This window comes from Bos mutus, chromosome 19 (genome assembly GCF_027580195.1).
Source record: "Bos mutus isolate GX-2022 chromosome 19, NWIPB_WYAK_1.1, whole genome shotgun sequence".
Classification (NCBI taxonomy): Eukaryota; Metazoa; Chordata; class Mammalia; order Artiodactyla; family Bovidae; genus Bos; species Bos mutus.
In genome coordinates this window covers 27,458,826-27,529,906 of record NC_091635.1, presented here as the reverse complement: position 1 = coordinate 27,529,906, position 71,081 = coordinate 27,458,826, and the positions used below count along the sequence as shown (strand labels likewise).

The 71,081-nt window shown below is 50.3% G+C and overlaps 2 protein-coding genes across 2 annotated transcripts in view; one reads left to right on the top strand and one right to left on the bottom strand.

Annotated features, from left to right (window-relative positions):
- Window positions 1-34,404: 34,404 nt before the first annotated feature.
- Window positions 34,405-57,265, top strand: TNS4 (tensin 4). The gene is made up of 13 exons (XM_005898041.3): window positions 34,405-34,479; window positions 38,289-38,817; window positions 45,039-45,462; window positions 46,546-46,970; window positions 49,450-49,536; window positions 49,867-49,992; window positions 51,417-51,509; window positions 51,602-51,679; window positions 52,936-53,007; window positions 53,877-54,045; window positions 54,828-54,896; window positions 55,153-55,179; window positions 55,678-57,265. Exons 2-13 carry the CDS (start codon window positions 38,379-38,381, stop codon window positions 55,817-55,819), a joined length of 2,151 nt encoding a protein of 716 aa, XP_005898103.1. The 5' UTR covers window positions 34,405-34,479; window positions 38,289-38,378; the 3' UTR covers window positions 55,820-57,265.
- Window positions 57,266-70,586: 13,321 nt separating this feature from the next.
- Window positions 70,587-71,081, bottom strand: part of IGFBP4 (insulin like growth factor binding protein 4) — an 11,622-nt gene continuing 11,127 nt past the window's right edge. Inside the window, exon 4 of the mRNA XM_005898040.3 lies at window positions 70,587-71,081. This exon is cut by the window's right edge and continues 712 nt beyond it. The gene's annotated coding sequence lies outside the window, so the exon portion shown is untranslated.

Genomic DNA, 71,081 nt, shown 5'->3' with positions numbered 1-71,081 from the left:
GTGCACTGAAGTCTTTCTTTAAAGGTCAAAAACTGGGAACCAGACTGGGGAAGTGGTTTAGTAAACTGGATCATCCACACAATGGGCAATCAAGCTGGAAAACCGCAGCTGTTAAGACTGTGACGGGAACAGGGAAAATGCTTTTACTACACAATGCGTCACCATCACGCTCCCCCCGGACAAGCTAACTCAACGAAGCATGCTTAACAGACTGGGGGAGAGAGAGAGACCTGTTCCTGTTACAAATAGATTCTTAGCCTCCACTGCCCCCAATGACGTGGAAGAGAAGCTGAAATATAACAGCATCGAACAAAACAATCTTTGGCTTTGGAGTTTCCAAGGTCCCAGCTGCTGACAATCTACAGGATTTTCTGAGAGCAATTTTCAGGATTGGTTATTTGTGACTTGCACATTTCACATTGTACTGTGATACAATTCTTCATATTAACTTCTGTAAAGATAACTGACAGGGTTTTTGTTTTCTGACTGAGCCCTAACAGATACAGATACAGATACAGTCCGTGGACTCAAAGATATCTCCCTGACATTGATGAAAAAAAAGGAAACTTCAAAATTAAAGTGCCCATCACTATGTCAACTTATGTGAACATATGTATTAGGATGGTGACAGGTATGGCTGGCCTTTTCCAAATTAAACTCAGTGCTCATTACCTATCGCTGCAAATTATCATGAAGCTGAAGGTCATGAATCCAGGTATAGCTTAGCGGAAGCCTTATTTTGGGGTCCCTCGTAGGTGGCAGTCAAGGTGTTGTCTAGGGTTGCAGTCATCTCAAGACTTCACTGGGGAGGGTCCACTTCCAAGCTCACTCACGTGGCCATTGGCAGGATCCAGTTCCTCGTAGGCTGTTGGACTGAAGGCCTCAATTTCCTGGCTGCCTGGTGGCTGGAAGCCGCCCTCAGTTCCTTGGCACACGGGTCTCTCCGCTGAGCAACACCATCGTAGCAACCGACTTTGTCAGAGCAAATGAGAGAGAAGAGACATGGAGAGTGAGCACGAGCAAGATGGAAGTCAGAGTCTTCAGGGGCCTGGTCCAGTGGTTAAGATTCCACGCTTCCAATGCAGAGGACACAGGTTCGGGAACTGAGATTCCACATGCCATGGGGTGTGCCAAAGAGTTTTTTTTTAAAAAAGAGTAGTATCCTCTCATTTTTGCCATATTCTATTCATTAGTAGCAAGTATATGGGTCCAGCCCACACTCAGAGGGAGGGGACCCTACATGACATGTGGTATGCCTACCACATACTTGAACATTTATAGAATCTTTTCAATAACAAAAACAGTATTTTCAAACATTCCTTGTCTAATCTGAATATTTTCTAAATCTGTCAGCAAACTCCCACACCCATTTCTCACCAGCCACAGTCCTCCCGTTCACGGCTTCAGACCTAGCAGAAAGCCCCCCATCCCAGCCCACACTTCCACCTTGGTGGGGAGGGGGCAGCTGTAGGAGGAGAGGGGCAACCAGGCACTTCCAGAAGCCAAGTGTCAGAGGAGGGCGAGCACCAGGGCTCCACCTTTGAAAAAGGTGCACACGGTCCCTGCCCTGAGGGCATTCGTGGGGCTTTTATTTTTCATTCTCATGACCTTCTACTTTTTCATTCTCATTTTTTTTTTTTTCTTAACCAGCCCTACAAGCTTTGGCCAGAAGTGGCTCATCTACTCTCCTGGGCTCAAATCACTCTTTTCTTTTCAAGCACACCGGCCTTGTCTCTGCTCTTAGGCCAGACTCTCTCCCTCCTCACTGTATGCGCTTGGGCTCTTTCCTCTCCAATCTCCCCAGTCTGCCCCCTAAACTTCACCAGCCTGACTCTTTCTTTACTGAGCCTTCAGCCTCAACTTGGACATACCTCCTTGCAGGGGCCTTGCCTGAGTCTCCAGACTAGGCCACTTCCCCTCCCTGCAGATTTCAGATTCAGACCAGGGATAGTCATTATTGGATTGGCCAAAAAGTTCATTTGGGTTTTTTGTAATATGTTTGAAAAACACCCGGATGAACTTTTTGGCCAACCCAATACAACAAGCCCCACGGGATTTTTTAAACAGTGCACTTTGGGGGAACTTGCCCACCCCTGTCATGAGCTCTCACAGAGTTTTCCTCCTCCAGTCTCACTCGGCATACCTGGAACAGGTTAGAGCGTTCCCCGAAGATCAGGCACACAGCTGTCTTGTTGGAGCTGACGGGGGCATGGAGTGAATGAGCAAGTTGCTTCTAATGTGGGCAGGCGAGGGGCTCAGCCTGGTTCCGGGGGAGGCAGACACTTCAAGACATTTAGGTTCCACTGAGAACATCAGGATGCTAGGGGAGAATCACAGTCCAGGACCAGGAGACTTCTTCCAGAGCTCCTGCAGAAATCCAGGATCTTGGAGCTCCTGAGGGTGCCATGTGGGTTGCCCACAGCCCCACTGTTTAGGATTACAACTGGGAGCACAAGATTTAGGGTTGCCAGAGTTAGCAAATAAACATGTAGATGCCTATTAAATTTGAATATCAGGTGAACAACCGATAATTTGTGGGGGACATATCTATTCTACCTGGCAACTCTGCCAAGTTGTGAATAGAGTCTGAGGCGCTGAGACTAGAGTCCATGATTGTTCCAAGGGATTTCTGGAGAAAAGAACAAATCCTAGGGCTCCAAACAGGCCAGGCCCCTCCCATGTTCAACTCTGGACTCAACCTAAATATCCTTCCAGGTGACTGTATTAGTCTCCTAGCGCTGCTGTAACAAATACCACAAACTGGGTGGCTTAAAATAACAAATTCATTGTCTCACAATTCTGGAGGCTATAAGTCCAAAGGCAAGGTGTCAGCAAGGCCAGGCTTCCTCAGAGAATCTGAGTAGAATCCTCCCTTGCATCTTCCTGTTTCCAGTGCATGTTAAGTCGCTTCAGTCGTGTCTGATTCTTTGCGAATCTATGGACAGCAAGCTATCGGGCTCTCTGTCCATGGAAGGCTCCAGGCAAGAATACTGGAGTGGGTTGCCATGCCCTCCTCCAGGGGATCTTCCCGACCCCCCAGGGATTTAACCTGCATCTCTTATGTTTCTTGTGGTGGCCATCAATCCTTGATGTTCCTTGGCTTGTGGCTGCCTCACAACAGTCTCTGCCTCTTTCATCACATGGCATCTTCCCTGTGTCTCTGCTCTTATCTTCTTGTAAGAACACCAGTCGTATTGGATGAGGACCCACCCTAATGAAGTATGACTTCATCGGAACTCGTTAATTGCAAAGATCCTATTTCCAAATAAGGCCACATGCACAGATATCAGGGATCAGTGCTCCAACACATCTAGGAAAATGGATGAATTAAGAATGAATTAGGGAAGAATGTCCATTATGGATCTTTGATTTTTAAAAAAAAGCAAGATGTAAGAAAAACACACACACACAGCATGATCCCCTTTTTGATCTTAAAAACAAAATGTATGTATAAGCCATTATGAATAGTTTTTACTTTTCATTTATTCAGTCAACAAATAAACTCCCACCAGGGATATAGCAGTGACTAAGGCAGGTCCCATCCATGCCCTCCTAGAGCCTACAATTAAGTATGTAGCTCATTAGAAAGAGGTCCATTTGTTTCTGTTTCCAAGTGACCTTGGAAGGACAAAGGGAAATATTTTTTATTTCTTCTGTATTGCTTGAAGTTTTGTAACAAGCATCTTATTAATTTGTAGCTTTTAAAAGATGTTTCACTTCTTTTAATCCTAAAGACCAACCCTTTTTGGAAGCTTCTTTGTTATGTCTTCCTGAGCACTGTGGCTCCTGTCGCAGCTGTTACCACCATGAGCCGATGGCTGTTGGGCCAACCAGCCAGGCTTTCCGAGTGCAGGTAAGTGTGAGCTAGTAGGAAAGTTGTACACAATCCAATCACTCATTTATTAAAATTTTATTGAACCTGTAATTTTACACTTACGTGTGTTTACTTAACATCTATCTCGCCTATTGGATTCTGAACTTGGAGATGGTGGGGCCATATTTGTTTTGTCCACCATTGTATAACCAGCCTTCAGATCATCAGTCAACATATACTAGCTACTCAGTAAAAGTGTGTTGAATGCATGAAAGAATACCAAACCTTGAACTGGCTTCTATCCATCATCCAGTCTAACCCACTCATTTTATAACTGATAAAACTGAAGCCCAGAAAGTCAAGCCACAGACCTAGTTGTGCTCTGCTTATTCACTCAGTTGTGTCCAACTCTTTGCAACCCCATGGACTGTAGCCCACCAGGCTCCTCTGTCCATGGGGATTCTCCAGGCAAGAATACAGGAGGGGGTTGCCATGCCCTCCTCCAAGGGATCTTCCCAACCCAGGGATCGAACCCAGGACTCCCGCACTGCAGGCGGATTCTTTACCATCTGAGCTACCAAGGAAGACCAGGGACAGCCAAGCCCAGAAGAGCCTTATCACTCCCAATCCAGATTCTTACCTTAAAAAAACAGTAATAGCATGATATACATTTTTATGCTGGAGGAGGGCATGGCAACCCACTCCAGTATTCTTGCCTGGAGATCCCATGGATAGAGGGGCTTAGCAGGCTACAGTCCATAGGGTGGCAAAGAGTCAGACATGACTAAAGCAACTTAGCATGCATGCACATACATTTGATAGTGAGATGAAAAGACATGTAACCAATTAAGCATACAGAAGTACTGTCTAATAATAACCAAAATTGTGAACCATTGTTTTCATCAAACTGTGCCTGTTCCCACTAGGGCTAAAAAGTCAACAGATGTTGAGGTTTGTGGGTGCTAGTAAATCACACCCCTCACTTCTCCAAGTTCTGATCCAATTGAGAAATAGTCACAGGAGACAAGTAGGGATTAAAATGTCAGCTTTATTGCTGGTCCAGATGGGTTGGAGGATGTGGCTGAGACCCAAGGCCCAAATGGGCTTCCTTTCCTTCTCTCCTGATGTGACCTTACCCACCCACTCACAGCAGAGCAGCTGGACTGTTGAAGTCTTCTCAAGCAGGGTTGGGACTGCCCTGGTACTCACTGCCTGGAGAAGGCAAGAGCAGAGAGCACACGCTGCTTGTAGTTCGATCAGTCCCAGAGAGAGAGCCAGGAACGGGCTGAGCAAGGCACACTTGATACCTTTTTCCAACACCACCAAATCAAGAGGTCAGTCCTCCTCTCCCAGTGAGGAACAGGAAGGGGCTGCCAAGAAAATTTAAAAGTATCTTCCCAGTACTTCCAAGAGGATGTCAGTTCCTGTTTTATGGGCTGAAGGAGAATGGGGAGAAGAGAAAGTTGTCCCCCTTCACGACAGCCTTCAATTTACTCAATACCTTTTCATAAAATCTAAAAACTTCTGTGTTCCAGGAAGCACCTCTGAGGTTAAAGCTTGTATGATTTGAATTTGCTGAATAAACAAACAAAACAGGAAATTAAACAATTGGTAACTTAAACTAATAAAGGATGAATTTTTCTTAATCACCAGGATATTGGAGACAGGCAGTCCTGGGTCTGTGTGAAGCTCTGGATGCCATCCAGGACCAGGGCTCCTTCTGTGTTTCCACTGCACCATCTTTACCAAGTAGTTTTTGCCCTCATGCTCGCAGGATTTCTTCTCCATCCATCTCTAGGCATACTATCCACATTCTAGGTGGGAAGAAGGGATAAGGGCAAAGAGACAGCTAAATCTGTCCCTTTAATCAGGAAAATAATGGCTTTTCTGGAAACTCCTTTCACAGCACGTATGTTTTCATTTTATTGGTGGAAACCGTATCACTTGCCCCACTTCTCTGGAAGGTGGGGGGAGCTTTACATTTAATTTCTTTTTTTTTTAATTAATTTATTTGCATTTAATTTCTAACTTGACAAAATTGCATTCTTTCAAATAAAGGAAGGGTAAAAATGAATATTGGATGGCAGAACAAAGGTCATGAAATAATGATGAAAGAAAACATAGAAAATATTGTTAAAGAATTGCTTTTTTAATAAGATCTAAATGGGTGTGTGTGTGTTTGTGTGTGTTTCACTTTTAGCTCTTGGCAAACATTCAAGAAAGAGATTAGTCCCTGTGCAGATATTTTCAGAGCGTAAAATGATAGAAAATTTAGTTCGTTTTACGTAGTTAGCATAACCCTGATACCTAAACTTAACAAAGAGAAAACACACACTATAAATACATTCATTAACTAATTAACTAAAACTGCATACCAAGCTAACTTGCAAGCTGACAAAAACCTCATCTTTCCCCCATCTAGGTTTCTCCCTTGTTTTATTGAGGCACATCCTCAAATGACTTCCTAAGAAAAAGTACATGGGAAGTAAGCTCTTTTAGTCTTTCTGTGTCTACAAATGTCTTTGATCTGCCCTGGTACCTGGTGGACAGTTTAGCTGGATATTGAATTCTAAACTGAAAGTCATTTTCCCTCCGAGTTTTGAAGATATTATTCTGTTCCACTGTGTTTTAGCATCCAGCACTACTCATAAAAAATCAGATGCCTTTTTGATTTTCATGCCTTTGTAGGTGTCTTTTTTTCTCTCTCTCTCTGAAAACTTTTAGTAAACATCTTCCCATGTTCCTACGTATTTTGAAACGTCAAAATCTTGCGTGTTCATTATGCTCTCTTAGTCTGGAAGCTTTGAGTCTTTTTGATCTGGGAAATTCTATTCAATTATTTATTGGAATATTATCTCCTATTTTCTCCCTTCTACCTAAAATACTTATTAATCAAACCTGGACTTCTCATATTGTTTGCCTCTTTTCTCTAAAAATAATTATATTTCTTTCCTTCCTGCTTTGTTTTCTGACAGATTATCTTGACATTAACTTTCCGTCTTTCCACTGAACTTAAGTTACATTTTTTATACCAGGAACTTTTTTTGTTCTCTAATTGTTCCTTTTTCATAGCACTGCTCATGTTTCATAGATATAATGTCTTCTTCGATTCTCTTGTTAAGTTCTCTTCTACCTATAAATTGTTTCTGTTTCCTTGGAGATCTCTTTTTTCAGTTTGTTTATCTTAGTTCTTTCTACTTCATATTTCAGGTTTCCTCAAATAGCTTCTGGCTTACGGTTGCCCATTCATAGTTAAGAATGAAGCAGTAGAAAAGTTTCCAGGAAGCTTTGTGTACATAGATAAGAGGAGCTGAATGGCAGGCTTTGTTTCAAAGTGAGTTGGTCTTTATGTCTGGGGACTTCTAAATGTCAGCCTGCAATGTGCTTTACTCTAGGATACCATCTTAATACCAGGTATCCTAGTCTTCCTCAGAGAGTTTTATTTCTTTAAAGAAGACTCTCTATTTTACTAGGCAGAAGGAGTATAGGGGAGGGGCAGGACAGAGCTATGCACTCTGCATACAAGGGTCAGAGAAGTTTAGTGTCTCATTGATAGATTTTCAATTAGACCCCCAATTTCAGCTGCATATCCTCTTCTCACCCTCCCCTGCACCCCACATATTCACATCTCAAACTTCTTCAGTCTTCCATGGAAGGGTCAGCTCCCATCTGGGCTGCAGAGCCTGCCATGTGCGTTCAGCCTATAGCATCTTCCATCCTGCCTCCTCAGTCACGACTCTTCCATCAAACCACTCCTCCATAAATATGAGGAGACTTCTCTTGTCCACAGACAGCTTTCTCCCAACTCTCTTCTTTGGGAAGATTTATATGTGTATTATTTATTTCTGAGACATTTCTGGAGGAAGAGGAGGAGATAAGCCCATATGCATTTGCTTGGCCATCACAAACTGAAAGTCCCACCTGCCTAGTAATCTGGGCTCATAAATGATGGGCATGGGACTGAGTTCTCTTTTACAATTTTAAATTTTTACAATTTTACTGAGAGGAATGCAAAGTCTTTCTAAGCAATGACACATTTACAAGAAATTCAAAAATATGCACAGAGATGCAAGGAAAACTTTTTTTTTATTACATAACACATTTGAGCATGTGTCGATTAAAATATATTTTAAATGTGAAACGAAAATCAGACGTGTCCCTAAAGCACCTCCCAGAATCCTAAACATTTCATAGAAAATACTCAAGAAACCACTGGCCTAGTAAAAGCAGCATGGAATTGAGATTCAGATAAACTTGATACTGATCCTGACTCAACCATTGGTCCTCTCCAAACATTACTTTGCTCAATGGTACTTACCTCCTTAGATTACTGGGAGAATTAAATGAGACGGTATACATGCAGAGTACCCGGCACAGAACCTGGTGATTAGTAGGTGCTCACTAAATGCTAAAGACTGTTTCTTTTCCCCACTTCATACTGAACTTCTCACCATGCTTCACGTCATTCTACGTTACTTTCACCTCCCTCCTTCTCTATGTCTTTGAGCACCTGCTCGGTCTTCAATGTCCAGATCAGACATTCCCACGTTCACAAAGTCTTTCCCACCCTCCAGAAGGCTCACTGTTCTGTCTTCTGTGCCCCTCCCAACCATAGCACTTGTTCACACCTCTAATCTCTCTGCAACCAAGAGAGCTGTGTGCACATCTGTCCCTGTGCTGGGGAAAGAGTCCCCAAAGGCAGCATCCTGCTCTTGTTCCTAAGATTCCCGCCCCCTCAGCACCAACTGTGGCAGCTGGCACACAGTAGGCACTCAGTAAATGCTGGAATCTAATTGAATGGCAACTAACTAACCTGAATTAGGGACAGCCTGTAAAAACCGCCAGGCTGAGATACAAAAACCAAGCCATGACCCAGATGGACAGATTCTAACTTGTACGCAATGCAAATATCTTGTTCCTTTCCTGTAGAAGTTTCTGAGCTTCTGTCATCAGGACCTCCACCCCAAGTCCTGCCACTTTGCCAAACTCAAGTAAACATGTTCAACGCTGGGAGACAGAACTTTGGTTTGGCTCAGCCCTTTCCCCACCCCATGAGACAGAGTCAGGAGGACCAGACAGAGCTCACCTGGATTTACGGGAACCCACTGGGTGGGGATAGGATTTTTCATCCTCCAGAATGACACATTTAGCTCTGGGGCTGGGTGAGGCAGGATGCTTTCTCTGTTATTCTCCTCTGCCTTCTTGGGCAGTAGATGACAGAAGAAAACATTTGGGGCCCTGACCTCTCCCCTCTTCCTCCCTCTGTCTTCATCTCTGACCCAGGTAGGGTCAGGCCAGGAATCAAGCGAAACAGAGATATAACACAGTCTGTATGAAGGACCCTGTTCTGGAACCTCACATAGACTGCCCATATTGGGTGTCACTGGTGTCACAAACAATGAATATAAAGTCCCTGTCCTCCAGGAGCCCCCGGGCTAATGGGAGACAGGATAGGGAGACACAGCATAGTCTCAGCTTTCAAGTCGCTCTCCAGCTAACGTGGTCACCGCCACACTCAGGAAACATCCAGGCCAGAGTGGGGGACTGTGCAGGTGTACACAAGCATCATCCAGAGTTAAGTAGATACAGCCCCAGTCACGGCACCTACTATGTGCCAAGCATTCGATATATGTATCAGTGTTTTCAAACTGTGGTGCTGGAGAAGACTCTTGAAAGTCCTTTGGACAACAAGGAGATGAAACCAGAAAATCAATCCTGAATATTCACTGGAAGGACTGATGCTGAAGCTGAAGCTCTAATACTTCGGTCACCTGATGCAAAGAGCCAATTCATTGGAAAAGACCCTGATGCTGGGAAAGATTGAAGGCAGGAAGAGAAGGGGGTGACAGAGGATGAGATGGCTGGGTGGTATCATTGACTCAATCAATGGACACAAGTTTGAGCAAGCTGCTATCAACTCAAACTACTATCTCGAGGAGACAGCAAAGAACAAGAAAGCCTGGAGTGCTGCAGTCCATGCGATCTCAACGAGTCAGACACGACTTAGCAACTAAACAGCAATAACAACATCGTATACATGGTCATCATCCAAGTGGTGCGGTCTCAAAACTGTTATCATCAGGGGTGGCAACTGAAAAATGACAATTTTGAAATAACTAGGTTTGTTTACTTGAATTCCTGAACCTGAACAAAAGGGCTTCACAGATCACAGCGATGCTTCTTCAGTCTCCTTGCTCCCACCCTCTTTCTCCTCACACATTGCAGCTGCTCCCAAACCTCCCTCCTCTGTTAGTCTTGCTCCTGCTATTTCTTTCTCTCTCTGTCTTCCCAACTCTACACCACATTTGTCTAAGGATTATTCTGACAAATCAGACGCCTCATTGGAGGCTGAGAGAGGCACAGAAATCAAGAAGATCAAGCCAGAATTTCCCTCCAGTGGGCTCGGGGAAGGGAATGCCCAGGAAAGAATGTGTGCTTGGGTGCTAAGTCGCTTCAGTCGTGTCTGACTCTTTGTGATCACACAGACCATAGGCTCCTTTGTCCATGGGATTTTCCAGGCAAGAATACTGGAATGGGTCGCCATGCCCTTCTCCAGGGGATCTTCCCAACCCAGGGATTGAACCTGTGTCTCCCGCAGCTCCCGTATTGCAAGTAGATTCTTTACCGCTGAGCCAACAGGGAAGCCCTGGGAAAAAACACTTATACACTAATAATTTCCGTCCTGCCATCTGGATATTGATTGACAGAATGGTCCTTACTCTACAGATGAAAAAACTGAGTTTACAAGTAACACACACCCAACAGCAGGCCCTGGATCCATGGGGGAATAGGGACTTGAAACCACGCCTTCCGGCGTCTGGGCCAAGGGAGACGTGGTCGCTGAAAAGACAAGTATCAATCCGCGGGGTGCCCAGAGGAGCCTGGTGACTCATGGCTTCTTGGAAGGAATCTCTAGGGTGAGGCAAACTTTTCTTCAGTACCTCAGGATACGTATGTGTTTGTGTCTGTGCGTCTGAGGAGCCAGTGAGGTGACCACAGGGAGTTCCCCTCAGCCGTGGTCCACAGCCCACAGCTCCCAGCGTGGGAGGACATTCCACAAGGAGCTGGTCACCCCGGAGGTTCAGGGAGAACTGGGAGGACATTATGAGGAAGATAGAGAGGCATAGAGTGGGCCGAGGGGCTCTTGGGGGCCAGGCAGAGAGCATAATTCACCCACAGGCGTCTTGTTACAGAAGGTGAAGTTTCCATTTTTGACAACATCAGGCTGGTGTGGCACAGGCAAGAAAACTGAGACCCAAAGAAGTTTCACCACCAGGCTGACACCCAGACCTGACTCCCACAACGCCCTGCAGCCCAGCTGCTGGGGAGGGGCAGACGCATGTATACCCCACTCCCATGTCCCACAGGTGAAAGTTGCTCAGTTGTGTTCGACTCTTTGCGACCACATGGGTCATATAGTCCACGGAATTCTTCAGGCCAGAATACTGGAATCGGTAGCCTTTCCCTTCTTCAGGGGATCTTCCCAACCCAGGGATTGAACCCAGGTCTCCTGCATTGCAGATGGATTCTTTACCAGCTGAGCCACCAGCCCCCCACAACCCCCAACCCACCCAGAAACGAGGCCTCAGAAAGCCTTTGGCATCTCCCTCTTCTCCTTCTGGGGCCACCAAATGACTCTAGACACGGACTCCTTGGCGTGGACCCAGGGAGCTTGTCCTGCCAACTGTTTCCCAAGCTCCGTGAATGAAGGAATGCGGGTGATGACCCCACTTGCCTGAGGGCGTGAACGCTGGGCAAGGGGACATCAGGGACCTCTTCCTGCTTCACCACAAGCCAACACCCAGGGCAGACTTCCTCCACTGCCCGGGAGGAGGTGGGAATATATCACTCAGTATAGAACCCCTAGGGGGTGGGGCAGGAGGATGGATGGGTCTGAACAGTTGGAGAGCTCACCCCTTTCCTCCATGCCCACTGCCTTCAGCTGGATTACCTTTGACTTCATCTTATTCGTCTACACTGATGGCAAGTTTCCATTTGAAGAAAGGGTCTGACATCCCACCTTCTTTCTTTTTTTTTTTCTTTTTTTTAAAGATTTATTTGTTGTTGTTGTTTAGACACCAAGTTGTGTCCAACTCTTTGTGACCCCATGGACTGTAGCATGCCAGGTTTCCCTGTCCTTCACTATCTCCCAGAGTTTGCCAAGCTCGTGTTCATTGAATAAGTGATGCCATCCAGCCATCTCATCCTCTGTCACTCCCTTCTGCCCTCAATCTTTCCCAGCATCAGGGTCTTTTCAAATGAGTCGGCTCTTTGCACCAGGTGGCCAAAGTATTGGAGCTTCAGCTTCAGCATCAGTCCTTCCAATGAGTATTCAGGGTTGATTTCCTTTAAGAGTGACTAGTTTGATCTCCTTGTTGTCCAAAGGACTCTCAAGAGTCTTTGCCAGCACCACAGTTCAAAAGCATCATTTCTTCAGTGCTCTGCCTTCTTTACGGTCCAGCTCTCACATCTGTACATAATTACTGCATTGATTTATTTATAAATACATTTATTTATTTATATTTTATTTTTGGCTGTGCTGAGTCTTCATCATAACACTCGAGCTTTCTCTAGTTTCAGTGTGTGGAGGCTGTTCTTCGATGTGGTGGCTCCTCTTGTTGGGGAGCATGGGCTTTAGGCACGTGGGCTTCAGTAGTTGTGGAGAAGGGGCTTAGTTGCTCCACAGCATGTGGGATCTTCCTGGACCAGGAATCGAACGAGTGCTCCCTGCATTGACAGGCAGATTTGTAACCACAGACCACCAGGGAAACTTCTACCTGCTTTCTGAGGAATACTTGTGGACAGGGTTTGTTTGCAAGACTTTCCTCTTCTGTGTTTAAATCAGAATTTCCCTCTCCATTCGGAAAGTTCCTAGGTGAGGGGTGGGCATGGGCCAAGGGAGTTTATTCACGTCTCTGCTCAGTTCAGCTGCTCTTGACCTCAGTAGTATAGGAATCATGGCTTCTCCTTGAGGCCACCTCTCCTGGACACCTCTCTCCACTTAGTATCTGAACTTTCTCCAGCCTCCTCTCTCATTTACCTACCTTGGTTTGACCCTGCCCGATTCAGATGCTACTACCAAGAGTTTTCCCCTCAGTCCTTCTAGAAGGGATTTTGTGGGGGATATTTCTGAGGTCCTCAAAGAAACATGCCTCCCCTGTGCTCTCTGACCTTCCTACAGCCCCTTGAGCTTCCCTGGATTCCAAAAGGATGTTGCTTCTCCTGCACACTGGAGCCTAAGAAGGATCCATCTCCTGGTTCTTTTTTTTTTTTTTTAATTGCAGGATAACTGCTTTACAATATTGTGTTGGTTTCTGTCATACATCAACATGAATCAGCCACAAGTATATGGATCAGCCACACATATATACATATGTCCCTCCCTCTTGAAGCTCCCTCCCATCTCCCACCCCATTCACCCCTCTAGGTTGTCACAGAGCTGCCACTGGACATGCCTATTGGCGATTAACTGCCTACGTCTTCTCTTGTCACCTCTGCACAGCTGTTAAAGTCCACTGCCTTTTTTTAAATCCTCTAGCTCCACTGTGGCACGCCTGGAAGCAAGACTTCAGTCCTTATTTTCTTTGAAAAAAGAATTCAGCAAAGAGACCGAGATCATGAAATGAGGGGACAGCATTTCTCAATAGCAAAGTACATGTGGATGAGCGTATGGACACACTCGGAGTGAGTTGCTCACAATGGGGGCTTAAGTTGCTTATATAGGGGCAGTTTTCTGTCTCTGGCCAGTCATCTCAACTGTGCCCATATTTGTTCTGACTCAGTGTCCTTCTTGGTATATGCATGCATCTCTTGACCAAAGTGAATTCCAGCATGAAGGTTTCTGGGAGGTTGGTATGATATATTATGGGCTGGCGACTCCTCCCTCCTTTGATCCCTCTCATAGACTGAGGACCTCTTCTGCAAATGTCAGGCTGAACTTTCACCTAATCAGGGCCCAGGGCTCCTGCTGGTACTTGTGTCAGCAGACCAGTTGCAGCTGCTCAGCCCGGGGCCTGTTTATCTCCCACATCACCATGATACTTCATCCAAACACCAAGAGTCTGGGGGAAGCTGGTGTCCTATTCCCCCAAGAACCCCACCCTGTGTTCTGAGGGTTTTGGGTGGACCCCCAAAGGTCGTGAGATCCCAGCAAGGATTGGAGGCTGCTCAGCTCACAGCTCACTTTGGAAAATCTTTCCCTGGAAGGAAGGCAGGGGGGTGGACTTCATGATCCTGGGCCCTCCATCCTGAGGATCAGTGGTGGGGCTGCTCCAAGAGCCGATCAGCAGTCTCTTTTCCCTCCAAACTTCTTCCCTTTCTGGTGCAGGTCTGTTGACTGATATGTGAAACGACCCCCAAGGCCAGGCAAGAGACAGAGGAGGGAGCCTGAGGCAAAGGAGACAGAGGGAAATCCAGGCCGAGATCAGAGACCTGAGCTCCATATGTCCCCAGCATCTCCATGAATCCAGACCCCAACACCAGCCACAGCAGGAAGTGGTCCCTGGGGCTTTATGAACAGAATGAGTGGAGAAACACCTTGAAGCCTGTGAACAACCCCCACAGCCCAGGGTCCAAACCCTGCTAGAACCACAGACAGTCCTTGGCACTAGGAGGATAGATGGGGAGCAAGAAGTTGCAGCCCCACAAACCCACCCCACCACTCACCACCCCATACATTGGGAGGGTCCCTCAGAGCCTTTGTGGGGCAGTGGGGAGTTAACTGTCAAGAGGCCTCTGGGAAGGAAGCTCCTCAAGGCCTTGCCCCAGTTTAAGACAAAGAAACAGCTCTGCTTTCAGGGAGCCCCCACTCCAAGGGGGAGACCCAGGCCCTACTTGGGGTATGGGTGGGGGGGTCAGGCTTGCTCTTTAAGACACCTCAGGGCTCCTCCATGACTCCATCCCCCAGGGCAGGGTGAGGCCAAGGGTGGAGACTCCTGAGTAAGAAGGTTACCAAGGACTGCCCTTCTAAGGAAAGTGACTCAGAGGCAGGAAGAGGGGAGTGAGAAGCCCTCACCTGGCCTCATGGGCTCAGCTGCCAGACACCTGGGAGACCCCAGTGCCTTCGCACACCCTCAGGTGCCACTACTTCCAAAAAAAGCACCTTTGAAGACAGGCACCCATGGGGCACAGCGGAGATTCCCAGGGCCAAGAGTCCTGCAAATGCTGGTGGGGTCAGGGAGGAGGAATTAATGAATTTCTTGCCCAGAGCCCTGACTTTTTTCTGCCCGGAGCTCAAACGAGCTCAAACGAGCTCAAACAGCATTTGCAGGAAAGCACCCGCTGCAGGTGCCCACTCTCCCTCTGGGCATGTGCCTTAAACATGTGCCAGCTGACTCTCCCAGAGCACCTGGCACTTCACGCTGGCTGGTCTGCTGCCAGCCTGTCCTCCCAGACAGATCGTGAACTGCCTGAAGACAGAGCCTAGCCTGGTTCTAGCTCCCCAGGGCGCTTTATACAGAGCAGACTCATGGTGGGTGTTTAAAAGTGTTGACTGGACAAATGACCTACCTGGTACAGTATTTAAGGTTGATCACGTGCCCACACTTCCACCACCACCACACTGAATCTTGTACCCTCTTGGACCTGCCACAACCTCAGAACTAGTCTTTCAGCTTTCTTTCTTGACCACTGCTCCCATCCTTCAGCCATACCATAGCCAAAGGATCTTTCAAAACTGTGTCATCATGTGTCTTTAAACACTTCCTTCCCACTGCTCTTGGAATAAGTCTGAAATATCTAACCCAGTCCGCAAGGGCTGGCCCCTGGCTACCTCTCCAGCCTCATCATTTTAAACCCCATTTTTTACGTACCATTGCTCCCACCTCAGAACCTTTGCACTATAGTTCCTTCCATTTGCCAGCTCTTTCTCTCTGCTTCACCTTCTTTCCCTGCCTATTTTCTATTGTCTTTGGATCTCAGATTAATTGTCTTCTTCTTGGAGAAGCCCTCCCTGATCTCCCAGAGGCAGTTTCTGCATTACATATTCTCAAGGAAACCACAGCTTTTCCTTCATAGTATCTTTCACCATTTGTCATTATACATATGCAAGGTTCTTTGATCAACATCTATTCCCCTCCTGCCCCAAAGTCCATCAGCAGGATGTACACCACTCTCCAGCCCCAACTGAAGGACACACCTGACCTAGAAATGCTCTGCACCCCTAGAGGCTGAGATTTGGGAAGTACTTCGCCCAAGCAGAGACATTACTTTGCCAACAAAGGTCGGTCTAGTCAAGGCTATGGTTTTTCCAGTGGTCATGTATGGATGTGAGAGTTGGACTGTGAAGAAAGCTGAGCGCCAAAGAATTGATGCTTTTGAACTGTGGTGTTGGAGAAGACTCTTGAGAGTCCCTTGGACTGCAAGGAGATCCAACCAGTCCATCCTAAAGGAGATCAGTCCTGGGTGTTCTTTGGAAGGAATGATGCTAAAGCTGAAACTCCAGTACTTTGGCCACCTCATGGAAAGAGTTGACTCATTGGAAAAGACTCTGATGCTGGGAGGGATTGGGGGCAGGAGGAGAAGGGGACGACAGAGGATGAGATGGCTGGATGGCATCACCGACTCGGTGGACGTGAGTTTGAATGAACTCCGGGAGTTGGTGATGGACAGGGAGGCCTGGCGTGCTGCAATTCATGGGGTCGCACAGAGTTGGACACGACTGAGCGACTGAACTGAACTGAACTGTCCCAAGAGGTCAGCCAGCCCCACCCCATGCCAAAGGTGTGGAGAAGAGGAACTGGAGGCGGGGAGGCATGCATATTCACCGAAAGAGAAAGCTGAGGAATATTTAGAGAGGGAGATAAGGTGCTCAAAAAGCAGGAAATGAGCTTCGGGGAGCTGTTGGCTTGAGGCAGGGCAGTTTAGAAAGAAGGTTGCAGATCAAAGCCACAGGAAGTGGGCTGGTTTTTTCAGTAACGGAAGAATCAGATCAAAGCCACACTTTCCTGTCTGGGTGGGGTAGGCAATTCATTCACTTATTCATATGTATTCGTTCATTATCGTAGGTCATTCAACAAATATTGATGGAGCACCTTTTTCTGTGCCAGGCCCTGGGGCTACAGTGATGAATCACAGTGGATTGGACCCCTATCCTCCTGAATTTACAAGCATCCTGTTTAGTGTCCAGACCAGGTTTTAAGTGGCAAACTTGCAGTCCATTTAGTGAGTCACAGTCAGCATTAAAAAAAAATACAGAATGGAATGGAATGGGATAGGATAGGATGGGATGGAAAATATCACTGTACCCCACATAGTAAGGAAAAGCACTGTTTCAATTATATACGTATTTATGTGAGTTGGGTAAAATGTTTTTCTCACCATGGGTCATGATCAAAAAGGTTTGTGAAATGCCAGTCTAAAATAAGCATTATTAAAATAATCCCATAAGCCCATAACTAGTCTGTGATAGGGAGCAGGCAGGACGGAGTGCAATGGAAAATAGAATGGTACCACCCGATCTGGTTTAGGCTGGAGAGGGGTGGTCAGGGAAGATTTCCCGGGGAAGAAGATGCTACAGAGAGGAGAAGGAGAAGGAAGGGGTAGAGGAGGGGGAGAGAGAGAAACTGATAAACAGGCTTATCTTGAGAAGCCCAGTGTAGGGCAGAGGTGAGACAGGCAGAGAGAACCACCTGGGCCATCTGGGAGGAAGGAGCGTGGGAAATCTAAGGGAAAGAAAGAAGGGAGCAGAGGGGAGGGTGGTGTGACATAAGGGTGGAGAAGTAGGAAGGTGCCTTGTCGGGTTTGTTGAAGAGTTTGGCCTCTGAAAGGCAATGCGAAGTCGCTGATGGGTTTATTCATTTCTGTATTCAACAGCAGCTTGCCAGGTCATGCCTTGACCTGGCTGTCCTGGTGCTGCAGACACAAAGGCACCTGCAAGCCACTTCCAGGCCAGCTGGGAGTCAAGACAGGCAGGAAGTGGTCAAGGCAGACTCTCATCCCAAATTCAAATTGACATCTTGGGCTGGGTTCCCCCATGGCAGATTCTATGACAAGAATGTGCATGTCAGGGTACTTCAACGGTTGAGATGCCAAGCTTCCACGGCATGGGGAGTGGCTTTGATCCCTGGTCGGGGAACTGAGATCCCGCATGCCTCTGGGCACAGCCAAAATAAAAGAATGTGCACGTCATGCACCCTAGTGTTCATTGCAACGCTATTTACAATAGTCAAGACATGGAAGCAACCTAAATGTTCATCGACAGAGAAATGTATAAAGCAGATGTGCTGTGCTGTGCTTAGTCACTCAGTCATGTCCGACTCTTAGCAGCCTCATGGACTGTAGCCTGCCAGGCTCCTCTGTCCATGGGGATTCTCCAGGCAAGAATACTGGAGTGGGTTGCCATGCCCTCCTCTGGGGAATCTTCCCAACCCAGGGATCAAACCCAGGACTCCCCCATTGCAGGCAGATTCTTTACAGTCTGAGCCACCAGAGAGACCCAAAGAAGACGTAGTACATATATATACACGTACTTTATATGTACATGTATCTATATGTACTTTATATACACGTATATACATATATAGTACATATATATAATGAAATATTGCTCAGCCATTAAAAAAATAACAAAATAATGCCATTTGCAGCAACAAATGCTGCAAATGGACAAATGGACGGATCTAGAGGGTATCATACCTAGTGAAGTAAGTCAGAGAAAGACAAATTTCATATGATATCACTCATATCTGGAATCTAAGTTTTAAAAAATGATACAAATGGACTTATTTATAAAACAGAAACCAACACAGATTTCGAAAACAGACTTCTGGTTACCAAAGGGGAAACATGAGGGGGAGGGAAAAATTAGCAGTTTGGGATTAACATACACACACTATTATATATAAAATAACCAACAGGGACCTACTGTATAGCACAGGGAATTCTACTCAATATTCTATAATAACCTATATTGGAAAAAAATCTGAAGAAGAATGAATTACGTGTATGTATAACTGAATCACTTTACTGTACACCTTAACTAACACAACATTGTAAATCAACTATACTGCAATTTAAAAAAAAAGGGGGGGGCATGCCAATCACTTTCTTGAGGGGTGACCCCAGGAAGGACTCATAGGAAAATGGAAAAGTGACACAGAGAAGGGGAGGAGCCAATAGAGGGGGGTTAACAAGCCCCTCCCACCAGTGCCCTTCGGGAGACCACAAGGACCATACCTTCCTAAGGGAGAAGAGCTATGGTTTTAATCATCCAGGTCTCATCTGTCACTGCTGAGGATGCTCCTGGGGACACTCCTGGCCTGTCCTTCATACAGGCCAGGCCCGCTTCTGCTGCAGAGAAAGCCATCTGGAAGAGCTACAGGGTTGCAGTGCCAAGGGGATATGGACAGGGCACTGACTGTTTCTGCCAAAATCAACCTGTACCACTTCCAGAGCATTCTGTGGTCCCTTAACTCATCTGCATTTGACTTAGAGTGATGACCTCAAAATCTCCTCAGTTTTAACTTTTCCTCTGGCCTCCAAACCTTTATATCAACCAACCATCATCAAGATGTCTCCCTTTGGATGTCCTACAAGCCCCTCAAATCATCCGATCCTAAACTTAATTCATGTGACTCTCCATCCCCACCTGGAAACCTGCACCTCCAGTTTCCCTACTAAGATGAATGGAATCCCAGTCACCCAAGCCAGAAACCAACTCCCCCACCACCAACTGCCCACAACCAGCCCCTCAATCCTATCACTTCTTGGTCCTCTCCATCCCTCCCAGCCTGAGGATGCCTCACCCCTTTCACCCAGATCCCCACATTGGCGTCCTGGCTACCTTTCACAACCCCATTGGGTCATCCTTAATGCAGCCCAGGCCAACTTTCCAAAACACAGATCTGGCTGGGTCTGTCCCAGATGGAAATCCTTGCTGCCTCCCCCACTGCCCTGAGGATGAAGTCAAACACCTCTGTGAGGTATAAAGGCTTTCACATCCCTCCTAGTCAGTCTCAAGTCCCACACCACCATGACTGCTACCCCAACTCATATGCTCCAACTATTCTAAATTATTCCTAATTCCCTTGACACATATCCATTCCTTTGCACTCACTAAACCAACTCTCTAAACTCAACATCCTTTGCTTTGTCCATCTGGGCTAATAATCCTTTCAGTCTCAGCTCAACTCTGCCTCCTCCAGAAAGCCCACCCTGGTTTCCCCCACAATCCCACTGCAACTTACACATCCTCCTTCAGAGCAAGAACATCATGAAACAGTGAAATCATCATTGTTAACCGCAGACCTGCTTCCCCCGTGAGCTCCTTGAGGGCAGGGAAATAAAATTTCATCTTTGTTTTCTCCAACTCTTAGCACGCAGACTGCTCTCAGAAAATCCCCCGTAAATATTGGTCTGCTGCTGCTGCTAAGTCGCTTCAGTCGTGTCTGACTCTGTGCGACCCCATAGACAGCAGCCCACCAGGCCCTGCCGTCCCTGGGATTCTCCAGGCTGGAACACTGGAGTGGGTTGCCATTTCCTCCTCCAATGCATGAAAGTGAAAAGTGAAAGTGAAGTCGCTCAGTTGTGTCTGACTCTTAGCAACCCCATGGACTGCAGGCTACCAGGCTCCTCCGTCCACGGGATTTTCCAGGCAAGAGTACTGGAGTGGGGTGCCATTGCCTTCTCCCAAATATTGGTCAGCCAATTAAATGACCAAGCTCAGGTGACATTGCTGAACAGAAACTGGACTCTCTCCCGCCCTTGTGTCAATCCAGATGACACAGACCTGTTAAGATGAAACAGCATAAAGTGGCCCTTCATCTCCCTACACAGGGCTGAACCTTGTCAGCAGGACCCAGACTTGTCACAGCAGTGGGGACAGGGTGCACTGAGCCAGCCACACTCTCTCAGTACCAGAGGCAGGATCAGGCCAACAGACAGGCTTTGAACCTAGGCAGAGCAAGGAGTTTCTGTCCCACCAGATACTACAAACAGTCTTGGCTTCAGGGCCTCTGAGCTCTACCCACGTGGGCCAAATGGCCACTGAGCATTGGAGGATACCTCTGCCTTCTGGTGGGTGACTCAGGACAAGTTACCTCCCCTCCCTGGGCCTCAATTTGCCCATCTGTAAAGTGGCAGCTTGAAACAGGTCCGCACATGCCATGTACCAAGCCCCTTCAGTCGTGGCTGACTCTTTGCAACCCCATGGACTGTAGCCCACCAGGCTCCTCTGTCCCCGGTATTCTCCAGGCAGGAATACTGGAGGGAGTTGCCATGCCCTTCTCCAGAGGATCTTCCTGACCCAGGGATCAAATCCATGTCTCCTGCGGCTCCTGCACTGCAGGTGGGTTCTTTACCGCTGAGCCACTGTGGGAGGCCTGAGGCAGGTCCATCCCAACTCAAAAACACTGTGATTTTGGGAATTCCCTGGTGGTCCAGTGGTCAGGATGTTGCACTTTAACTGCCGAGGGTACAAGTTCAATTCTTGGTCAGAGAACTAAGACCTCACACACTGTCCGCCAAAAAAAAAAATTCAAAAAATATATATATACTATAATTTGGACTATCATCCCCTCAAGAAACAAGTCTGAGGGCCAAGAAAGGGACCACTGACATGATGTGGAAAGCACACAGAGTTCAGGGAGGGCTGCCCTCTGCCCAGCCTCTGCCCTTAGTCCCTGTGGCCCTAGGCGAGTCTCTTTGCCTTCCCCAGTTTCCTTATCTGTAAAAGAGAGGAAAGGCAGACACTCCCCGAGGTTGCTGAGAGGAGAAATGTCGTGAAGGATATAAAGTGTCTGCCACACCGCTAGACCCCTAGCTGATGCCATAATAGATGTGGTTCCCTTCCTCTGGTTCTAGAAGGCGCCTGTGGGTGTCGGGTGTCTCCCAGTTCAGCCTGCAGAGCCCAAGACCGGCTCACCTCCTTCCCTCCCTGCCTCGCCCCCAGTCCCATCTGTGGCTTCCCTCACCGCCAAGCTCAGCTCCTTGCCCACAGCTGGCAGAGGCCCCGAGTGGCCAGGTGAGCATGGTCAGCCACAGACATGACCACCCAAGAGCCCAGACCAGAGTGGCAGGGCCTGGATCCATACTGAGGTCCCGGGCCTCCAAGCCCAGTATGCCTGTCACAGAACAGCAGACCCCTGCATGACACAGGCTCACTGGCTCATTGCCCACCCATTATCTAGCCAACTTCCCTCTGTCCCCAGGTGACCCCAGCACATTCCTGTGGTTTGGGGTTTGCTGGCGGTGGCAACCAAAGTCTTGGCCCCCTCCCATCAGCAAATGGGGAGGGGTCTCCAGGGGCCAAATTCTTTTCCAAATGAGATTCTCGTGGTTTCCTCAGCTGAGGCGTCTGTGGAGCAGAGAACAAACAATGTGGAATTAAATTTCTCTGGAAAATAGGCCCCGCAAGTGAAGATCTAAGCGTCTCCTTGGGCATGGAGCCGAATTCGCCTGGTGCCAGTCTGGACTCCCACTGCCTTCCAGGCCCCAGGGTTGAGCAACCCCAGCTCCGAAGGCCATGTGCCCCTGCCCCCACCAGCAGCCGCCCCACCCTGTATGACTTCAGAACTGTCACCAGAGAAGGGCTCTGGCTTCTGCTGGGTTCAGCTGGGGACCCCTGACCAGAGACAACTGGAAACCCCGAAACAGGAGCATCCTCCCCAGATAGGGCCATACCAGCTGTGTCTGCTGCCGGCACCACCACGGGGCGGAATTTTGGGATCAGGTTGCAAAGACAAGGGGAGGTGGTGAGACTGGCTGTCTCCCTGGGTCCCCAGGCCCCAACAGCATATTCTAGAGTGACAGTCCCCAAGAGTCACAAAGGAGAAATAAACAAAGAGGCAGAACGACCAGCTGACTTGCCCCAACCACCAGCCCATTACCATCTTGGATCCTGGCAGAAAGACCCTTGTACATGTGGTCTATCCATGGCAATGGGATATTATTCGGCCATAGAAAGGCGTGAAGTGCTGACTCCTGCAACCGCATGGATGAACCTTGAAATCATTATGCTAATTGAAAGAAACCAGTCACAAAAGACCATGTAGTGTATGATTCCATTTATAACAAATATCCAAAATAGGTAAATCCATAGAGACAGAGGACAGTTTAGTGGTTGCCAGATCCTGGGGGAGGGAGGAATAGGGAGTAGCTGCTTAATTGGTCTGGAAGTTTCCTTTTGGGGTAATGAGAGTGTTCTGGAAATAGAGGGTGTGACTGCACAACATTGTGAATATATCAAATGTCATTCATGGTGTACTTTATATGTATTTTAACACACTAAAAGGAGACAAGAAAGGCCCTTGCCCTGGGTCCCCAGCTATAGAGCAGGCCTGCTCTGGCCACCCCGGGGGAAGGAGGAGTCAGAAGGTCCCAGTGATGTTCCCACCAGAACCACGGCCTCCCTTCTAGACCACACTTGGCACACTGAGGGCAATCGCATTTTCTTCCTAAACTGCCCTGAGATTTCTCCAGGTTCCCTTTCCCAAAGGCAAACCACACCCTGGGCCCCAGGGACAGGCAAGGGACAGCTGTTTGCAAGGGAGTTAATGGAATTTAGCTCATCCAGCCAAGGCTCCCCACCCCTCCTGGTGCTGGATGGAGCCAGGAATGACAAGAGAAGAGGGCTCAGACCACAGACCAGGGGCTGGAACCCAGGGGCCAGCCCTCTAAGGACAGCTACCTGCTGGCACAGAATTCCAAGTCATCAGAGAATTACAAGTTTGACCCTGGCCTTCAAGGTCATTATGAAGGTATATATGTCAAGACAGATGGGTAGACAGTATTTGATTAACAGTCTGTAAGCTTGACTTTTGGCTTTGGAATATTTAGATTGTGGTAATTCATCGTCTGTATTTGTCTTCTGTTGCTGTTTAACAATTGACCGCAGACTGAGTGGCAAAAACACCCATTTATTAACTCACAGCTCAGCGGCCAGAAGTCTGTGTGGATTCGACTGGGTTCTCTGCCTCCACAAAGCCAAAATCATCATGAGCTCTTATCGGGAGGTTCTGGGGAAGAATCCACTCCCAGACTTGTTCAGATTGTCGGCAGAATCCAGTCCCATGGTTGTAGGACTGAGGTTCCCATTTCCCTGCTGGCTGTCAGCCAAGAGATGCTCTTGAGTGAAATCCTTCATGTGCTTTGAATCTTCCTAACTTCCTATCTGCTACCAGAAAGGAAAAAGACTCTCTTTATAAACGACTCATCTAATTTGGTCAGACCCATCTAATTAATCTCTGTATTTTAACTGACTTGGGAATTTATATCTGCACAATTCCTTCATGGGAGACCTAGATTGGTATTTGACTGAGTAACCATGGGATATTAAAAAGCAGAGACATTACTTGGCCAGCAAAGGTCTGTCTACTCAAAGCTATGGTTTTTCCAGTAGTCATGGATGGATGTGAGAATTGGTCTATAAAGAAAGCTGAGTGCCAAAGAATTGATTCTTTTGAACTGTGGTGTTGGAGAAGACTCTGGAGAGTCCCTTGGACTGCAAGGAGATCAAAGAAGTCAATCCTAAAGGAAATCAGTCCTGAATATTCATTGGAAGGACTGATGCTAAAGCTGAAACTACAATACTTTGGCCACCTGACGGGAAGAACTGACTCATTGGAAAAGACCCTGATGCTGGGAAAGAGTGAAGGCAGGAGGAGAAGGGGAAGACAGAGGATGAGATGGTTGGATGTCATCACCGACTCGATAGACATGAGTTTGGGCAAACTCCAGGAGTTGGTGATGAATAGAGAGGCCTGGCATGTGGCAGTCCATGGGGTCACAAAGAGTCGGACATGACTGAGTGACTGAACTGAACAGAACCGAACCAGGGGATGGGGTCTTGGGATAGGGGCATGTTCAGAATTCTGCCTACCACTGCCTCCGTTTGAAATCTTCCCCCAGGCCTTGAAAATGTTAGAGGTGCCGATTCCAGCCACACATGTCCCCCTCTTTCTACCTCAGGATTTAACTCACCAGAACTTTGCTTAACCTAGAGCAAGCATGGCCCACATCTGTGGTCTGAATATGATCCTTTCTCCTTCAAGGGCCTGATGAAATGCTACCTCCCCCATGAAATCTTCAACTAGAGCCTCAGGCAGAATTAATGTCCCCCCAGAGAGCCCTTTAGGGCTTCCCTGATTGCTCAGCGCATAATCCACATGCAATGCAGGAGATACAGGTTCAATCCTGGAGTCAGGAAGATCTCCTGAAGAGGAAGTGGCAACCCACTCCAGTATTCTTGCCTGAAGAATCCCATAGACAGAGGACTCTGGTGGGCTACAGTCAAAGGAACACAAAGAGTTGGACGCAACTGAGCGACTAAGTATGTTTGCAGAGAGCACTTTGCTAGTACCTGTCTTCTATGGCACATCTCAGTCTGCCTAGGGCTCTCAGCTGAGAGCTCTAGTCCTCTGGTCACCCATAAGACCAGGAGCCACCTGGGCAGGGCCCATCAGACATTGCCACTGTGCCAGGCCCAGCAGGGACCCAGAGAGATGAATCAAATGCCAACCCTCACAACACAGCAGGGCCCACAAACCTAGTGTGTCCATCACTGTCCATACCTCCCACATACCCTGCAGTGTGCACACACTCACAGGTGAGGAAACGGGCACAGGGACATCCGTGAATTTTCCCAGAATCTCATGGCCCATCCATGGGAGAAACTGGGGGTCCACCTCCAGAGACTAAACTTGTAACTCCCACAGTAAAAAATCTTAAAGAATTCAAGGGACCTCCCTGGTGGTCTAGTGGTTAAGATTCCATGCTGCCAATGCAAGGGGTACAGGTTTGATTCCTAATCAGGGAATGAAGTTCCCACATGCCAGATGACACAGTCAAAAGATTTTTTTCTTTTTTTAAGTTAAAAAAAATCTTAATAAATTTGGGAATTCTTTAAGTGGTTATGACTCTGCATTTTCACTGCCCCGGGCCCACGTTCAATCCCTAATGGGGGAACTAAAATCCCACAAGCCTTGCAGTGCTGGGGGAAAAAAAAAAATTCAAGCCCCCTGACTTCTCATCTGGGATCAGACACTGTTAATTGGGCTGCTACCTGCAGTACCCACTCCAGTGTTTCTGTGGCTTCACATATAAAGATTGTCTTTCTCACACAGGTGCAATGGGCATAGGTTCTGCTCCTTGTAGTTCTGCAGGGACTCAAGCCCCTTCCAGCCCACTGTAGGGAGGGCCTTGCCATCCTCCCCTGGGTCCTCCACACCTGGCCACGGGACAGGGAAGAAAGTGAGCTCAGACCAGGACGTGGCATGGTTTAGATTTCTTCAGCTACATTCCACTGACCAGAGCTCAGCCCGTGGCTCTGACTGCCTGCAGGGGAGATTGGGAACTGTAGTGTCACTATGTACCCAGGAAGGAAAGGAATTGAATTTGAAGGACACAGGGGTGTTGCCCTGAATGCCACGCCCTTTGGCCGCACATGGCTCCAAAGCTGCTGTATGTCAAAGGCTGCCTGGTGCTGTCAGTGACAGCAGAGCTAAGCTCAAGAAGTAAAGACAGAGTGGGCACGCAGTAGGAACCAGCGGGTTAGGAGAGCACAGAGTGTCCTCTTAGTCACCCCCCCACCCCCCCCTCCTCACCCCCCCCCGCTAGGCTCAGCAGGAGGCCTTGCTCATCTGATGAGCTCACCTTGGGCCTAGGGCTATGTAGGATCACCAGCAGCAGCCCCCTCCTCCCCGAGCTGGCCAGGGCCCCCTTCTCCAGGCCAGGCCCTGGACAGATGGTCCAGAAGCTTGGTCATTGCTACCCTGGCCAGGAGTGGGACACAGGCACTGATGTCCCCAGGAGTAACCCTGCTCTGCCCCCCTCCCCAGGAAGATGGGCAGGCCTGAGGTTGGCGAGCCCCCAGACTGTCTGGGTTTGGATACTGATGGCACTAGTGGTAAACAATCCACCTGCAGTGTAGGAGACACAGGAGATGCGGGTTCAAACCCTGGTTTGGGAAGATCCCATGGAGGAGAGCATGGCAACCCACTCCCGTATTCTTGCCTGGAGAATCCCATGGACAGAGGAGCCTGGCAGGCTGTAGTCCATGGGGTTGCCAAGAGTTGGACACAACTGAGGCACTAAGCATGCACGCCTGCTTTAACCCTAAGGTGTAAGAATCACCAAATTTTGTCCCAAAGTCAAGGACAAAATATTTGGTCTAGAGAAGACGCATGACTTAGCTCTGGTCAGACTGATGCAGACTCTGTTGCAAGAGAGGAAAGGGTAGGAAAGGAAAAGGGTGTTATGATCAGAAGCTTGTTCACACCTACTCTGGGGCCCACCCAGTGTGCTTCCCAGAGAGCAATGTAGAGCAGATGCCAAGGTCCCAGCCCCAGGCCCCAGGAAGACAGGTATTCCTGAGACCGCAGGACCCGGCGCAATGGGGCTGGGGCTGCAGAAACCACTCTGCCTCTGTGGGCATTGGAAGGAGGCCCAGGAAAGCAAGGACCTAAGTGTCTTACTAGCCACTCTGACTCTCTTATTACCCCCTCCCAGCCCAAGCCTCAGCTGATCTGACCACCTACCCCACAGGGTAACAGACTGATCCACGGGTATGTGGGAAGAAAATCTTAGAATTCAACATACATGCTTCCACATGTATTTCTATCTAAAAAGAAATGAAAGAATTCAGCTCAGCTAATATTTAACATAAAAATTGGCCCAGGCACCCCCACTCAGTCTATTTTGGCTGATCATGTCCCCCACATTAGTCAATGTCTGGTAGGAGACATGTCCATCAGGCAGAGAACTTGAGGACGGCACCCTCACTCGATTGCTCAACTTCTGACCTATTGTGACATGTTGCCATTCACATAAGCTCAGTTCAGTGGAATGCACAGATTGTAACATCTGATTCAAACTAAACTGGGACTTCCCTGGCGGTCCAGTGGAAGGGCTTCTCACTTCCACTGCAGGGGGCACAGGTTCAGTCCTTGGTTAGGGAACTAGATCCCCGAAGCTGCAACTAGAATACTGCATGCAGCAGGCAACAAAGACTGAAGATCCCACGTGCGGCAACTAAGACCTGGTGTAGCCAAATAAATAAAAATTTCAAAACAGAATTTTTTTTAAAAAAAGGACAAGTGGCCTAAAAAGATTTCTGCGAAGAAACAGCAAGAAACCAGGAGCACTTCCCGCTGATCCCAGGACATGATTTCATTTGACATTTCAGGAAGGAGAGACAAGGGTTGTGCGTTGAGTGCTCCAGTGATGATTTCCAAAAGTGAAATCTCTTTTCATGAGGACAAAGGTGAAGTTTAAACAGTTGTTAAGGAAGTAATTTTTTTTTGGAAGGACTATAGTATGAGAGAACATTTAGAAATAAAGTTGGAAAGTGTTCCCATTGTTCCTTGATTTTATTGCCGAAAACCTCATGTGTTCCCAAGATCTTTCACATCCACCCATCAAAGAAAACAAAAAAGGAATTTTTAACTTGCTTTAAAATGAGTTTGAGTGGGCTTAAAATCCATTTGTGAAAGTATTAAAATGCAACATATTCCAATTTCTTTGCACGAAGAACTGATTGACATGAGAGAGAGGATGGAAATTTGAAAGTCAATTTTGAACAAAACCTTTGCATAATTGGTGGATGGCATTGAAAACTGAAAAATGAATGTCACGGTTTAATGAGCACAGCCCACAATGCACCTCGTCCGTCTGGATCTAGGTATCTTCATGAAGCCTTCTTTTCAGCTGTGACAGCCTTTAAAACTGAATATTGAAATAAACTGAATTTAGTACCAGACATTCAAGTCACTGTCCCGCAGAGTGTGAAACTAGGATTTTCAAAAATAAAGAAGGATATTCAATGGCGTCGCTCTCATTATGGAGAGCAAAAAGGGATTTTAGGCCATTATGAAATGAAATGCCATAAAAATTATTTTAAAGCTGTTTATATTTATTACCTCTTTCATTTCTAGTTATGTGGCTTTATAATGTGCATATAATAATATGCATAATGTCTAGCTTATTCATATATGTATAGTGTACATATTTCATAATATATATTTTATAATATATATGCTAATGTATTTTATGCATATACTTTATGTTTATAATTTATTTAGTTATATGAAAATAATTTATAAACAGATATAAGGGAGGCCTGCTCAACATTTTTTACTGATGACATACGAATAATAAAGTTTGAGTTCAGGGTGATGGCAGCGCCCAAGGGGCCCATCTACCTCTGACATCACAGCTAATTGGCCACAGAGACTGAGTGTAAATTCGAGCATCCAGAGTGCCAGGTACGGCCTTTTTCTTGCTCTGCTCTTTCTGGCCCTTCACACAGAGCCTGGTTTAGCTAATTTAGTTACCAAAATCTCACTATTGTCTCTGTTGAGAAGCCCTTCCTGCTATTTCAGTCTTGCCTGCTGCAAATAAAGCTTGGAATGTTCCGGAGGCTAGGTCACTTTTCTGTCCCCATTGTAGCAAAGAACAGCCCTCTTAAATCTTTGGCACCTGTCTTGACCCCAGAGAAAAGACAGTCCCAGAGAAAAGTAAGGCCTGCTCCTCAGCTACCCTCTCAAGGGGTTCAGCACCTCCCTGAAGCAAGGAGATATTTCTCGGGCACAAAGATGTTCACGGCTTTTCCTCCCTGCTCCTGTTCTGCTTTAAAGCATTTCCTGTATCTCCATCGTCTGCAACAGAAAAGTCAGATTGCTTAGGGCGACTGCCATGCCCTTGACCCCCTGGACCAACCCACCTGCATCACTCAGCAGCAAGAAACAGAAACCACACTAGCTAAATTAAGCAGAAAGGAATGTCATGCAGGTAATGCCATGCTGATAAACTCATCAGAAGGGCTGAAGGAACAGGCTGTACCTGCAGGAATGACTCCAAAGACAAACTTGGGACCCACCCTAAGAAGCAAGCACCTCCTCTGACACCATCAAAAAGGTAAGGAATCCGGAGCCACCCAAGAAGGTCTGTTGGTTTCAAGAACCATCACCTAACTGATTCAGGGGTCAGGAGGCCATTTGAAAAACAACAACTTCTCTGCACCCACAAAGCTGGACACTGGATGCTAGAAGGAACTGCCCTCTAAATCAGTGCCTCCATAACCATGCTGAGTGACGAGTCATGTTTCCAAGTCCGTTTGATTGACAGACCTGTTTCCTAAATAAAACTCTAGCAGCAACAGAGTCTGAGGAACACAGTGGTCAGTGTCCAGCCTCTCCAGCTAAGCAAGGCTCACTAGGAGAAAAGTGGGCAGAAGTGATGCTGTATACACATCGTCTCTCCAGATTTTTCTCCCAACGTTCTTCACACCCTCACCCTGAGTTCCAGCTACAGAGAACACCCCAAAGGTCTAGGAGTATCCCAGGCTTTCTCACCTCTCCTACCTCGCCCAGGTTACTCACCATCCCCCTCCACTTTGAATGTCCTTTTGAGTCTGAGATGTTTTCTCTGGCACCAGGAGTCAGGGGTTACTATAGCCTGCAACTGTCAGAAATATAATCAAGTCACATATGTAACTCTAAACTTTCTGGCAGGCACACATAGAGATTGAATAATGGCCACCCTCAATATATCAAGTCTTAACTCCTGGAACTTTCCAGTGTTACCTTATTTGGAAAAAGATCTTTGCCAATGTAATTAAGGATTTCACAGACAGATTACCCTGGATTATCTAGGGGGGGTCCCTAAATGCTATCGTAAGGGTCTTTATAAAACAGAGGCAAAAGATAACACAGATACAGACTTCCCTGGTGGTCCAGTGGTTAAGAATCCACCTGCCTAGTCAAGGAAGATCCCACATGTCTCAGAGCAACTAAGCCCATGAGCCACATCTACTGCGCGTACGCTCTAGGGCCCACGAGTCGCAACTACTGAAGCCCACACACCCTAGGGCTGGTGCCAGCACAGACAAAAGAAGCCACCACACTGAGAAACCCTGCACCACAACTAGAGAAGAGCCCTTGCTCTGCAACCAGAGAAAGCCCATGTGCAGCAATGAAGACCCAGTGCAGCCCCCCCAAAAGATAACACAGCCAGAGAAGAAAGCAAAGACAAGACAAAGCAGAGATTGAAGAATGTGACCATAGCCCAGGAATTCCAGGGCAGCCACTAGAAGTTGCAAGAGGCAAGGAACCAGTTCTTCCCAACGACCCAAAATCCAGCCTCTAGTCTCCAGACCTTGAATGACTCCATTTTGATGTTTTAAGCCACTCGGTTTGTGGAAATTTGTTACAACAGTCTTTGGAAACTAATAAGTGAAGTGAAATGAAAGTCGCTCAGTCATGTCCGACTCTTTGCGACCCCGTGGACTATACAATCCATAGAATTCTCTAGGCCAGAATACTGGAGTGGGTAGCCTTTCCCTTTTCCAGGGGATCTTCTCAACCTAGGGATCGAACTCAGGTCTCCCACATTGCAAGCGGATTCTTTACCAGCTGAGCCAAGGAAGCCCTGGAAGCTAATAAAGTACATCTCAAAAAGTGAAAAGAAACAGGTCAAATTAACTTTGCTGGTTTATTTTATTTACCCCAACATCTACAAAATATTATCATGTTATCAAGAGAAAAAGCACCAATGAGATATTTACGTTCTTCAAACTAAGTCTTTGAAATCTAAATTGTATTTCCCATCTACGTATGTGTGTTCAATCATGTCTGACTCTTTGAGACCCCATGGATTGTAGCCCACCAGGGCTCCTCTGTCCATGGAATTTTTTCTAGGCAAGAATACTGGAGTGGGTTGCCATTACCTACTCCAGGGGATCTTCCCAACCCAGGAAAACCACATCTCTTGCATCTCCTGCATTGGCAGGTGAATTCTTTACCACTAGTACCACCTGGGAAGCTCTTCACACTGATGACATGTCTCAGTATAGACCGGGCACGTTCTTCCTCCACACGTGACTAATGGTTACCATAGAGGATGGTGCATTTCCCTCCTTCGTAGGGCTCTAGGCAAGCAGCAGCCTGGAGTTTGGGGCATTATTTGCCTATGAGTCTCCCTTTCCTTGGACTGCAAGGAGATCCAACCAGTCCATCCTAAAGGAAATCAGTGCTGAATGTTCACTGAAAGGACTGATGCTGAAGCTGAAACTCCAGTACTTTGGCCACCTGATGCGAAGAACTAACTCATTGGAAAAGACCCTGATGCTGGGAAAAATTGAGGGCAGGAGGAGAAGGGGAAGACAGAGGATGAGATGGTTGGATGGAATCACTATTTGTGGACATGAGTTTGAGCAAGCTCCGGGAGTTGGTGATGGACAGGGAGGCCTGGTGTGCAGCAGCAGTCCATGGGGTCGCAAAGAATCAGACATGACTGAGCAACTGAACAGAACTTCCATGCTTCTACAGAGCATGCATAGACTGTATGCTCCGTGGGGACAGGAATCTTGTCCCATTCATCTTGGTATCCCAGTGCCTAACATCAAAGCAGTCAATAAATGGATTTTGAATGAATGTGTATTTTGAATGGATTCTTGACAAGAAAAAAAAAAAAACACCCTGTAGGAAACTACATTTTTTGTTTGATTGGTTTTCCATCTTCTTTAGTGAGCAGAGTTCAGGATCCATCAAAATACTTGGAATCCCTTGTCTCGGAAGTGCAGATATAGACCAAGTTCCCCCCAGCAGCCAGGAAAATGCTGTATGTTGAGGTTGGAAAGAAATGTTGTGAATAGGCCTGTGTCTACTAATAATCTTCCAAAACTGAAAGCATCAGGCCCAGGTGGGTTTACTGGTGAATTCAACCAAACATTTAAGGAAGAAATTATACCAGTTCTCTACAGTCTCCTTCAGAAGCTAGAAGCAAAGAGAATATGAGCTAATTGGGAGGCCAACATCACCCGAATACCAAAACCAGACCGAGACTTTACAAGAAAACCACAAATCAATATCTTTCACAAGCATCGATGCAAACATCCTCAATAAAATACTAGCACATTGAGTCCTACAATGTATAAAGAATTATACAGCACAACCAAGTAGGATGTATCCCAGGTATACAAGGTTTGTTCAGTATTCAAAAATCAGTTAATATACTCCATCACATCAACAAGTTAGAGAGGGGGAAAAAATCACATGGTCATATCCATCGATGCAGAAAGGCTGATGATTTCAGAGGAGCATGGTGGTAGCAGAGTGAGGTGGGGGATTAGGCAGAGGCAGGAAGGTATGGTGCACAAGGTCTGTGAGGATGCTGAGGCTGGAATCAGTGTTCCTGAGACTGGCTTAAGGTAAAGGGAACAGCCAAATGTGAACCAAGAAGGTCAAATCTGCCAAGAAAGATTGTAACGCTCAGGCACAGGGGCACAAGCCTAGGGCTCCCAGGCCTGAAGAACCACTGCTAAAACTGCCCTTGGTTCCAGCCCCCAGGAACACAGCCAGGGCCAATGTCAGGACCACTCCAATCCCGGCCTGATGCTCCATCCCCCACCCCACAACCTGTACCTTCCCCCGAGAATCTCAGCAGCTGACTGCCCGTGAATAAGGCTGCTGTGGGCAGTGCATGTTGGCTTGCACTGCACACACCCCAATGGAGGGGCATCATTTTCTTCATTCAAAGACACAACTGCTCACCAAGCCATGGGCTGCTGGCTGCGCGAACATCCAGAGACACCTTTCAGAGTCTTTCAGTCATCACCTTTCACTGCCATGCTCAGCTGTGCTTCCTGGCCTCCCTCGACACAGGCCATGATGCCTCCATGAAGCCACAGAACATCAAAGACTTTAAGGCCAGAAGCCCTTCTACTGAGCATCACGGGAGCTCTGGGCAGCCCTCCCCCCAACCCACCCCTAAGATAAGCCCCTGCTGGGATCACCCTGAGTCCCTGGGCTGGAGAGTATGCCAGCTCCCTAGCTTCCAACCAACCTGCCCAGAGGGGACTCGGCTTTACCACAGTGCCCCTCCCCAACAAAGTCTGGATGCCCACCACATTCTGGGATCCCTGACACAGAACAGGAAGGGAGGTGGAGCCAGGGAGAGGGGATGTCTGGACTTTTGGACTTTCTGCCATCACTCCCACATGGAACTTCCACCAGAATGTGCACAGGGATAGTCTGTGAGTGAATGAATGAAGACCATTGTGGCGCTGAGCCCCTTCTCAAAGCCCTCCAGACACGCAGAGCCTCTTCTCCTTGAGTTAGAAGCCTATTCCCAGACTAAGAAAAAAAGACAAGATCTGTGTCCAGCGTGAGTCCCAGCAGGCCCCTACCCAGTACCTGTAGCAGTATGACCCAGCTCAGAGAGCACAGAAGAGGCCTGTGGGAAGGGTCTCCTGCCCCTTGGCATCCTGCTCCCCACTCTCTGCTAGCTCTGCCAACCAACCCTGTGTCCCTTCCCTGGCTGGCACTCAGGTGAAGGGAACACCTACAGCACACTTGGTTCTAAGAAGCCCCTGTCCAAGCAGAGGTTCCCCTGAGCACTCAGCGCCCAGGGAGGAAATAGGATGCTTAAGAGCCTCTCACACACACTCACACACCGGGCTCCAGTGCCCACCAAGGCCAGGCTTCCCTTCCCTGCCTGTGCCAGCCCCACCTGAGCTGGTCCAGACAGGCGGGTGGGGCCTGTGGGCTGTCAGGCCACGTGTAGGGCTGGTGGGGAGGAGGGCAGGCGGGCTTGGCTGGCTGCTCTTAAGGCGGGGCTGGAGGTGAAGGGCGCCTCCCTTTACTCCTCACCTGGGCTCTGACCAACCGCCTCACTTCGTCTGTCCCAGGAGCCAAGAGTGAAGGCAGAAGCGTCTTGCTCACCCTGGACAACAGGTAGGCGCCTTTATTCTTCAAGGAGAAAAGAGGAGGAGGCTCAGCCCCTTCAGCCAGCCCTTGTCCCCAGTTTTTCTCCTCTCCTGGGGCTCAGAGTGAAGGTGGAGACAGACAAGATGGTCCCAGGACCACAGACTCAAGTTCTACACTTTGAGGGAACTAAATCTGTAGCCCTCAGTGTACAGATGAGAGAACCAGGGTCTGGGGAGGGGAAGGGGTTTGCCCAGGGTCCTGAGACTTGGGAAGGGAATAGACCCAGAACCGATCCTCCTGTCCACCAGCCCAGAGCCCTCAGGGCCTGGCCATTAGCCCCGCCCCACCCCCCAACCCATGCTGGATCATTCAGAGGCCAGCAGGAATCCTAGAATGGGAGGGAGAGGGTGGGCAGGGCACGGTTAGGGAAAGACCTTCACTGCCCCTGCGGGTCCCTGTCTCCTGTCCCAGGTCTGCTTTTCCAGGTCTAAGTGGGGACCAGGGGACGATCAGAAGCCACTCTTCCAGCAGGGGGGTGGGGAGGGGATTGGGCTAGTGAGGTGAGGCACTCTGCGGGACACTTGTCCTCCCCTCTGCCATCCTCTCCCTCCACTGCCCTGGGCTTGTAGGAGGGAAAGAGTGAGTCAGGAGAAGAAGCTGGCAATGAAACTGACAAGGGGATTTGCCCAGGAATCAGGATCTCCCTGCCTCCAGAGCCCTTGGGAACAAAGAAGGAGATTTGAGTCCCATGGGTGGGCAGGACCTATAAATAAGACTGAGTTGGCTGGAGCACTACGGCCCCCCAACATACACACACAGAGTGCTGAGCCCAGGGGTCTTCCCCTCCCCTTTTGATCAGGAAGGAAAGAGCTAGAGACGTGTGCTGGTGGGGACAGAAGAAAGAGTGTCCAGGAATAAAGGGGTGAGGCCAGATCCTGCCCTGGGAGGTCTGGTGGTGCTTTGGGGAGTGTCAAAAGTGAGAAGACTTAAAGAAAATCCCAAGGGGCTGCCTAAACTTTGCTCAATCTCAGGCCTGTCCCACTGGGTTCTAGAATCCCAGAAGGGGCAGAGAAAGGTGAAATGGATCTATGAAATCTATGAAACAGTGGCAAGGACTATGGGACCGGGAGCCAAGATCACCTGAGTTCAGATCCCAGTTCCACTCTGGGTGCTGTGAGTTGTATGACTTCAGGCAAGTCCCTTAACCTCTCCAGCCCCACCGTAAGAGTACTTTCTTCAGAGAACCATTGAGAAAACAAGATGAGTACATTTTAAGTGTCTGTTACGATTGCATTCCCATTATACAGGTGGGACAACTGAAGCCCAGAGAGGAAAGGACACTTGCCCAGGGTGGTATAAAAGCAGATTCCAAATCAGTAGGCAGATATCCTGGATCCTAGTCCTGGGGGAGGAACCAGGTACCCAGTGCATTCCCCAGAGACCATAACCCTAGGTCCTCTTTGAGGCACAGCCAGAAAACCTTCAGGGTGTGCAGAGATCCTGCCCCGACAAACCCAGGGCGCTTGGAGCCAAAGCTTGATGTCCTTAGCTGCCCCTAGAAAGGAGTTTGAAGGCCCATTCCTCGTTCCCTTTCACTGCCATTTATAGACACGCTTCCCGAGCCTAACATGTGCCTGCCCCCTCCAGGATCTGGCCAAAGAGAAGTCTGGCAGCAGGTCTAGCAGGAGCCTTAGGCAACTCACAGTCCCTCTCTGGACCTCAGGTGTTTCTCTGCATTTGAACTCCATGTGATATAAACAGTTAAAGGTCGAAAGTCCAGGCCTGGGTTTAAAACCCAGCTCTATCACTTTTCTGGATGTGTGGCCGACACAGATTTCTTAACCTCTCTGAATCTCAGTATCTTCATCTGTAAAATGGACTGGTAATAGGGGTGCAGTACTTCCTAGGGTTATGAGAGGATTAGAAGAGTTATCATGGGGAAAGTCAGTGCCTGACACATGGTAAATTCTCAGTAAATGGGAGCTCTTATTATTTATTATTATGAAGGCGTTATATTCTATATAAGCCCTGATTTCTAAGTAGTATTTAGAATTGTCCGATAGCTTTTACAAGCAGGATCTCACTGGTTCCACACCACCTTCTGGGAGGATATATAGCAGGAATTCTTATTTCCATCTCACAGATGAGGAAACTGAGGGTCAGAGCGAGTCCTTAAGGAACTCTTTGAACTGGGGTTTGAATTCAAATCTCCAGACTCCGAAGTCTGCATTCATTTCATTTGCCCCAGACTGGTCTCAATGACTTTTCCGAGACTGAGGTCTAACTCTAAAGCAGAATGTAATAGACATATCTTGGAAAAGGAGAAAAGTGGAGTTGGGGAGTGCTAGGGGCAGGGGGAAGGTGAGGCTCAGGGCAGGCAGTTGTAGCACAATCAGCATGTCCCAGCTCCTTACAGTTTTCTTGGCAGCCTCTGTTTTGGAACCTCTTACCTCCTGGAAGAAACTGCTATCATGTAGCATTAAGGCTAAACAACGGGAAGAACTTCCCACAGTCAGGAAGCCCGGGACGTCTCTTTCCCAGATGAGCCCCCAGGGAGTGAATATCATCTGATGATGTCACTCCTAAACTCTAAACTATTCTGTGGCTCTCCATTGCCCTCAGGGTTGAGTCAGCACTACCAAACCCAGCCTGCAAGGCTCTGCAGGGTCTGCCCAGCCTGCCTCCCCAACCCCAACCTCCCCTCCATTCACCCTAGGTTCTCTCTGTTTCCCAGATGCTCAGTAACGTCTTGTGATCTCCTCGGTCCATCCAGCCTCTGAATACACCTGCCTCCTCACCCCTACCTGGTGTGCCCAGCCAGCTCCTGTTTTTCGTCCTTGTCTCCGTTTACATGTCCCTTCCTCCAGGAAGTCCTCCCTGGCCTCCCCCACTCCCTGGCCTCCCCCCTCCCCTTCCCTGTGCCCACTGAGTCCCTTCTGACTCCCCTCCTCCCCGATGACACTGTTGTGATTGCTCACCTGCTTGCCTGTCTGTTTCACCAACTGGCCCAGGCTGAGTAGCAGCTAAATGCAGGGGCCCTGACACCACACAGCTGGGGTCCAATCCTACCCTGACACCCATTGGCCTGACGACCTTGGGCAAGTTGCTTACCTCTTTGTGTCTCAGTTCTCCCATTGTAAAATGGGATAATAATAGCATCTACTTCATAGGGTTGTTATGAGGATTTTAAAAGGTTTTATACACCAGAGCCTAGGTACATATAATTACTCAATGAATATTAGCTGTGCCGTGCTATGCTAAGTCACTTCAGCTGTGTCTGACTCTTTGCGACCCTATGAACTGTAGCCTGCCAGACTCCTCTGTCCATGGGATTTCCCAGGCAAGAATACTGGAGTGGGTTGCCACGCCCTCCTCTGGGTGATCTTACCGACACAGGGATCTAACCTGAGTCTCTTACATCTCCAGCATTGGCAAGTGGGTTCTTTACCACTAGCGCCTCCTGGGAATCCGGAATTTTAGCTATTATTTATTTTAAAAGTAAGGCTGGAACATAATAGGTAGCCATCAAACATCTATTGAGATTATTTTATTTATCCATCACTTGCATACTGCTTATTATGTACTAGGCAAGTTCTAAGTATATCATAAATATTAACTCATTCTATAGATGAGGAAACCAAGGCACAGAGAAGTTAATTAACTTCCCCAACGTTGCACAGCTAGTAACTGGGGGAGCCAGGATACAAACCCCAGGCAGTCTGGCTCCAGCAGCCATGCTTTTAAATGAGTGAATATATATGCCTTTCTTTATGGGGAGGGGAGGCAGAGGTTTCATCCACAGAAATTACTCAGTTCCCACCCCTGGCTTCTTTCAGGTCCCAGGAGCTCCCAGTTGGCAAGTGACAACTGTGGGATGTGAGTCTGGCTGGAAGCCAGAGGTAAACTGCCAAGTCACTGCCCTCAACATGTCACAGGTGATGTCCAGCCCCCTGCTGGCAGGAGGCCCCGCAGTCGGCTTGGCTCCCTGTGAGGAACCCAGGAGGGCCCTGCACCCAGCCCCCAGCCCCAGCCTGCCGCCGCCATGTCCCTACTACACCACGGAAGGCTGGGGAGCGCAGGCGCTGATGGCCCCCATGCCCTGCAAGGGGCCCCCTGGCAGGCTCCAGCCAGCCCCACAGGCTGGAGCCAATGCCAGCTGCCTCCTGAAGGCCCCAGGGGAGCAGGTCTCAGGGGCTCAGGAAGACCTTGACTCCTACATTGACTTCTCACTGGAGAGCCTCAACCAGATGATTCTGGAGTTGGATCCCACCTTCCAGCTGCTCCCTCCTGGGCCTGGTGGCCCCGAGGCCCAGCCCACCCAGAGCACTACCTTGGGAAAGAAGAAAGAAGAGCCTGAAGCCTTGGGTAAGGAACTGGGGCACAGTGCTGGGAAGAGGACTTGGGGACCAGTCCTTATGAGGAAGGAGTTTTCTATCAAATCGGAGGAACACAGAACAATGTCCTGTTGGGGACTGCTGTGCGTCTCTAAACAAGTTTCTTAACCTCTCTGTTTCCTCCGCTCTATACAAGGGATAAATATAAGTAGTCCTCACTGTCCAATTCTATTTGGTTCTTGAGTTTGGAAAGTGATGGATACCTGTTTTATGTAATTTCTCAAAGAATTAAAATAAGCTAATACAGGTAAGAATACTATACGATGCCATGCATATAAATAAGAGCTCGATAAATGTGTGGTCCCTGAATCTTAGTCTTCTGTGGTGTCTCTCTTTAGGTTCTAACTTGGTCCCCTGAAATTTTTATAGGAATAGTATTTTCACCTCACCAGTAACGATAGATGTAAATAACTTCAAGTATAGACATAGTCAAATAATTAGAACATGATGAATTTTTGAGTATTTATTACTTTGGTTTTTAATATGTCACTACATTGTAAATTTATATAGTTTACTCTTTAGTAATGCCTAAAGCATCAAACTATATTAACTTACAATGTTTACATCATTTAGCAACAAGCTGAAAAAAATATTGAAAATTTAACAATCAGCTTTTTTGAGCTAGTTCAAGCCAACTCCAAGATACCACCACCTCCACAATTGTCCAGAAATCTCTGCATCTGGCTTTAGTTTCCCAAAGAGTTTCAAGTATACATTGAGGATGAGGATCATGGAGCAGCAGCCCCATTAGACAGGCTGGAAGACTGAGGCCTCCAGGGGTTTAAACAATCAGTGTGTGCTAGAGGATACAGAGAAGATTAGAGATGGGATCCAGGAGAATTTCTGCTTATTGAGCATTTATCATCCTATCCAGGCACTTGTGTGTTGAGCAGTTAATAATTGAACCTTTGATGATAATAATTTGATCCCTCCAATCCACCTCCATGAGACGAATATTTTATCCTCATTTTACAAATGAAAAGACTTGGTTGATGGACTTGAGTGAGAAGCCAGTGTAGCCTAATCACTGGAGTCGTGCAAACCTTGCACAAGCTGCTTACACTTCTTTGTGTCTCAGATTCTTCTTCTGTAAAACAGAGATGAGTTTTCACCTCAAAGGGTATTGCAAGGATTAAAAGGAATAACATCTGATGGGTGTTTATCACAAATCCTGGGACACTATAGGTCATGATCGGTGGTGGCTGTTTATAGTCAACGTTGGAGTTGCATTTAGGACCAGCTCCAGGACAGTGTCAGACCCTGGGGTGGAGGTGAGCCCAGCACCCAGGTCCTCTGGCACCTGGGTTCCTGGGCTCTAGCCGGCCTTCTGCTCCTGCTCCCGGAGCATTGCCTACCAGGCCTGTTAAATGAACCACCTCCATCCCTCAACAGTCTTTTGCTTCTTAAGGCCAGTCGTGGGCATGTCTCTGCAGAAAAGATAGCTTGGGCCTAATTATCACTGGCAGGAGCAAGCCCGGGACTTTAATGCTCATGCCCCAAGGCAGGGCTTCTATGCAGTCAAGGCCAACTAGGGTGAGAGCAGTTTCTGGGTAGCGTGCACATGTATGGGGTTGGGGTGTTGACAACAAGGCTCTTCCTCCAAGGGACGGATGGGCAGTAGTCAGGCCTTTCAGATGCCCTAGGCACAACCTGCTCTTGTGAGGATGTGATTACCAGACTCTTGGCAGCAGGGGGCGCCAGAGGGCAGCAGTGGTCCCAGGGTCCTGATGAAGCCACCTAGCTCCCCTTGATGGAATTTCTAAAAATCCTCTCCTCTTTCCTCTGCCTGAACACCAGTGATGCCTGGGAGCTCACTACCTCCTAGGGTATCCAGAGGGTCAGCTCCCTGTTGGAAGTTCTCTGCCATAACAAGAATAGTGAGAGCCTGCCTGTCACTGTGGTGACTGCACCTCTCTCCCCAAACCCTCCCCTCAGACCACTGCTCCTGGTGACAAAGCTCTCCCCGGCCCACAGCCCCTCAGTGAGTTTTCACCCAGCCAAATGTGCCCAGTGTGCAGGGCCCCTCTGTTTGCACTCTCACTCGTCCTACTTTTGGCGTGTTGAGTGGAAGATGTTCTGTAATTGTGATGCTAGCAGACATTCACAGCTTCTCTTTGTCCCAACTTGGCAGAATCAAAAGTTAACCATTGGCTATTCTATATCGATCCCTCCCTTAAAAATGTATAGAGGGATTTTTGTAAGCATGATCCCAGCGTCTACCCTGGGAAGAAAATAGTGGAAACCTTATTTACAGATGAGAACACTGAGGCTCAGGGGGAGGAAATGATGGCCACAGTCACACAGCTAGTGAGTGGTAGGTCAGCTCAAAGCCCAGGCCTCTGGGCTCCAAAGTCCATATTCTAACTTTTCTTTCTTCCTCGGAGCAAGTTTTCTGCCCTCCAGGGCTTCACTGAGTTTACACCACCACCACCCCTCCAGTTTCTCTGCCTCTGCGTCTTGCTGACCTTCCTTCAGATTAACCAGAGGCGGGCCAGGGGCGACATGGTAGCGGGGAGCAGGCATGTATCCACCACCCCCAGGGAACACAGCTTCTAGAAGCAAACACCGTATCCCCTCCTCTGCCACCCCTCCCCATCCTTGGAACAGACCTCCATTTTATTTTCCAGAATTTCTGCCAGGCAAGGCAGTTTGCCAATCCTGAGTGAAGGGTGTCTAATAAACGTCTGTCCGCCCCCCACCCACACAGGCCCCCCTCCACCCACCCGGCCTGGTGCCGGCGCCTGCATCCACCCAGCACTGCTCAGACTTGCCCCACGGGCCTGTAAACAGCAAGTGCACGCAGGTGATGGGGTGGGGGCCCCGCCACCCCAGCCACATCCACCTCGAGGCCAGGCTACAGCAGCGGGAGTGACTCACAGCTCCAGGACTCCTCCCTCCCTTCCTGCCCGAGTCTGCTTGCTCTTTCTCAGTCCCTCAGCTAGGCCTTTGGTCTCTCTTCACCAGGCCGGGAGACCCTCCCCAAAGCCGCTGAGCTCCTACTTACCGGTAAGGCCTTGGCAAAGGGTCCTGAGGAGCCTGTCTCTGTGGAAGAGCTCCCTGCAGACAGAGTGCAGGAGCAGGGATCAGTTTCCTCAACCCTTTCTGTAACATTATTCATGTATTTGTTTGGCTGCTCTTAGTTGCAGCATGCTGGACCTTCCATCTCCACTGCGGCATATGGGATCTTTAACTGTGGCCTGTGGGATCTAGGGCCCTGCATTGTGAGCGTGGAGTCTTAGCTACTGGATCACCAGGGGAGTCCCTCCTCAACCTTTGTGAGCCTTGACTTCTCATCTGACGTGGAATTAAGAATGTTTCCTACCTCAGTCAAGATGTCATGCGAGTTAAATGAGCTAACACAGGGAATATGCCTGTGGCAGTGCTAGCCCACAATGCTCAGTAAATACCAGCCTTTGTTTTAAAAGGGGCCGTAAATCTTAGCTCTACCCTTACATTTCTCCAAGCCTCAGTTTCATGCACTGTAAAAGCGGGCCTGCTGGCACTGGGCATAAGGGCAGTCTTGAGGTTTGAAAGGATTATGAGCATAAACACTGTGAAAGTGAAAGTGTTAGTCACTCAGCTGTCTCCAACTCTTTGTGACCCCATGGACTGTAACCCACCAGGCTCCTCTGTCCATGGAATTCTCCAGGCAAGAATATTGGAGTGGGTACCCGTTCCCTTCTCCAGGGGATCTTCCTAACCCAGGGATCGAACCCGGGTTTTCTTCATTGCAGGCAGATTCTTTACCATCTGAGCCACCAGGGAAGCCCATAAATACTATAAAGACCGATTAAAAAAAAAAAAAAAAAGTCATGCTTGCCAACCTTGCAGAAGAATCTACCCCAGTCCAAAACTTCCCTTTCAGAGCCCACAATACATTGTACCAAATATTCTCTTGCCCTCATCAGTGGGACCCTTACCTTAGCCAGAGTATTAGCCAACTGGCCAATACTGTCCCCCAAAAGCAGGTGGGCAGGAGACGCTCTTTGAAGCCCACCATGGACCATAGATCCTCACTTTACAGATGAGGAAACTGAGGCTCAGAGCAGTTAGGAAAATTACCTGATGATTCTTGGCGGGAAAGTGGCAAAGCCTAGACTCACACCTAGGTTTGTTTGTCGACAAAGCCAGGCCTGTTCCTCCACCCCCTGGGACAGCATGCCCAGGTCGACCTGCCAGCCTCCCCTCTCCATCTGATGCAATCCTCCACCCCTACCCAGCCCAAGCAGGCTCAGACAGAGGCAGTAACCATGAGCAGGGCTAGAAGGTCCTGAGCCAGAAGGTCCTACCCCAGAGCAGGCTAGGGCAGGCAGGGACTTCGGGGGTGGTGAGGGGGGATAGTGCATGCACCAGAGCCCAGGGGGGTGGGAGGCTGGCAGATGGGAGTTAAGTGTACAGTTTCCCATGACTCTGCCCTAGTCTTCATCCTGGGAAGCCAGAGGCAGGACTCACGACCCTCTAGAAGGGAGCAGCTCAATGACCCCCTTCGTTCATTTCCTTTCCCAGAACAGCACCAAGAACAGCTCCCCTCCCCAAAGTCAGGAGGAGAGGTACCCATCCCCCCATGGGCAGAACCAGAGGGCACCCCACTCCAGGGAGGAACAAGAGTCCTAGGTGCCCCCACTAGGGAATGAAAGAGCATCAGAGTGAGTCAGCAGCCTCGGGTGCTAAGAGTCTACAGCTCAGTAAGGCAGGCATGCCTTGCCCCCAGGGAGTTCTGGCACGCAAGTGAACCCTAACGCTGACTTGTCAAACTCCAAGGTGCACCCAGCTCCCCTGGGATTTTGCTAAAATGCAGATTCTGATTCGGTAGGCCTAGAGTGGAGCCGGAGATTCTGCACAATCTCCCAGCTCCCTGGTGAAGGGATGCTGCAGGGCCGGGGACCACAGTGGTGCAGTCCAGTACACGGTGAAAACACCTAGGGAGCTAAGCGAACACCCTGAGGCCTGGGCGCACCCCTGGAGGTTCTGATCTAATTGGCACCAGATGGAGCCTGAGTTTTAGGACTTTTCGAAGCTCATCTGGTAATTCTAGCATGCAACCAAGTTTGAGAATCCCTGCCTCCGTTGCAGGCACAGACATAGAAACCGCTTTCACCAGCCAAGTAATAGAGGCATCTCAAGATGTGACCAGTGCAGTCATTCCGGCTGGGGAGTGGAACACACACGAAGGAGAGGATCTCTCAGCTTTAAAAGGCTTACTATGTGCCAGACGCTGTGCTGTGCCACCTACCTTCATCTCAGTTCATCCTTACTGTAACACCAAGAGGCTGGGTATAGCCACCCAATTCTACAGGCCTGGAAACTGAGGCTCTAGGTGGTCAAGTCACTTCGCCAAGCTCTCAGAGAGCAAGGGGCAGAGCCAGATTTGAAACCCAGGTCTGTCTGACTCCAAAGCCCATGTTCGTGTCACTGTCTCTCCACCCACGGGCAGTTGTCACAGAGAGGGTGACATTGAAACTGGTCCCTGAAGGTGAAGCTGGAGGCTGATCCTGATTCCAACAAACATCTCCCTGGGCCTCAGTTTCCTCATCTGTATAAGAAAGGGTGGTGGTCCAGTGGTTAAGACTCCACACTTCCACTGCAGGTTACATGGGCTTGATCCCTGGTTGGGGCACTAAGATCCTACATGCCTTGGGGCACAGCCAAATTTTTTTAATATATGCGTGCTAAGTCGCTTCAGTCATGTCCCACTCTTTGTGACCCCAAGGACTGTAGCCTGCCAGCCTTCTCTGTCCATTGGATCCCCCAGGCAAGAATACTGGAGTGGGTTGCTGTGCCCTCCTCCAGGGGATCTTCCCAACCCAGGGATTGAACCCACGTCTCTTAATGTCTCCTGCATTGGCGGGAAGGTTCTTCACCACAAGCACCATCTAGGAAGCCCACATATATATGGGCTTACCTGGTACCTCAGACTGTAAAGAATCTGCCTGCAATGCGGGACACCTGGACACAGCAACCCACTCCAGTATTCTTGCCTGGAGAAGTTCCCATGGACTGTAGCCCACTAGGCTCCTCTGGTAGGCTACAGTTCATGGGGTCGCAAAGAGTCAGACATGACTGAATGACTAAGCACAGCACAGCACTCTCTAAGAAAGAAGAGACCAGATGGTCTTGAGGACTCTTCCAGCATCCTTGTTCTGCGAGTCTAAGCTCCCTGGTTTCACCAATGCTCTGCTTCTCTCCCCAAAGATATAAAGTACATCGAGGTGACCTCCACCAGGTCAAGGTGCCACGATGGCCCGCGGAGCTGCTGCAGCCCATCTGTCACCCCACCCTTCGGCTCCCCACGCACTGGTGGCCTACTCCTTTCCAGAGACCTCCCCCGAGAGACTCGAAGCAGCAGCGAGAGCCTCATCTTCTCTGGGAGCCAGGGCAGGGGGCACCAGCACCCCGCTCCCCCCTCGGCAGTTCCCTCCTCTCACCCCCCAACATCTCCCAGCATCTCCATTCCTGGCATGGGGAGCAAGGCCTCAGGCCCCCACGGCTTGGGCTCCCCACTGGTGGCTTCCCCAAGCTTGGAGAAGGGGCTGGGGGGCCAGGGCCCACAGCTGAGCAGCAGAGTCTCCATGCTGTCAGGCAGCCCAGCGTCTGATGTCAGCTATGTATTTGGAAGGTAGGTAACTCCCACTACAGCTTCTGATGTTGCCTTCATCACACACACACACACACACACACACACACACACACACACACACACCCTAAATCAGACATCCCGCTCTTTCTGAGCAAAATCTGGGACTGTACCAAAAATAAAAATGAATGTTCTCTTTTATGCCATTTGGCTCTCAAGCTTTCCTCAAGCATTTAGAATATCATTCAATATAGGAAAATCTTGACTTCTATTTACCTCCTGGGAAAAGAACTACTGCATTAATGAGGCTCACCTGTATCCTGTCCAGCCCTCCTACAGCCCATCTGTAGGAAGATTTAAAAAAAAAAAAAACTAAAACACAGAATATAAACAGAATCGAGGGTCTGGGAAAAGCTTCCTTCATCTTTGTTCCTGGCAAAACCTAGCAGGAAGGAAGCAAATCTGGCGGGGCATTATTCACAATCGCCCCAGCGCAGTTCTCTGCAGGCTTCTGAGTAGAGTCACACACTTACCCATCTTGCCCTGGAAAACCAAACCACAGGACCTCTGTCCCCCATACCAGCTCCAAAGTCACTGTGCCCAGGCAGTCCCTGGCAAGGAGACTGGGATTCCACAGCCATGCGTTGGCATGGGCCTCTGAGCTCAGGGAGAAGCCTGGCTGGCTGCAGAACTGGCCTCTTTCTCTTCCTCCAGCTGGAGAATTCCCTCTGCATCAGTCATGGACATAGTCCAGCCCAGGTCCAGCCTGTGTGCCGGATTCTTGGGAATGCTTGGGGATGGGGGGTAGGGAGGATGGCTGGTATGACAACTCAGTTGGATGGCTTGGAAGGCAGAGGGAACAGAGTCCCTTGCAGGGGGCAGCCCATTGGCTACTTTAATTGACCACAGACCCTACATTGCAGGTACACTCCTATATCCATCAGCATCCCTTAGGGCTCAGATGGGCTCTGGGGACGGGGTTGGGGGTGGATGGGCGAAGTATACAGTTCTCTGACCAAAGCCACGGGCACCTACATCACTAAATTCCAGAGCCCAGCTCTGGCCCCAGACAGTCCACTCCCACCTCCTAACACTCTGCCTTCCTGCTGCTCTCTCCCCTCACAGCAGCCAGTCCCTCCTCCACTCCAGCATCTCCAGCCATCAGTCATCTTCTAGATCCTTGGAAAGCCCCAGCAGCTCTTCCTCCAGCCTCCACAACCTTGGTCCAGTGTCCCTGTGTACGAGAGCCAGTGACCTCCAGGTCCCCAGCAATGCCACCCCAAGCATGGGCCAGCCCAGAGCAACCCGCTCCCCACCACTGGCCAAGGAACATGCCAGCAGTTGCCCACCATCCATCACTAACTCCATGACGGACATACCCATTGTGCTGATCAACGGTTTCCCAGAGCCAGGATCTCCCCCATCCCAGAGGACCCCAGGACCCCAGGACTTTGTCCGCCCTGGGGCTACTTCTTCCAGCACGCCCTGTCCAGCCACCAGGAGCCACAGCCAGACCCTGCCAGAAGCCCCTCCCACCGCATCCCCGGAGGGTAAGTTGTAAACCAGTCAATACCTCTCGCTTTGTAAGGTTTGGCTAATGGAGAACAGGCAAAGCACCAATGCATTTCTTCAAGAGTGGGTCAATACACTGATTAAGTACCTACTGTGTGCCAAGCACTGTGCCACTTAGTAGGAACACAGTCTAGAGAGGGGGAAAACCCAAAGGGTTACTGCAGAGTAGGATAAACACAGAAGTAAAGAGATGTTCTGAGTCTTGTGAGGCTACAGAGGAAGGAGTGAGCCTTTTTACCTGGAGAAGTGGGGAGGCCAAAAAGTGGATCAAAAGTTCATGGCCAGAGCAGCAGAGGAAGGGCTGCCCCAGCAGAGGGAACAGCCAGGTCAGAGGTATGAAGATGTAGAAGCACATGGCATGTTTAGGAAATGACTTGGATGTTGGGCTGTGCAGGGTGAGGTCATTGGGAGTAATCTGGGGCCAGATTGGGAAAGACCATGAACACCAAGCTGAAGAGTAAACTTTACCCTTTAGGGACCAGGAGACCCTCAGTTCAGTTCAGTCACTCAGTCGTGTCCGACCCTTTGCAACCCCATGAATTGCAGCACACCAGGCCTCCCTGTCCATCACCAACTCCTGGGGTTCACTCAAACTCTTGTCCATCGAGTCAGTAATGCCATCCAGCCATCTCATCCTCTGTCGTCCCCTTCTCCTCCTGCCCCCAATCCCTCCCAGCATCAGTCTTTTACAATGAGTCAACTCTTCGCATGAGGTGGCCAAAGTATTGGAGTTTCAGCTTTAGCATCAGTCCTTCCAAAGAACACCCAGGACTGATATACCCTCTGAGACTCTCAAACCGGAGAGTGATGGACTCAGAGGCGCATGCTCAATCCATCACTCTGGCAGCTGCGCGGCAGATGAATTGCAGGGCCTGGCCTGGCAGGGAGAGCAGTTTTTATTTGGTTCTGTTTGGGTTTTCATCACAAAGTGGTCCAGGGCGAGGCAGAGGGTGGAGGAGAGCAGACAGAGCCAGGAGACCCTCAGGATATGGAAGCAGCAGGCTGGGTGACTAACCCAGGAGAGGGAGAGTCAGTCCTAACTCTGACGTTGGCGGATGACGAACACAGACGGGGCAGGACAGGGTAACGGAGACAATGCATTCCAACTCAGACAGCTAAAAACCACAAAACAGCAACCACCCTCCTCCCTGTAGTCATGAACTACAGGCATCCAAAAAGAACAAAGCCAACCAGAGCCCAGAGCAGTAAACACAGGCTAATCCTTAGCACCCTGGGGTCTCTCTCTCCCAGGAGCAGAGCCCCCCACTGAGCCCCAAGGACAGGAGGCCTGCTTGCCTGTGGCTCAGTCATCTCCTTCCCGGGCTCTCAGCCCTCACATGGCCACAGACATCAAGGTATTCCTGGGGGGTGTGAAATGCTCACTCTAGCCCGCTGCTCGTTCCCACCCACGAAGCCATGTCAATGAGAACAAGAGAAAATGAGGTGACAAGCATGCCTTTGAACATTTTCCTAGGACAAATCGTTTGCAGATATCAGTACATTTTTTACGATGAGTTATTCTCAACTGGCAGTAACACACCTTTTCAAGATGCTGAAACCGAGAACCACTGCTCTCTGCCTTTGTTGTTGTTCAGTCACTATGTCGAGTCCACCTCTTTGTGACCCCATGAATTGCAGCCAGGCTTCCTTGTCCTTCACCGTCTCCCAGAGTTTGCTCTAACTCATGTCCATTGAGTCGGTGATGTCATCCAACCATTAGGGACCCAGGGAAATGGGGTGGGTGGAATTTTCACATCTCAAAGAGCACATTTATTTGGCCTGGTGATATCCCCATCCAGGGTTGGTGATTCCCAGATAATCACACATTATCCCTGGGATCTTAGCAAATTCCACCAACTATTCTCAAGACAAGATTCAGCTTCATTTCCGAGTTGTTGGAGCATTACAGACCCTCACAGGATTTCTGGTTCACTCAGTTACCTCTGGGTTTCAGGAGGGAAAGAGCCATCTCAGATCAGAATCCGACTCCATCTCCGGACTCCTGGATGCTCTTCTGCCCAGATCTGCTGTCTTCCTTTCCTTTCTCCTTTTCTTCATTTTCTTTTGCAAACTGAATATCCCCACCACCACCAAGAAACTCATAGGATTATTAAAGGGGAAGAAAAATGTAAAGTCAAGCAAATGATGCATCTCAGAGTCTTTTATTTATCCCGTTTCTGTCTCTACTGCGTAATATTCAATTTGAGAAACTGTTTCTCATTGAATTTTTAATCTATTTGTTTGTGATCTGTTACCAAGGATACAAGGGTAGATTCCTAGATGGCACAAAGCCCTGGGATTCTTCTGATGGACTTTGCCCCTTTAGGGAGCTGGAGATACAACGGAGTAGGGATAGGGGAGGATGGGTTGAATGGGACCGCTGGGCAGAGAAAGGGGAGGGTCTCTCAGTTCCCCTCTATCCGGCCTACAGGGTTCTCCTTCCCTGTCTGTCTCCAGGTCCTGCCAGGGACATGCAGCCCACCATGAAGTTTGTGATGGACACATCTAAATACTGGTTTAAGCCAAGCATCTCCCGAGAGCAAGGTAAAATGAAGCCCTGATTCAGGGACTGAGTGACCCAGGAATCAGGTCTGGGTCCCGGCACCCCACATCGGGCAGATGGGGCCCTGGGTTCATGTAGAGGAGGGAACAGAATGGCAAATTGCAAGTCCAGGGAAGGGGGTGTTGCTGCAAACCCCATGACCCAAGCAAATAAAGACTGTAGCAGGAATGGTGGAGGTTAGACAACAGAAAGGACTTCCTGGGGACCAAAGGCAATTCTGTACCATCTGCTCTATGAGGACCCAATTGGGCTGAGGCAGGGAGGGTATCCCGGTGGGGTGGTGACTCTCTCTGACTCAAGGATTGTTCCAGCCATCGAGCTGCTGAGGAAGGAGGAGCCGGGGGCTTTCATCGTGCGGGACAGTTCTTCATACCGGGGCTCCTTCGGCCTTGCCCTGAAGGTGCAGGAGGCCCCCACACCTGCCCAGAGCCGACCAGGTAGGCTGTCTGTGTATTCCATCAAGGCCTCTTAGAGGCACCTGGGTGTGGTGGGTTCCAGTCCCAGCTCTGCCGCTCACCTGGGGGTAACCTTGGGCCATTCCCATAATGACTCCTGGGAGGATCGACCTTGGTGTCCCGGCACTGAGGCTCCCCAAGTCCCCAGACTCCTTGCTCTACCCTCCGGTGGGAAGAAGAGGAAGGTCCCAGACCCCCTCCAGCCTGCGCTCTTCTGGTATCCACCTCTGTCCAGACCGGCTTTCTCACAAAGGAATGTAATGTAGTAATAACGTGTGAAAATGAGACCCTTTTGGTTTGGTCTGGTTTTCTCAAATAAGAAGTAACTAGTAACATTTTATATCAAGTTTATAAAGTTTGACTTTTTTTCCTCCATGAATTCAATTTATTTTTATTAAGTAAATACTGGGCTTTATGAGCTTCCCCAGTGGCTCAGTGGTAAAGAATCCACCTGCAATGCAGGAGACGTGGAGACCTGTGTTCAATCCCTGGGAAGATCCCCTGGAAAAGGAAATGGCAACCCACTCCCAGTATTCTTGCCTGAAAAATTCCACGGACAGAGGAGCCTAGTGGGCTACAGCCCATGGTGTCGCAAAGAGTTGGAAACAACTGAGGGACTACACAACAATGGCGTGTATGCTAGCTTAGCCCCTGTGGTCTTGCACTCAGCACACGTGGATGGAGCACCCTACCCCAGACACTGTGCAAGGCACCAGTGAAACCTCACTGAGGACAGAGACAGGAACAGACCATTGCATTACAGGGTTCCTGGGCCACAGCCCTTCATCGAAGGCCCAGGATTGTAGCTCTTACACAAGGAATGGATAAGGGAACTGACAACTCCCAGAGGGAGTTAATGACCCCTGAACCAGCAAGTAATAGAGAAAGAGGATAAAAACCCCAAGTCCACATTCTCTACACCACACCTCTCTGTTCAAATAAGAAAGTGACCTCTGGGCAGCGTTAGTTATCAAGGAAGACCTGCCAAGGAGTCCCAAGAAAGCAGGAAGCTGTGGGCTGGTGGAGAAGAGGCCAGGGGCGTGGTGCCCCCTCCCAAGGCCAGCCTGGCGCCAGCAGGGACCATATGATGGAGAATGATAGCACCTGGGAGGGAGTAAGAAGGGGGAGCGGGAAACCCAGCCCAAGAGTTATTGAAACCAAAAGCAAGGTCTCCTGAAAAAAGAATTGCACGTGTGCATACTAAGTCACTCAGTTGTGTCCTACTGGACACAAGGCTTTGAGCAAAAACGTAGTCGGCACCTCCTTCATGGGACACCTCGAGGATAGGATACCTACCTGCAGTCCCACCCAGAGGCAGGGGGATGGACAAGTTAACCTCTGGATGGACTGGAAGAGGCGGGTCAGGAAACAGGTTGCACTTCCATCCACATGCTTTCTCTGACTAGGCGAGGACAGCAGTGACCTCATTCGCCACTTCCTCATCGAGTCTTCCGCCAAAGGGGTGCATCTCAAGGGAGCAGACGAGGAACCCTACTTCGGTGAGCTGAGCCTCTCCAGCCCTCAGGCCCCTTCCAGGCAGGGTAGGTGGCCTGGGGAAGGCTCCTGATGCACAGCTTCTGTTTCCTCACAGGGAGCCTCTCTGCCTTCGTGTGCCAGCACTCCATCATGGCCCTGGCCCTGCCCTGCAAACTCGTCATCCCGCAGAAAGGTGGGCTGGGGCTCCGCACCTGTTCATTCTCAGGGGTCACCTCTCACCTTACTTAGGGATCATGTTAGTGTCCCAGTGAAAAGTGCGTGCTCTGGAGTCTGTCCACATCTCCACCTCCTAGCTATGAGCATCTGAGAAGGTCAACCTCACTGAGCCTCTGTTTCCTCATCTATGAAATGGGCACAGTTAGCATCACACCTACTTCTAGGCTGAGTAGGGGGTGAAATGAAAAAGCTCAGGCAAGGCTTTTGGCACAACGCCTGGTACTGAGTTGATGTTTGAGAAATAGCAGCTCTGTTTTGGAGAGGAGAAAAGAAGCATAAATCTGCCCATTCGGCCAGGTTTGGTTTTTACTTCCAGGTCCAACATTTACTGGTAGGCTACAGTCCATGGGGTCGCAAAAAGTCGGACACGACTGAGTGACTTCACTTTCCAACATTTACTGGGCGTCCCCTCCTCCATTCACATCTCACTCCAACCCTGTGAAATAGTCACTGCTGTTGCTGTCCCCATTTCACAGATAAGAAAAGGAAGGGTCGAATCTGAACCCAAGTCTCCCTTACTGTCTTGTTCCAAAGTGTTCAGGGAGCTAACAGAGCACAAAGGTACAGACAGCTGTTTCATGAACCCCAAGGAAGAGGATTATGAGAACAAATGATCAATGGGTGAAATTTGGGGAGAAAGAAAGAAAAGGAAGATTCGAGGCATTAAGTAACTTCCTCAAGGGCACAGAGTCAAACCTCCAGCCCAAGTCAGGGAGCCCTCTCCAGAGCTTACAGCCCAGCACAACACCAGGTGCCCCCACATCTCAGGGTGTGCAGGAGAGCTGGGGGGGTTCAGGGAGAGGAGTCAAGGCCAAGGGAGCCGCGGGTGTGGTGATGGCGAGAGCCTCCCTGCTTTCTGCAAAAAAAAAAAAAAAAAAAAGCCTGGCTTTGGGGCAGGGTCCGAAAGAAGCAGGAGGTCAGGGGCCTCTGAGGCCAGGGGCCTCTGAGGCCAGGTCACTGCTGCAGTCCAGGGGCCGGAGGCGGGAGGGGGAAGGAGGGATCAAAAAGCTTGCCAGCTAGGCTTTGGGGGAGCCCAGGGCAGCTCCGATTGCCTAATTACAGGAATCACACCTGGTTTCTCAGCCAAGTCACTTCCTGAAGGTGGGGGCGGAGATGGGACCCGTTTGAAGGGCTGAATGAGGCCTGTTCCTAGGACGGGGGTCCACTGACTGCACCCCACCCCTGGGGGCCTGTTCCTTTGCTTTGGCTCAGAATTGGGAGGTGGAGACGGGGCCTCCGACCCCTCTGCAGATGGCCAGGCCTCCTGTCTGAAGAAATCTGCCGGTGAGTTGGGGGGCAGGGTGGGGAAGGCTTGGCTGTGCCCCGCCCCAGGGCACCTCCCAGCCCTGTGCAGGCACATGCAGGTCCACACGTGTTTCCCATTGCTGCTTTATTTCTCCATCTTTAACAAGGTGCCACATTCTTCCCTCTGCCTGTAAACCAGGAGATGAGAGGCTGAGGGCAGCAGGCCAGGAGGAAGAGGGGCAGGAGAGGAGGGGCGGGCGTGGTGAGGCTTAGAGCCCATCCCACATACAGGGAGCACACATGGATAAACTAGGTTCTCTCTGGGTCTGAAGGGCCTGGCCCTGGAGAGGGCATCCTCCGTGGAGAGTCAGGTCTGAGTCCTGGGGGCGGTCTATATGGGAAGGGTCACTTTTCATCACATCCAAGGGCCAGGCACGGGTCAGCACCTGGGTGACTGACAGCTCCTATTCCGTGCCCCAAGCACAAAGGCCCCTCCCCATTCCCGTCTCCTCCCTCTTCTCTCAGCAAGGAGCCAGGGCCCTGCGGTTGGGGGTCAGGGGTAGGGGTGGGGGCAGCACCAGCCATGGGACAGAAGGAAGGTTTGCCTGGACACCCCTATACACACAGGGCAGCATCCCGTCCTTGCCTCCTGCTGGAGGGCCAGAGGCCAGAGCAACGCAAACAAGAGATGACCCCAAAGTCCTCTGGGGTTAGCCCCAAATTTCAGTCACCCACACAATCCCTACCCACCCGCCTGATGGCTCAAAGAGGAAGCCTGCTAGATTCCCCAAACAGGATGGCATTCCTATTCCCCAGTTCTAGGCAGAGGGAGAGCAGGGTGACCTCCACTCACCCAGTGGATTCTGGCAGGGCCCCAAAGCAGTATCTGCACCCGCCCCCCACCCCAGGTTGCCATGCCCTGTACCTGAGCTCTGTGAGCGTGGAGACCCTGAGCGGAGCCCTGGCTGTGGAGAAGGCCATCTCGGCCACCTTGGAGAGGGATGTTCTCCCCACGCCCACCGTGGTCCACTTCAAAGTCACCGAGCAGGGCATCACCCTGACTGACGTCCAGAGGAAGTAAGGGACTTCCCTTGTCCTGGGGCTGCGGAGCTGGGCAGGGTGAGCTGGAGGGGATGGCTGAGGTGGCTGTGGAGCAGTGGTAGAGCTGGAGTTCAGGCTCCTGCACCCAATGAGGTCAGTGATGTGCTGAGTGACTCCAGACAAGTTCTCTGCCTTCTCTGGGCCTCAGTGCAATGACTACTTTCTGAAGCCCCACTTCATCGTGACTGATGGATTTGGAATTAACAACAGTCATAGGGCACTGATTAAATCTGTATCCATTGATGGAGCATCTCCTGTAGGCCAGACTCTGGGGGACCAGTGAGATCGCTCCATCCCAGGCTCAGGGATTCAGTCCAGCAAGATCCTGGCCCTGGGCTGGAGGAATAAGAGATGACCAGCAGTAATTGCGTGCTTAGTCGCTTCAGTTATGTCCAACTTTTTGTGACCCCATGGACTGTAGCCCATCAGGCTCTTCTTCCTGTGGGGTTCTCCAGACAAGAATACTGGAGTGGGTTGCCATGTCCTCCTCCAGCAATTTCTACCCTCCAATCATTAAGTGGGCGATTGGGTGGGTTGGTAGAAAACCCCAATACATAGGACACAAGGCAGATGACCTTCATGAAAGGAGAGAAATACAAACACGTGTCCAGGGCCAGCAGTGAAAAGGTCACAGCAGGTTGTCAGGGGTCATGGAACTAGGAGGCTCTTGGAGGACAGGAAGCTGGAGACGATGGAGGTGGGCCAGGACACTGGGACGGGCTCTCATCAGCTCCCCTTCCCTCCCTGCCTCCTCCCAGGGTATTTTTCCGGCGCCATTACCCCCTTGCCACCCTCCGATTCTGTGGCATGGATCCCGAGCAACGGAAGTAAGTTCAAGTCTGGGCCAGACTGAAAAGGCCAGCCAGGGTCTAGCTGCCCGCTGACTCTGGGACTAGGGTCCCAGACAGAGCCTCTGAACCTCAAGGGGTGAGGAGCAACAGAATGAAGGGAGGGAGCATGGTGGGGACAGAGGAAACACAGCTGGCCATTATCGGCTCCTCCCACCCCGCGGGGCTCAGCCAGAGTTCTGTGAAATGGAGCGGAGAATCGGTACCCAGGACTATCTTTGTTCCTCTCCCACAGGTGGCAGAAATACTGCAAGCCCTCTAGGTAAGGCCTTCCTGTCCACTCAGTCAGTCACCATGAGAGGTCTCCCTGGGGCAGGGCCCGGACCCAACACAGGGAGGGAGTCAGGGAAGGAGGGAGGCCCCATGCTGACCTTAAGAGCCCATGGGTTTGCTGAGAGCACAGGCCCTGGCCCTCTGGGAGCCACCAGTCTGAATGGGGTGGACAGGAGCCTGGGAGCCCCGTCTTCTCGGGGAGGCACAGGCTTTAGTCTGGAGGGACCCTCCAGTCTGCTGGGGAATACACAGGTCCTGTCCTCAGGGGCCCTCATTCCAAAGGAGAGAAACCCAGATCTTAAACTCAGGGATCTCCCAGTCTGACGGAGGAGGCACGTCCTCCCGCTAGGAGAGCTCCCATCATGACAAGGTGCTGGGTTGGCGAAGGGCAGGAAGGAGGTGCTGGGCTGGGGAAGGGCTGAGTTCCCCAGCTCCCAGTCTCGTGCCTCCCTGGGCTCTCCTCACCCCGGCTCTCCTCTCCCATCAGGATCTTTGGGTTTGTGGCCAAGAGCCAGACTGAGTCCCAGGAGAATGTGTGCCACCTCTTTGCGGAGTATGACACGCTCCAGCCGGCCTCACAGGTCATCAGTCTGGTGGGTGCTCTGCTGCAGGACCCAGAAAGGATGTAGGGGAGGGAGCTTCCTGTGTGCCTTCCCAGACATCCCAAGGGGCTTGCTCAGGATCCCCCCTCTGCCCTGAGCAAGAAGCCTTTTACCACACTGATGGACCAATCCACTGGACTGGAGGAGAACGGTACCAGGTTGAAACCCTTGAACTCACTATGACCTTCAGCAGCAACCTTCAGCCAGACCTGCTTCCCTCCCGGGGTTCAGTCTCTTCAGCCTTAAAGGAGCAGGACTTCCCTGGTGGTCCAGTGGTGAAGAATCTGCCTGCCAATGCAGGGGACAGGGGTTCGACCCCTGGTCGGAGAAGATTTCACATGCCACGGAGAAACTAAACCAGTGCTCCACACCTACTGAGCCCACGCTTTAGAGCCTGTGCTCTACAACAAGAGGCCGTCACAGTGAGAAGCCCACACACTGAAACTAGAGAGTAACCCCTGCTTGCCACAACTAGAGAAAGCCCGTGCACAGCAATGAAGACCCAGTGCAGCCAAAGACAAATAAATAAATGTTTTAGAAGGATACTTTAAAAAAACAAAAGGAGGCAACAGACAGGATCAGCTGTCTCGGACATCTGTGGGTATCTTAACAAGCTCCCTATGATTCTGAAGCAGACCCACATCTGAGACCCCCACATGAAAATAACCTCTGAAGACTCCTGACTCTGTCAGTCTGGACACTACCAACACAGCAGCTTGAGCTACAGACCTGTGACCCTCGTTTCACGGCAAACAGTAGGTGCTGGGTAGGGCCCCAGGGGCCATGGCCAGAGGCTGGCCTGAAAGCAGGTGGTTGGCAAGGATTGAGGACCAAAGGGGCCTCCCCAGTGGTTCAACAGGAAAGAATCCACCTACAATGTAGAAGATGCAGGAGACGCAGGTTCGATTCCTGGTTCAGGAAGACCCCCTGAAGGAAGGCATGGCAATCCACTCCAGTATCCTTGCCTGGAGAATCCCATGGACAGAGGAGCCTGGTGGGCTACAGTCCATAGGGTCGCAAAGAATCAGACACGACTGAAGCGAGTTAGCACACAAGCACGCATGCACAAGGACCAAAGGAGGGATGGACTGACTCTCTTTCCCTCATCTGTTCCTTTCCCCATTTCCTTGACAGCTTCTTGAGCTGCTATTCCCAGGACAGAGCTAGGTCCGCCTGTCCTGGATTCTACAGGCCAACGTGGCCATGGTTGTTCGGCAGGTAAGCATGTGGGAACTTGCCTTCATGGTCAAAACAGATGATTCAGCTGTCCTTAAGATCTTGATGTCTAGTCCCCTCCATTGAAAATGAGCATCAGTTCCATCTCTTCTTTCAGCTTCTCATAAGCAAGTGTGTCACGGCTGCCCTAGAGCTACTTGTGTCACCCAGACCCGGAGGTGGGGACAGTGAGCACCCCTGCTCACTAGAATAGACACAAGGGCCAGCTCTCTGGTTCTGCCTCAGACCCAGCCTTGCTAGTCCCTACACACACACACACACACACACACACACACACACATGCATGCACACTGCCCTGTACACTGCTGGGGTGGCAACTAGCCTCATAGCCACATGAGGGCAGCAGAGAGTCAAGAATGCAAACGGGGAGCTACCTCCAAGAGGCTTGGGGAAGTGGGCGGTCTTTCCTGCCCCACCTCCACCAAGACCCCCAAGAAGTTGGAACTGTTTGTCTGGCAGACCTGGGGACCTAAGGAAACCACACTATGAGAATGCAAGACGAGGCTCAAGGAAGAAGCCCACTTTTGCTCTATGAAAGACCAGTGCCTGACCCCGCCCAGCTGGGGGCCCTGCCAGAGAATCATTATCTTTGGCCAAAGTTGGGCCTGAAGGGTTATTATTTCAACCCAGGAAACCAAACCAGACTGAAGCGGTCCTGGGCTGGCTGGACTGGCCGAGACTAGCCCACCCAGCCTGTGGTCAGGCACTGCCCCACCCTGGAGACTACAGAATCTGGACAAGGTTCTCAAGGTCACAGTGCCCAAGTTCTCAAGGTCACAGAGAGCCCCTCTCCCCCATATATCTGTGGATGCCTTGTAGCTCCCCTCATGGAAAATAAAGTGTCTGTCTTTGCACAAAAATTGGTCCTGAGACATTCAGGGCTGTCCACTCAGAGATGGAAACCTGAACAAAAAAGGGGACCTGGCTGGGCCGGTGGCAGCTGGTCTGAGAGATAGCCATGTGTGCCACACCCCCCTCGCAGCCCCTGGCCATGGCAGCACAGCCTCCACCAGCTCCCACTTCAAAGGTTTAAACCTTTGCTTAAACTCTTCTGTATCCCCCATGTGTCCAACACACCCGTTTTCCTTCTTCCCAACCTCTTTCCTGCCACTGTGGCAGGAAGATAGGAGGCCCGGGCTCTCTAGTGCATGCCAGGGCCTGAGGTGAGTATGTGTGACATCCCTGCCAACTTCCAGGGTCTCACTCGGGCTCCCAAAGGGTGGGGAGAGGCAGGTGAAACAGGGACAGCTCAAGTCTGGAAGAGTCCGTGAATCCAGATGAGCCCCAAGCTGCCAGCCCAACCCTGGCGACCTGAACAATGGCCCATCATTCATCCTGGTTCTGTCTCCAGTCCTGGGGTAACGCTCCACTCCCAGCCCTCTCCAGGCCTGCTGCAGCTAGGGATTCAAGATGGGCAGGCCATAGCAAGTGGTACAAGAGGGGCTGCAGGGGCACCCCTTTCCTGCAGAGCCTTGGAAAGGGGCGAGCTGCTGGTTCTGCTCAGGCTATGTGACCAGTGGCAAAAGCTGCCTGGAGGAAGTGAAGAGACCTCCCAATGCACTTGAACCACCCACCATTAAGGAGCCCCTGCCGCCCCTTCCACTGCCCAACTGCGGTTCCAGAAGGCCTCCTCTCAGCCCCTTCCCTGGCCACAGACTGAGTCTAAGGAAGGTAATGACCTCTACTGCATTTATGTAGCTTATCTTTCCTCCAGGAGGATTTAATAGAGCACTTGACTTTTGCTGATGGGCAGAGCCGCCAGCCCAGCAAGTGCAGAAAGGAGGAGGAACAACCACCAAGGCAGGAATCCGGAAGGGAGGGGTCTTTATACCCAGGCGAGGATATCCAGGAGTTTCCTCTGCAGCAGGTTCCAGGCCTTGCAGTCCTGGGTCTTAAGCCTCCCCCAGTGTCATATCTCTCAATGTTCCATCCCACCCCATCACTTTCTCCTTGTTCTCTACACACATACACTACCCCTCACTGCCCCTTCCCAGTGTCTCTCTCCATCCTCACCTTTCTCCTCTTCATACGGTCAGCAGAGGTTTCTGTGCCAGACGCCCGGTGAGGCCAAACAAATCAAAACATTAAAGTTTGGAGCAAAGAAGGGATTTACTGCAGGGCCGTGCAAGGAGATGGGTGCCTCATGCTCTAAAAAGCCCAGAGTGCCCTGAAGGGTCTCGGCAAAGCATTTTTAAAAGCTGGATGAGCCAAGAAGGTCAGGGTATGTAATCAGTTCATGCAAAAGTCTCTGATTGGCTGATGGTGAGGGAACAGGGTGATGTCACAAAGGTCAACTTTATCAGTCTTTAGGCTCCAGGAGGTCTGGCACTGTGTGCTCATAGTCATCAAGTAGTTAACATCTTCCGTCTGGTGGGGGGCTCCCACATCTGTAAACTTAGGAAGGGTACATCAAATACTGTTATCTAGGTACTTCAGAGAAGAGCTAAAGCAGAGATTAGGGAAGAAGGCCTGTTCTGGGAAGGCCCCAGGGTCCTGCTCCATTTCAATGCCTTCTCCACCCACCCACACCCAAACCTGTCCTCTCCCCCTTTACAGAAAAGCCCTCCCTCTTACTTTTGTCCCATTCAATCCCCACTCCCCTCTGTCTCACATGGCTGGACCCACAGCAAAGCCCAGCTGCTGCTGGAGTTGACGGGAAAGGAGGATGGCAGCCTCACCCCCTGTGCCACTGACCGTTTCTCAAAACCCAGATTCCCAAGTCCCCTGACCCGTGCCTCCACTCTGACTACCGAGCAAGCTCCCCAGAGGGCTGAAACACCCTCAGCCCTATCTCATCTGACCAGCCACCTCCCCCATACTCATCTCCCCCAGGAGGCTCAAGTAGCTCACCTCTGCTCTTTTATCTTCATCCTCAACCACCCTACTCCCACCCCACTATCTGCCACCTTCTACTCCTGTCCTTAACTCTCATGCCATCCAATAGGCTGAGAGCTTAGAACCAGAGCAGGGCTTGGGGTGGGGGTGGGGGTTGCTAAAGGCCCCCAGCCTAGAAGTCAGTACCTTGAACTCATGCAGCAATGTCTCCTGGCTGCATGCTTTGCTCATGTGATCCAGGAAAGCAGATAAATATAATACTGTTATAATGGAGCTTATAAGTGGCACACAAGGCTGGCAGGAAGGGTACAAATAGGAAAGATAAACTTTCCCTCTGGGGAGAATGAGGGCAATGTTACCAAGGTGGTAACAATTGAGTTAGGTCTTCAAGGATAAGTAGCTTAACAGCAAAGAAGAAGGGAACCCAACTTTTGCTGGGGTGGGGGGGTGTTCTATGTGCTAAGTGCAATGTGAAGCACGTGATATATGTTTAATCCCATTTTACAGATTAGAAAACTGAGGCTCAGAAGGTTAACTTGCCCACATACACCCAGGTAGTAAATGGCAGAGAAACAAGATTCCAAACCTGTGCCCATTCCACTTACTGCGCACTCTCAGACAAGCAGATGGATGAATTTTGCGTGAAGCACATAGGTATAAAAAGTACCATGTTTAATAAAGCACATAGGTATGAAAGTACCATGTTTAATGTGGCTAAAATATACGGTACCCAAGGTAGTAGGTGAGAGAGGAAGCAAAGGAAAAAGGCAGGACCCAGATCATTAAGAGCCTTGGGTGCTAAGATGAAAATACCGAGGAATGAATACTTCTTGAATGAATGGATGAGTTTGAACTCAGGACCACTTACAGCTGTGCAAGTTGCATGATGCACAGCTGCACACAGCAACCTGCTTGGACTCCTCCTGTAGGTAACGGGAAGACAGCAGAGGCTTTTCAGCCAGGGAGTAACTGACCAGATTTGTAGGAAAAGGAAAAAGGATCTGAGGGTTGGGCAGGAATGTGTTGGGAAGAGGAAGCTGTGAAGACTTGGAGTTCAGGCCAGGAAAGGGAATGGGGCTGTCATGCCTGAGACAGGCTGGGACAGGCGCCTACTTGATCTGGGCCTGGGGCCTGGATTCTCTCTGAGCTTGAAAGGACTATGTGGGAAAGAGGACTGAGGTGGGAGGGGAGGGCTTCCCTGCGGTGTTAGTCTGCTCAGACTATCATGAGAAAATACCATAGACTGGGTAGTTTGAGCATAAGACATTTATTCTCGCACAGTTCTGGAGCCTGGAGGTGTGAGATCAGGGTTCCAGCATGGTCGGGTTCTGGTGAGGGCTCTCTTCTTGGCTTGCAGACAGCCACCTTCCTGCTGTGTGCACATTTAGCCTTAGTGCATTTTCCTCTTCTTATAAGACTACCAATCCTGTCAGATTAGGAGCCCACCCTTTGGCCTCAGTTAATTTCCTCAATTACCTCCTAAGAGTCCTGTCTCCAAATACAGTCACATTGGTGTCAGGGCTTCAACTGTGGGGACATAATTTAATCCATAGCACTCGTCCATACAGGTCCCTGCCCCAGCCATGTTCCCCGTCTGCATAATCCTCTAGTCCTGGCCAGACTGGGGCTCTGAGCCCCAGCAAAGCAGACCCTCTTCCTGAGTCTGTGACCCTGGAGCCAGCCAGGGGCTCATTTTCATAACTCCGTTTCCTGGAAGGCGTCTCAGCCTTCACCTCTCCCCAGTTGAGTCTTGCCAGGGAGCAAGTTGAGCTTGGCTTGGAGCAGGCCGAGGATGCAGGGAGACCGCCAGGAGGAGGGAAGCAGAAATAGAGAAAGAGGAGGGGGTGGGAAAGGGAGAATGACACGCACTCATTCATTCACTGGATCACTAGATACTGTGCTGAGTGCCTACAGGAGCCATGCAGAAATAGGGGACCCCAGGTTGACTAGGAGGTGGGGGGAGGCCTGCATATGCCCCAGGAGAGAGGTCCCCTCCTCCACAGCATTCAGATTGGATGATCCATGAATACCGAGATCGGACGTATCCTTTCCCTAGTTCACCCCACTCCTATCTGCGCACAAATGCACACACACCACTTCTCTCTTCTGCATCAAGAAATAGAAGCTTGGTGGTCAGGCAGATCTGGGTGGCAGGTCCCTTCTGCTACTAATTAGCTGCATGATTTAGGGCAAGTCACTTCTCTTGGCATCGATCCTTGGTTTCCTCAATTGTAATATGCCCCTCAAGATTGCCAGGAGAAATATCAACAACCTGAGATATGCAGATGATACCACTCTAACGGCAGAAAGTGAAAAGGAACTAGAGAGTTTCTTGATGGGGGTGAAAGAGGAGAAAGGAAAAGCTGGTTTAAAACTCAACATTCAAAAACCTAAGATCATGACATCCAGTCCTATCACTTCATGGCAAGTAGAAGGGGGGAAAGTGGAAAAAATGATAGATTTTATCTTCTTGGACTCCAAAATCACTGTGGACAGTGACTGCAGCCATGAAATTAAAAGACGCTTGCACCTTGGAAGGAAAGCCATGACAAACTTAGTGTATTAAAAAGCAGAGACATCACTTGCCCACAAAGGCTCATCTGTATAGTCAAAGCTATGGTTTTTCCAGAGAGGTGTAAGGTATTGGACCACAAAGAAGGCTAAGCACCAAAAAATTGTTACTTTCGAACGGTAGTGCTGGAGAAGACTCTTAAAAGTCCTTTGGACTGCAAGGAGATTAAACCTGTCAATCCGAAAGGAAATCAATCCTGAATATTCATTGGAAGGACTGAGGCTGAAGTTGAAGTTCCAATACTTTGGCCACCTGATGCGAAGAGCTGACTCATTGGAAAAGACCTGGATGCTGGGACAGGTTGAGGGCAGGAAGAGAAGAGGGTGACTGAGGATGAGATGATGAGATGGCATCACCGACTCAATGGATATGAATTTGAGCAAACTCCAAGAGATAGTGAAGGACAGGGGAGCCTGGCGTGCCACAGTCCATGGGCTTGCAAAGAGTCAGACACGACTTAGAGACTGAACGACAAAATACCCCACTCACAAAATTAGAGACACACTGGACATGAATATACTTTGTAGCCTGTGAAGTACCAATGTCCTTTATGAGGAAGCTAACACTCCTATCAGCCTCTCGTTGAGCACCTAAAATGTTCTAAGGACCAGGCTGCTGGAACAGGAGGTCCAAGAAGAAAGAAACTCACTTGTTCACCATGATCCCCAGTACCTAAAATAGTGCCTGGCATACATCAGGCCTACAATATTTGTTAGAAGCTTTGCCATCCATCACCTCATTTAGTCTTGACAGTAACACTTATGAGTACCATTTTGGACCCTCTTGATGGATACAGAACTGTGGATTAGGAGATAAAGTCCATCCCAGGGTCCAATGTAATAAATTCGCTCCCACGAGGGCTTCCCTTATAGCTCAGTTGGTAAAGAATCTGCCTGCAATGCAGGAGACCCAGGTTCAATTCCTAAGTCGGGAGGATCCACTGGAGAAGGAAATGGCAACCCACTCCAGAATTCTTGCCTGGAGAATCCCCAGGGACAGAGGAGCCTGGCAGGCCACACCCCATAGGGTCGCAAGAGTCAGACGCGACTGAGTGACTAAACCACCAATATAATAAATGGCAGAATGTGATTTAAGCCCAAGCAGTTTTGACCCAAACCCATAGTGATGATGAGAATGATGACATCTGGAGTTTATTGAACCAGAGGTCATCAAGTCCAATCCCTTGCCTCCACCTACACCAGGTCTCTGCCAAACCCCCTTCTCCTCATTCCACCCTAGTCCCTGTCCCACGCTGCTCAGGATGTTGCAAAAGTCACCTGTCCCTCTTCCAGCCTGAAAGGTGGCATACTTCCCTGTAATCTGCCTCCCAGAATCTTCTACCAGGATCTCCTTCCTTCCTCTGTATTGATAGCCCTTCCCCTTTCTGGAGCCTGAAGTCTTGCCTGCCCTCACTGGAAGATGGTGTGGAAAGAACACTGCCCTGAGTTCTAACCTGTCAGCTACCAGTTCATTCGGGCCTTAGGCGAGCAAGCCATAGACCCGCCTAGGCCTTGGTTTCCCATCTATGTAATGGGTGAACTGGAGAAGAGCTGGAAGGCCGCTCCCAGCTCTGGTCTTCTTGGGAAGGGCCATTCTCAGCCATCAGGCTGGAGCCATCCCCTCTCCTCTCACCCACATCCCCACACACACCCCTCTCCCTTCACCCACATGCCCATATGTACCCCTCACTCACTACCCACACCCCTTCCCAACCCATACCCCTCTCCCCCCACCCACACACATACTCACACCTCTCTACCCCTAGCCACACACCTCACCCCCTACCCACACCTCCACATGTACCACTCTCCCCCGCCCCCCTCCACCCCGCAAGCCCACCCTTCTCCAGCCAGGAGGTACTGCCCAGCTCTCCCTGAGGCTTCCTGTGTGGTCTTCCCCATCCCCTACCTCCCATCCTAGAACTTCCGAATCTACCTCTTGGGAAGCCCTGTTCTCTCCCAGCTCCTAGCAGGCCTTCCCTCTACTTTAGGTTGTGCTGACCTCTCTTCCTCTGCCAGTGCCCAGGGTCCCCTACAAGGCCACCATCAGCAGCGAACACGACTGGAGGCTGGCCCTTCCCTAGCCTGCAAGGCCAGCTCCCCTCATTCCAGCCCCATGAAATTTCCCAAGCAGGGGTTTACAAGGTCTGTTTGCATTTTAAAGGCAACTTCCCCCACCCCACCCCACCCCTCAAAAAGAAAACTTTCCAAAGCTTTTCAGGTCCGTTTACATTTTAATATAAACCCGTCTGGGCCTGTTGCCTGGGATTTAGCACTCAGCCCTAAATTCAAAATCTCTTCGGGAGAAGCTTTTTGCTTTTACCACAGTCCCTCCCTTAGGACTGGGCCTGCCCAGGGCTTTTATAAGTGGGGGTGGTCACAGACCCCGGGAGCAGGAGCTCCAGGCTGGCCTGGCCTGACCCCTCACAAGGCCGGCGATCAGGCCAGGGTCACTGAACAGTCACATGTCACTTTGAATGAGAAGCCTTGAACTGAGGCTGAGAAATGAAGTTGGGAAACAGTTCAGCCAAAAGCAATTGGACTTTTTTTTTTTTCTTATGTTTTTAGGGGGAAAAAACCTCTATTGTCCGACTAACCTTCCATGATGCTGGAAAATTGAATTTGTTTCCTGAGCAGTCTGGTCCAATTTCCCCTGGGTGGGGACGAGGACAGGCTCCCCTCCCTGCTGCTTCAACTTAGAAGCTTCTGGCTCTGCTCAGAGACCAGGACCCAGAAGGAAGACAGGGACCCTGAGCCCTGGACCTTCCAGGACCCGAAACTCGATCTTTCCTCGGGAAGCTTCCACTCCAAGCCCTGCACGTCGGGGAAGCCTTTCCTGGATCTCAAGTTTCCTTGCCCTCACTATCTTAGCACCATGGGTTTGCTGGACTGCTGTCTTGGCCTGTCCCCCACCCACCACAGCTCGGTGTCCCCAGCTCCCTGCCTCTGACTCCAGGCTCTCAGGCAAGTCCATAGAGGTACAGCTGTAAAGCATTTGCGCTGGCCGCCAGGCTGGCAGGGGAGCCATCTGCAGCCGGTAGGGTAGCTGCCAGGCCTGCAATGACGGGAACCCTGAGCCCCAGCCCTTCCCCCTCCCAACCCCCAGAGCAGGAACCTCACCGTCTATCAAGGCCAAGGAGGCCAAAGGTGAGGGCCACTTGGGGCCACTCCAGGAGTCAGGGAACAGACATAGTTGGCCCCTATTTGGCCACCTGCAGCTGAGCCAAGCTTTGGGGGTGGGGATGGAGGAGGGGCTTCGTAAGTTCTAGGACTGACCCTAGCCTCAGTGAGAGACTCGTCCTCAGCAGGCCACCACCCCACACCATCCCCTGTGGGTAACAGAAAAGTTCCCAGGCCACTGGCTTGGAGAGGAGAGAGAAGGAAAGGACTGTCTCCCAGCCTCAGAGAGAAGGGCCCTCCTCACCTCCCTGTCCCCTTCGCCCATGCCCCCTCTCCCTCCTGGGGAAGGACGCTGAGTGAGTGGACTGCTGGCACAGGCCTCCGGCCACAGCAGACCCATCTGGTTCCAATCAGGAAAGTTGGTTCCTGGATCGTCGAGGGCACACAGGGGAGGGAGACCACAGCCTCATAACTGTGCACCCCGGCACCCCCCACAAAGTGCAGCCCCACCTCACCTCCCAGGGGACCCTCACATACAGCCACTGGAAGACTAGGTGAGGCAGGGATTAGGGGGGCTGGGCCTGCCGTTTGTCTTTTTTAAAATACTCCTTTAATTTGACTTAGTTGTGGGGCTCAGGTTCAGTAGTAGCTGCACGCAGCCTATGGGATCTTAGTTCCCCGACCAGGGATCAAAGCTGCGTCCCCCGCATTGGAAGGCAGATTCTTAACCACTGGATCACCAGGAAAGTTCCCGAGCCTGCCTTTTCTTACCCAGTAGTCTAACCATACACCCCAAACCTACCATAATTAGGTGACTAGACCACAGAGGAGAGAAGGAAAACTGCAAGAAGGGGTTTGGAGGGAGGAGAAAGGGCTGCAAACACCAAGCAAGGGAGCCCTGGAAACCACCAGGTCCCAGCTGGATCTTATTACAAATGGAGACCAGAGGTCCTGAGAAGGAAGGCCAATAGAACCACTAACTGGACTTGGCTCTAAGCCCTATTCAGGCATTCTGCCCACTGGTCCTCACAGGAACTCTATAGATAGGAATCACCATCCCCATTTGACAGATGGGAAAACTGAGGCTCACAGCAATGTCTTACCTGCCCAACCTCACCAGGTGGATCAGTGACCAAGTCTGTCTGAGCCAGAGTCTGAGTATCAGGCTACCCTCCACAGAGCCAAGGCTGTCTCAGCAGCCCAAGTCCCAGAATCCCATTTTCCCTTCCCTGCTGTCTCCAGGCTTGGACGAGGTAGGAGCTCAGTTCTGGAGAAATCTGTTCTCCCCACCCAGGGCCTGCTCTGGTTTCTGGACCTTTAACCACCCAGCTCCAACCTTTGTCTCCAGGCCCAGCATGAAAGAATAAAGCAGCCTCCCTGGTCATGGCTTGGTGCCAGAGTTCTCATACTGGCTCTGGATGACCCTGGCACCTGGGCCTCAACTTCCCCATCAACAAAATGGACCGAGTTATCTGAAACTGGGTTGGACAGTGATACTGATTCCCCAGCCTCCATTCCTGTCATCCTGAACAAACCGAGAGGCTTCCCCCTTGGCTTGGGTGGTCTTTAGATGGTTCTGACCCCAATTTCAGAATTTAGAGCCAGCAAGGGGGCCAAGACAATGAGGGGACCCAGCCAGCCATGGAAGCTGCTAATCTCCATCTCTCCCTGAGGGGACTTCACTGCTGCCTCCACTGAAAGCAATTTGTCATGCCCTGAATTAAGTGATTCCAACAAGGGTTTAATTTCAGTTTAATGGCTCTGTTTTTATGTGTAATTAAATACCACTGCATGGCAAAAATATGTTGTTTGCACTTTGGAGACTGTGTAAGGGTCCAGGAAGCCAATCCCACTGGGTTTCCACTCCCCGGCTCCACCGGCCCCTCCCCTCGCCTAGCTGGAACAGTCCAGGTCATGGAGAAGGGGGCTGGGGGCCTGGAGAAGGGAGGGGGATGGTGAGGGAAGAGGTGGTCCTGGTGGCGCCTGCTCACTCTATTAGAGTATGTTTCTAATTATCTACAACACCCCCACTTCTACTCCCTGACCTCAAGCCTCCCCAGCCTCTGAGACCTCAGACAAAAGGGGGACAGGTTACTCCACAGTGAGCATCTAATTAGACACTACGGTGGCTGGTATGATGGCTGCTTCCCGGTGCATGAATGTGTGTGTGTGTGTGTGTGTGTGTGCACGTGTGTGTGTGTACCCGTGTGCCTCCACTGCCCCTCCTCCACTCATTGTTTCCTCACCCCCTTGAACATGCTTTCTTCCCACTGACCCTCTCCCCCAACTCACAAAGCACCCCCTTTCCTCCGCCCTTCCTTGGAACAACGCAGTATCCCAGCTACCAGCCTGCCTCCCACCTCCATTCAACCACATCATCTTGACTTTCTCTTCGGAGGTCAGAGGTCATACTGCCATAGGGGTCTGGAATGCAGAGGGAGTTTCTCTGGCCAGGAATGTTTCAGGGTCATTTGCCACACAGCCATAACCACCCCCCGCCCCGCCGCCCAGGAAGGGGGGCCCCTGAGCTGGAGCCCCAAGTCCTGCATGCCTCATAACATTCCTGGAGTAACTTGAAGGTGGAATCTGGCCCAGAGGGCAAAGGGGTTGGGACAAGCAGCATTTTCCTGGAAGGAGTTGAAGGAATGGCCGTGTCTGGAACCTCAGAACCCTGATAAGAGAAGGGGCCAGGGGTCTTGGCCAGCTTTCCAGAGATTCCCCCACCTGAATCCAATACTGGAGTCAACCCACTTCTCCATTTTGTTTTTGTTCTCTACTCCCACCTTGCCTTCCTGGCAATGGAAAACCCAGCCCCCAACCTACAGCCAGACGTCGGGTCTTGATTTCCACCAAGGAGCCAGGAGTGAAGTGAAAGTCACTCAGTCATGTCTCTTAGAGACCTCGTGGACTGCCAGGAGCCTGCCAGGCTCCTCGGTACATGGAATTCTCCAGGCAAGAATACTGGAGTGGGTTGCCATGCCCTTCTCCAGGAGATCTTCCCCACCCTGGGATCAAACCCAGGTCTCTGGCATCGTGGGCGGATTCTTTACTGTCTGAGCCACCAGGGAAGCCCAAGGAGCTAGCAAATGGAAACCAAATGCCTGATACCAATCGGCATCAATGGGCTCACAGGTCCTCCACCCCTCTGCTCCAGACCACAGTGCCGGGAATGACATTTCTTAGGGAGGCAGGACAGAGAACTCAAGGACTTTGAAGTTATTCTAGGTATAGTGGCCCCACTGAGGTCCTCAGCACTCCCTCCCTTCCCACCTCTGCCAGGATGCTGATGCTCCTGTGGCAACTAGACTGACTGAGCATTCAAGGGGATTTACAGGTCACAGTGGGAGGGCCTGGGTGCAAACAGACCAGCAGTTCCTCTCTGGAGCCCGGTTCTCCCCACTGTGACACTGCCCAGGGCAGTTCACTTCCTCTGGCCTGGTAGTGGTAGAGGGTGTTCACATTGACACGCAGTTGCTTTTATTTCCTTCTTTTTTGACAACTAGCACCTGGCTCCCAGATGGTGGGGGCAGGAACCGGGGGTGGGGGTGGGGAATCTGCTGCGAGCTGTGGGATTCCTGCTCCCAAAGTACACATCCTCTGTTCTCTGGAGATAGACAGCGGCCCCCGCCCCCACCCCACCACCACAAGCCCTGCATTGATGACAACTAACGAGTTGGGGAGGGAAGTACACGCATACGCTGTGAATTTCACTCTGTCTCTTGGCATCACACACGTCCATACTGAGACTCATAGAGCCCGCATAGACACACCACACAAGTGTGCACCACGTCTATACACACGATGCCTGGATACACGTATCCTGTAAAAGCCTACACTCTCACTCACACTTCGGGTATCACTTTGCCATATGCACACACACACACATTATAAATACACTTATATCACAAAGGTACATCCCAGGCTACATGGGCAGCCACCTCCCAAGCAGACCCAGCACTTTCTTGGGAGGCCCATGAAAGGACAAGGACCTCTTACCTCCCACTCCCAGGACGCAAGGGTAGAGCACCGGGAAGACGGATTGCAGACAAGGGGGAATTTAAAGAGATGCCTTAGGGAAAGAGATACTCTCCCTCCATTTGGCTTAGGGATATAAAACTTCACTGTCAGCCCACTCTGGCCTCCTCCCCCTGTATGCCTTGGCCTCGGTCCCAGAAGTAGGGGGCTCTATGAAGAGCAGCCCCCTGGCTGAAGGAGCGTTGCTTTGTTCTTTATCTCCTGCGGCAGGCAGCAGCTTGCGGTGCCTCGGGAAAACTAGACGGCTGTGGGATGCCGCCACCGAGGCAGAGCCAGAGAGATGAGGATCGCAGCCCCAGCCCCAAGATTCAGACAGCACAGGTGCCAGTGCATCGGGGCCAGGGAAACTGAGAAGCCTGGGAGCACCTCAAGAGATCAAACACATGTACACACACACACTCCACAGAAGTGAGGGGTGATGACCTCTTCTGGGACACGACCAGGAATCCAGCGGTACCTCGTGGACACACATTCTAGGGCTGGCACTGAGCGCCCACAGCCCGGTGAGCCCAGGACAGTGAGATTAAAGATAACCAACCGCACTCCCAAACCCTCAGAATCAAACCTCAGTGCAGCCCCCAGTCAAGAATCCAGGCAGTCAGAGCTGTGGAATGAATTGGAGAGCTTGTCCCCTTTCCCCAGCTTCAGGACAGTCCCTCCCCCCACTAAATTGATAAATCAAATCCAGACACAAACCCGATCTGCCTGATGCCCTAGAAAATGCCCCCGCTTCACTCACCAACTGATCTCAGAAATAGCTTTGGCCCAGCAAGGCTGTCCCTGCTCGCTTCCTCCCTTCCGAAGCCATTACTGACCCACCAGGAGTCTGTACACAGACAGCACAGACTTTGGGGACACAGCGGCCTCCCAGGAAGAGGCTGCAGGGAAGAGGAGGGTGAACTGGCTGACCCTTTGCAGTCCTTTCACCATCTAAGACAGCTCTCCCATCCCTAGTAATTCCCTGTCTCTTAGTTGTAAATAAATCAACCAAACACCATTGTCTAGGGTTTTTTTGGTTTTGTTCTGTTTTGTTAAAAAAAAAAAGACAAGACATCATGGCCAACTGGTAGGTACCTAAGTCTCTGTCCATCCAGTTGAGCCAAAAAATGCCCAGGGGTAGGGAAATATAGGGGAGGAAAATCCAGGGAAGGAGACACGGGGAGGAAGGCAGAGCCACAGACAGTGAGCCACTGAAGGATGGCGCCATCCTGTGACTTCCTGTCTGTGACCACAAACGGAGGAGGAAGGAGCACCCCAGATAAGTCCCTCACCTCCCAGCATGCCGATCCCTTTCTCCATCAGGCACATACATTCTTTCCTCCTGCTCTGATTGCTCAGAGATGGGCCCCACCTCCCCAGCCCTCTGCAGGGCTTCCTCTGACCTCTTCCCTTCCCCAGAGCAGGGTCTCAGTTGCCAGGCAATCAAGCCAAGGTGGGCTTGCCCTTGCAGGTCCTCCCGCTGGAAGGACCTGGGGAGGAGTAAAGGGGAGCC

Bases quoted from the DNA above. Each gene is read 5' to 3' on its own strand.
- TNS4 (XM_005898041.3), top strand. From the start codon at position 38,379: ATGTCACAGGTGATGTCCAGCCCCCTGCTGGCAGGAGGCCCCGCAGTC. The intron at 45,463-46,545 runs GTAGGTAACTCC...CTCCCCTCACAG, and splicing joins GTCAGCTATGTATTTGGAAG to CAGCCAGTCCCTCCTCCACT. The intron at 54,046-54,827 runs GTAAGGGACTTC...GCCTCCTCCCAG, and splicing joins CTGACTGACGTCCAGAGGAA to GGTATTTTTCCGGCGCCATT.